Source organism: Beta vulgaris, chromosome 6, assembly GCF_026745355.1.
Source record: "Beta vulgaris subsp. vulgaris cultivar EL10 chromosome 6, EL10.2, whole genome shotgun sequence".
NCBI classification, from domain to species: Eukaryota; Viridiplantae; Streptophyta; class Magnoliopsida; order Caryophyllales; family Amaranthaceae; genus Beta; species Beta vulgaris.
This window is the reverse complement of record NC_079207.1, coordinates 34,009,529-34,081,617: the sequence shown is the minus strand read 5'-3', so window position 1 is coordinate 34,081,617 and position 72,089 is coordinate 34,009,529. Positions and strand designations below refer to the sequence as shown.

The 72,089-nt window shown below is 36.9% G+C and overlaps 4 protein-coding genes across 4 annotated transcripts; 1 reads left to right on the top strand and 3 right to left on the bottom strand.

The window, feature by feature from the left end:
* The first annotated feature begins 25,246 nt into the window (after positions 1 to 25,246).
* Positions 25,247 to 34,900, top strand: LOC104896575 (probable leucine-rich repeat receptor-like protein kinase At1g68400). The gene is made up of 3 exons (XM_010683340.4): positions 25,247 to 26,661; positions 33,171 to 33,494; positions 34,343 to 34,900. Exons 1-3 carry the CDS (start codon positions 25,335 to 25,337, stop codon positions 34,684 to 34,686), a joined length of 1,995 nt encoding a protein of 664 aa, XP_010681642.2. The 5' UTR covers positions 25,247 to 25,334; the 3' UTR covers positions 34,687 to 34,900.
* A 2,235-nt stretch (positions 34,901 to 37,135) lies between these two features.
* On the bottom strand, positions 37,136 to 37,657 carry LOC109135205 (uncharacterized mitochondrial protein AtMg00860-like). Its single transcript, XM_019249918.2, has one exon. The coding sequence runs from the start codon at positions 37,655 to 37,657 to the stop codon at positions 37,136 to 37,138; it is 522 nt and encodes a 173-aa protein (XP_019105463.2).
* Positions 37,658 to 65,932: 28,275 nt separating this feature from the next.
* Positions 65,933 to 66,526, bottom strand: LOC104896591 (uncharacterized). The gene has a single exon (XM_010683359.2). The coding sequence runs from the start codon at positions 66,524 to 66,526 to the stop codon at positions 65,933 to 65,935; it is 594 nt and encodes a 197-aa protein (XP_010681661.2).
* A 3,520-nt stretch (positions 66,527 to 70,046) lies between these two features.
* On the bottom strand, positions 70,047 to 71,213 carry LOC104896593 (uncharacterized). Its single transcript, XM_010683361.2, has one exon. It carries the CDS (start codon positions 71,211 to 71,213, stop codon positions 70,047 to 70,049), a length of 1,167 nt encoding a protein of 388 aa, XP_010681663.2.
* Positions 71,214 to 72,089: the final 876 nt, after the last annotated feature.

The window sequence follows — 72,089 nt, the reverse complement described above, 5'->3', positions numbered from 1 at the left end:
GTAGTTTTCCATAATGACCGCTTCAAAAAGGTAATTGTGACGGTAAAAAAAAGAACTTTATACAAAGCACAGTATTGTGCTTTGTATAAGTACTTTTTCTGTACTCTGCAGAGGCTAGAGGCTACAAGTATATCCTCCCATCCATCTATATTAGATCAACGAAGGCACAAATCCAGCCAAATAGATTATTCAAAAGTCGAAAAAAAAGAAAAAGAAATCAGATTTAATAATCCAACTATATTCAATCTAACAATATAGTACGACATAATTAAACAAAAAACTCAACTTATACCATGATAATTACAACAATATATGTACGATAATTAAAAAAAATACATAACAATAACATGAATAAAGAAAATTATAATATATATGAAAATGATACAACAATAATTACACAACTCAACTTATGTTTACGAAATTATACAACAATTACACAATTTATAGTAAAAAAAGGAAAATAAAAAAACAAAAAAAAATTACTTTGGGCTGAAACACAATTTGTTGTGTATTGGTCCTCTTAGCACCATGAACACGATTGCTTCTCATCATAGCCTCTATTACTGAAGCCGTGCAATCGCTGATGCAACAGCTAGGTCTTCGTCGCTTGAAATGACTTATGCAGCAGCTAGGCAGACGACGAAAGAGGGAGGAGAGAATTTGGCTGAAGAACGATGGTGGTAGTCCACCGATTAGGTGAGGAGGAGATAGAAGAAAGATGGGCTATTGAGAAAGAGATGCGGGATTTGAGAGAGAGAGGCATGAAATGGAGGGTGTTAGGGTTAATGAGGAAGAGAGGCGTAAAATGGAGGGTGTTAGGGTTAATGAGAGAGAGGCGTGAAAGGTGTTAGGGTTAATGAGAGAGAGGCGTGAAATGGAGGGTGTTAGGGTTAATGAGAGAGAGAGGCGTGTAATGGAGGGTGTTAGAGTTAATGAGAGAGACGAGGGAGATGACGGAGCTGGGTAAGTTTTAAGTGGAGAGGTGAGAGAGAGTCCGGCCTAATAATATTTAAGTGGTGAGATGAGGGACATTGGGCCGCGTGAGAGAAGAATGTGGACGAGTGAGCTGGGCCACGTGTTTCTAAGGCCTAAATTATCCTAGTGGAAATAAAAAAGAAAATCAGAGAGAAGAATGTTGACGAGAGAGTTTCCCGCCGTAATAACATTCTACGACACATCAATGGCCATATAATCATATTAACCTGGGTATTCCCGAGAGGTAAGAAAATACATAATACTACTATTTGCTCGCCAATGCAACATGACCTCCTTGCTTATCCAATAAATAGGGAATAAAATGAATTTTTTCCTTTACTTTCAAGAACAATCATATAAAAGCAAGAAAAATTGAGATATTATAAGAGCAGCATCATAAGAGTAATACTAATATATGTTAACTAAATATGGTCCAAGATTTGTACTAGATGTACCATTATGGCTTAAGGCAGAGAGAGTTTGACCTTTCTAACTTGGTAGATGGTGTGATGTGGGATTTCTACACCCTAGACAGAGGTGCAAATCACACACCCCCAACTTTTGAGCCAGGCCGATGAAAAACTTCCTTTTAAACTTAAAAAGAATACCCGTAGCGGCGATGCCTTTGCTTCTGAGTCACTTCATCTGAACCTTCTTGCTACCAAACAAAAAGAAGGCGTAGCACCTTTGAAACTATGAATCTTTGTTCTAGTAAGATGGCAGGCAAAGTCTAGCAACATCATAAAAAAAGAAGATTGTAAAAAATATCTCGAAATGATTTAAATTAAGTTTCCCGAAATTTATTCTCCGGGAGTATATAGAAGAAATTAGTCTTCTGCCCGAACTAAATAATCCCTTAGGTATGATGCAAATTTGATATTGTTCTCTCCTTGATCATAGATTTCCTATGAAAAATACAAATCCAAATTGAAAGAAGGGGAAGGAGCCCTCGATCCGCAACGAAAAAAGAAATACGCGTAAGTATAAAACTAAGTACGAAATGTAGTATATAAGTAATAGATTTGTTAGTTCGCAGTATTTTTCATTTTGAAAAACTCCATCACTAATACTTTAAGAATAAACTCTTTCCAAACACTTTAATAATAATTCAAGAATAACTTTTTCAGAACAAACTCTTTCCATAGAACTGAAATTGAAATAATCTTGAAAATAATTTTTCTTCTTATCTCCCCTTCGTTTTCCTAAGTGTATGTGCACACCCCCCCCCCCCACCCGCCCGAAGATAGTCATCCCATCATGGATGTATATCAAGGGGTCACAATAATTGCCAACAAGTAGACTTTGAAGCATTAACCCTTCTTGATGTTAATCAAAGCGGTAATAATAATAATATGACGTGTAAGTCATGAATAAACCCTTCTTGATGTTAATCAAGAGATAATAATAATCATATGACTTGTAAGTCATGAATGAATCTTCTTTTCTCATAAACAACTTTTTGAACATTCAAAGTTCATGAAAACCAATCAAACCTTTCATTCTCAAAACAATTAAATTTTCCAAAAAGTATAATATAACTTCTATGTAAAAATAATAGATAAATTCAATAATAAAACCAATCCAACGATTAAATCAATAAACAAATTTATCACATAAAACCACATTTCAAAAGATCTAACTGCATAACGTACCTTGATATTGCACAAAGAGTATACTAGTAACTTCACCTATTCTTATACTTGAGCTTTCTTCCAACCAACCAATAAGTAACTTATCGCATGAACTTAATCATGAATTTAAACATGAATAACATATCATGAGCATAATAGTTTTGAGTAAGAAACATGGAAATCTTTTTCTTAACCCAAAGAAAATTGGAACTTGAATAAGAAATATGAAACTAGAATAGATAAGAAGAGAAGGAAGAACCTTTAAATAAGAGAGTTTGGATTCTTCAAAGTTTTTGCGTGGAAAAGAAGGCTTAAGGTATGGGGTATTTATAGGAGTAAAATAGGTAGTACTTAATTTCTAAAAATTAAATAGGTTGTAACCGTCATCATAGATTAGGAAATTAAACCAATATTTGTAACATCCATCATAAATTTGGAAGTTTTAGGAAACAAAATCCCTCCCTATTTACTCTATAATCCATCAAAAAATATGGCTAAATGTTTTTTTTTTTGTTTTGGAAAAGTTATTGAATAAAATTTTTGACTAGGATTTAAAACCAAAAGCTTAATAAATCCAAGTTTGCCATAGTCTCCCGCCAAAACAATTTAAAAACGAGTAAAGTTACTAAAATACCCTTTGCTTAAAATATTAATTTTAGAAAATAAATATTTTAATTACGTGAATAAATACTCAAAATATGGGGTATTACACTTATAATATGCTCAATCTACTAATGATATTTCATTTCTCAAAGGGCTTTGTCTTAGAAACTCGCTCCTAACTGGAATGCGAGCTTTGCCTAGTTTCAAATAGCGATGAGGAATTTTTATTTCTAACATGTGCAAATATTATACTCCCTCCATTATGAAATATATGAAATGCTTGTTTTAAAAAGATGTCACATAAAAGATAATAGCATCTGAATTATTTCAGAACGGATGAAGTATATATAATTCAAAAAGTTTGGATACCATATCAAAAATAATTCAAGCTTTCCTATCTAAGTCATTACAGATCGTTCTTCGAATTTTAGTAGTCTGCATAGCATAGGAAGCAATTGAAGTTAAAGGAGATTTTTCCAATGTGATTCTCCCTGCCACTGAGAGGTATTTTGTTTTCCATCACGATAATCTTATGTCATGTTTTTCACAAAGATAGCCAAAAGTCTCTTTTGTGATCCTACTTGTGATAGTAGACATTCCTAAATACATTCCCAAATCCTCATTAGGATTCATACCCAATGTTGCGCTTATATCATTTTGGTCATTATAGTTGGTGTTGTTCAAAAAATAAACAACAGACTTAGAAAAACTAATCTAGATCCAGATGCAACACAAAAAAGTTGAAGGCAATGTTTTATTATGCAAGCTTGTTCCACCAAGGCTTCTCCAGATAAAATCATGTCATCCGCAAAAAAAGGTTTGAGAGTTGTGGACCATTTGCACTTTCCCGAATAAGTCTCCATTTATTTACAACTATTGACTCCTCAATAACCTGATTCAATCTCTCCATACAGAACACAAATATGTAGGGTGACTCAGAAACAAAATGTGATAGTAATTGTGAAAAGAAATTGAGTTGGCTAAGATGAAGGCTTTGTTTCCATCACCTCACATGATATTTATTGCTAATGAAAGACCTACAAAACTGTTCTAACGCCTAATAAGATAATTGAACTAACTTATTAGGATATTAGTAATTTGATGGCATAATAACATGTCACCAAAAATTAATCTTTTATCTGTTTAATAAATTGACATGGATTAATATTCAAATTGCATTAAAATATTATGTGCTTATTTATTTGCATAAATATAGATATAAACCGATATCAAGTTTGAGCTAAAATGATTCATGATCTTATTCGTACCCTCATCCCTCGAGCTCAATCTATGTTTCATTGACCATTAATGAAGTTGTCCCTCCGATTTTCCAACATCTAATTAGGTTTAATAGTCTTCCATTGAGGACTTGTTGGCGACTTCAAAAACATTTTTCAATCAAACTTTTCCAATTAGCTAGTCAAATACGCGCTCATTTTGTTAGGCAATAAAAACAAGTAGTGATTTTCTTTTATATTTATTAGTTTGTCTAATACAACGCATGCATACATATAAAGTACACGCACGCTATAATGACAAAAACATTACACTAATATTTTACTTTAATTCACCCATTATAACGCGGATATTAATTAAACATTGAACTTTCCGCGCATTTTGCATGAGTCCAAATATTAGTTTTAACTATATATTTCGTTGCAAAATTCTGAAAAAGCCTAAGTATTAAAGAATTCTCTATTATTTTGTAAGAAAAATATTTTTAAATAAAGATAATTTTTAGCTCGAAACTTACAAAGGAAAAAGGAAGTGAGTTAGACAAAAAGAGAAACAACTTGATTGGACATTCACTGCGAGGTGTGAATATTAATCAGTCTGTCAAGTTAATATCATTGCTCATACATTTTAGAATTACTATTGTCTATTTGTCTATCTGTTTTTTTACTTGCTATAATATTTTTGAATGATCTTTAAGACGTTTTTGAACCATTAATGTCACTTATGTATCTACACGTCGCGAAATAAAAAAAGATCACACATGACTATATTTTGGCTTATAAAAAAACAAAATAACCAGTCAAAGTCAGTAGTTTGATTTTCCAAAATAGAATGTAGCAAGTAAATAAAAGCAATCAGAGTGTTTATTATTGACATATATGGAGAAGTAGGTTTCTGTCAACATAATTATTGTTTCGGAAATTCTATATGGTGACCCTCAACTTTTTTAAATTCTATTTGGTAGACAATTTTTATCTTTCCTCTATTTGGTAACCCTCTATTTTATTTTTTGTATTTTCTTTGACCTTTTTTTAATAAAAATTGATTTTTTAATTACAAAAAACTAATTTTAAAATGAAAAAAAAAAACTGAAACCCTCCCCCCCACCATAACAACCCATCCTACCACCCCCTCTCCTCTCCTAGCCACCAGCCCACCATCACCCACTTCCCCCTTCACTGCCAGCCACATCGGAAACCACCCACCATAAACCACCCACCAGCCCACCAACATCACCCATCCAGCCTACCGAAACCACCCCCAACCGTAGCACCTAACCCAGCCACCGAAACCCCCTCCTTCATTCGAATCACTGCCGCACTCCCTTGCGGCCTTGCCCAACCACCCCCACCCGTAGCACCTAACCCAGCCACCGAAACCCCCTCCTCCATTCGAACCTCCTCACTCAATCGAACCCTCTCGCTGCCCCAAATTGAACCACCCCCACACCAATTCGAACCACCCCGATCCCAATCGAACCACCCCCACCCAGCCGAACCCTCTTGCCGCCCCAAATCGAACCACCCACAACCAATTCGAACCACCCCCATCCCAGATTTCGAACTCAACTTCAACCACCACGGCACACCACCCTTGCCCCCAAATCGTGATTGATGAAGGCGTTGATGATGATGAAGGTGTTGAAGGTATGATTGATGATGAAGGTGTTGAAGGTATGATTGATGATGAAGGTGCTGATGATGATGAGTGAATTGTAGATAGTGATTGATGAAGGTGGTGATGAGGGTGGGGTCGTCGGGGTTTGAAGGGGTTGGGGGGTTTCGGTGGTGGCTTTGGGGGTCGGAGATGGGGTGGTCGGAGGTGGGGGGTTCGGGGATGGGGTTTCAGGGGGGGGTGATTGGGCATGTTGGGGGGGGGGGACAGGGGTGACTGGGTTTATAAAAAAAATTTCAAAATCAGTTTTTTGTTATTGTAAAATCAAATTTTTAATTAAAAAATAATTTTAAAATGCAGTAAGGTCCAAGAAAACAAAAAAAAAGAAAAGAATAGAGGGTTACCAAATAGAGGAAAGATAAAAATTATCTACTTAATAGAATTTAAAAAAGTTGAGGGTCACCATATAGAATTAAGGATTACTGTCTAGAAATTAAGGATTACTGATGTGTGCTGAGTAGGAGTGAGCCCCAAGAGTGCTTACCTGAATTGATTGTCCGTACGCCGTAAATATGAAAAATATGATTAGACTACCCCGGGGGTTGTTCCCGGATCGCCCCTCCGATGCTTAAGTCAGTTGATGATTGAGGTAGAAAGAGAGTTTAGGGAGAGATGATCTAGTTTGTTGGCTGAGAATTTAATACATATTAGTTCATGAGATTGGTGATATTTATAGTGTTGGGAATTCGCAAATAGGAAACATTGATGGGATGAGCCTCTTTGGGATCAATGGTTATGTTATTACCTTTTTAGGAAATAAACCTTTTCAACAACATCAGTGGATCCCTAAGCCAACTGGAGATAGGTCAACTCCCAAGTGGGACCCACCGTGCCACATGTCTGGTTAATTTTGATGATGTGGCGTATATATTGGGTGGGCCCATGGTTGTGCCCAAAAAATTAGGCCCACGCTAGGGATGTGGATCATTGAGGTCCGAGTGTGTGGTACGCATCCGTGGCGGAATAATGGTCGACCGGATCGCCTCTACTAAAGGATCTTTTGACTGACCGGGTTATCTCCCATTGAAATCTATTGAAGCCAACCAGGTTAGAATTACTTGGGTAAATCAGTTGGTCGACTGGGCCGTCTCTGATCGACAAATTAAGTCTCTGGCTGACCGAGCGGGTGTTGACTAATATTTGGCTAAATGTGGGAGAGATTTGGTAAAGGAGAGAATGATCTCTTCTTGACCGAGTAGGGTGGACCCCACTCGAATAAAGGCTAATGAGCCCTATGCTCTCTGAGTGGGTGCCAATTAGTAATTAGTCATATTTGACTAAGTATAAGAGCAACTCGGTAAAGGAGAGAAGAATCTCCTCGCGATCGAGTAGGGTGGACGCCACTCGGATGAAGGCTAATGAGCCCTAAGATGTCCAAGTTTATGCCAATTGATGCTTAGACATATTTAACTATGTATAGAAGCAACTCAGCAAAGGAGAGAATGATCTTCTCTTGACCGAGTAGGGTGGACGCCACTCACATAAAGGCTAAGGAGCCCTAAGCTATTTGAGTGGGTGGCAATTGGTACTTAGTCATATTTGACTAATTATAGGAGCGACTCAACAAAGGAGAGAAGGATATGCTCTTGACCGAGTTAGGTGCACGTCACTCAAATGAAGGTTAATGAACCCTATGATGTCCGAGTGGGTGGCAATTGGTACTTAGTCATATTTGACTAAGTATAGGAGCGACTTGGCAAAGGAGAGAAGGATCTTCCTTTGACCGAGTAGGGTGGACGCCACTCCCATAATGGCTAAGAAGCCCTAAGATGTCTGAGTGGGTGCCAATTGGAACTTAGTCATATTTGACTAAGTATAGGAGCAACTCAACAAAGGAGAAAAGGATCTCTTCTTGACCGCGTAGGGTGCACGCCACTCGGATGAAGGTTAATGAGCCCTATGATGTATGAGTGGGTTCCAATTGGTACTTAGTCATATTTGACGACTAAGTATAGGAGCGACTCGACAAAGGAGAGAAGGATCTTCTCCTGACCGAGTAGGGTGGACGCCACTCAAATAAAGGCTAACGAGCCCTAAGCTGTTTGAGTGGGTGCTAATTGGGTTTTAGTCATATTTGACTAAGTATAGGAGCGACTCGGCAAAGTAGAGAAGGATCTCCTCTTGACCGAGTATGGTGGACGCCACTTAAATGAAGGTCAACGAGCCCTATGATGTCCGAGTGGGTGCCAATTGGTACTTAGTCATATTTGACCAAGTATAGGAGCGACTCAGCAACGGAGAGAAGGATCTCCTCTTGACCGAGTAGAGTGTAAGCCACTTTGATGAAGGTTAATGAGCCCTACGTTGTTCGAATGGGTGCCAATTGGTACTTAGTCATATTGGACTAAGTATAGTAGCGACTCGATAAAGGAGAAAAGGATCTCCTCTTGACCGAGTATGGTGAATGCCACTCGGATGAAGGTTGATGAACCCTAAGTTGTCTGAGTCGGTGCCAATTGGTACTTAGTCATATTTGACTAAATATAGGAGCGACTCAGCAAAGGAAGGAAGTATCTCTTTTTGACGGAGTAGGGTGGACGCCACTTGACTGAAGGCTAATGAGCCCTAAATTGTTTGAGTAGGCGCCAATTGGTACTTAGCCATGTTTGACTAAGTATATGAGCGACTTGGCGAAGGAGAGAACGAACTCATCTTGACCTAGTAGGGTGGACGCCACTCGGATGAACGCTAATTAATGAGCCCTAAGCCATCTGAGTTGGTGCCAATTGGTACTTAGTCACATTTGACTAAGTATAAATGCGACTCGGGCAAGGGTAGAGGGTCCCCTATGAGCCATGTAGGGTGAACACCACTCTGAAGAGGGGCTAATGTGCCCCAGGCTATCCGAGTGGGTTGCCAATTTGTACTTGGATATATTTGATTATGTATGAATGTGACTTGGGCAAGGTAAAAGGGTCCCTTAGAGCCGAGTAGGATGGACGCCAACCAGATGAAGGGCTAATGAGCCCCAAGCTGCCTATGTGGGTGCCAATTTTTACTTAGTCATTTTTTACTAAGTATGAATATGACTCGGGCAAGGGAAGAGGGTCCCCTAAAGGCGAGTTAGGTGATCGCCACTCGGATGAGGGGCTAATGAGCCTAGGGGTTCTTATCGAGCGAGCAGAGCCCGAATAGCACTTGGGGCTCTGCTCGAGCTCGTTTAACTTTTCATGGGCTCGACTCGGCTCGTGAGCTAGCCGAGCTCTGCTCGAGCTCGTGAATTGAATTTACGGCTCGAGCTCGGCTCGTGACTTCATTTAGGCTCGGCTCATGAGCTTGTTTAGGCTCGACTCGTGAGCTCGTTTAGGCTCGGCTAGGGGTGTTAACGAGCCAATCCGAAATCGAACCTAACTAGGCTCGAGCTCGAGCCCAAAAATTGCAACTCGGCTCGAGTTCGAATATAACTTCAAGGTCAAACCCTAAGCAAGTCTAAGGTCATAGTTCATTAGGCAAGAACGTTTAGTAGTTCAAAGGCCCAATAACTAACACTTGTTATTCCATAGCAAAGTAAGTAGTAGCAGGCCAATGGTAGAGAGTTAGGGAGTTAAAGATTTCTTTTATAAAGCCTCTAACTCACACCCTCATCCTATTCCACCGATGTGGGACTCTAGAAAGCCAAATTTCTTTCTCACTTGCTTCCATCTTGCAACATTGCTCCCCATTGTCCATGCGTGAATTCTCTTTAGTAATTGTTCCCACTTTATCTTTTTCTCTACTCTTTCTATTTCAAGTGTGAGAATGATCAAACAATCGCACCTTAATGAAAATACCCTTTTTAATTTTTTTACCTTTTCTTTTTATCTTTGTTTTTAATAATATACCTTAGTTAATATGTTAAAATAAGTAATTAATATAATTTTTAAAAATCGGCTCGAGCTCGAATATAACTTCAAGGTTCAACCCTAAGCAAGTCTAAGGTCATAGTTCATTAGACCCGAACATTTAGTAGTTCGAAGGCCCAATAACTAACACTTGTTATTGGATGGCCAAGCAAGTAGTAGCAGGCCAACGGTAGAGAGTTAGGGAGTGAAAGATTCCTTTTATAAAGCTTCTAACTCACACCCTCATCCTATTCCACCGATGTGGGACTCTAGAAAGCCAAATTTCTTTCTCACTTGATTCCATCTTGCAACATTGCTCCCCATTGTCCATGCGTGAATTCTCTTTAGTAATTATTCCCACTTTATATTTCTCTCTCCTCTTTCTATTTCAAGTGTGAGAATGATCAAACAATCACACCTTAATGAAAATACCCTTTTTAATTGTTTTTACATTTTCTTTTTATCTTTCTTCTATTATATACCTTAGTTAATATCTTAAAAGAAATACTTAATATAATTTTTAATATATATAAATAATTTTTTCATATATAAATAATTTTTTAATATAAAATAATTTTTTAATATATATTATTCTTTTTAGTTTAAAATAATAATCGAGTTGTTCACGAGCTTTACGAGCCAAGTTTTGCCTAGCTCGGCTCGGCTCGGCTCGTTTAAGTCTCGAGCCGAGCCCGAGCTCGAGCCGAACTTCAACGAGCCGAACTTCTACGAGCCGAGCTTTGATCGAGCTTTAACCGAGCCGAGCCCGAGCTGGTCGCGAGCTTGCCAGGCTCATTATCACCCATAAATGAGCCCTAAGTTGTCCGAGTGGGTGGTAAATTTACTTAGTCATATTTGACTAAGTATGAATATAACTCGGGCAAGGAAAGAGGGTCCCTTAGAGCCGAGTAGGGTGGACGCCACTCAGATGAAGGGATAATGATAAGTTGTCCGAGTAGGTGCCAATGTATACATTTCACTTGTGTTTTTGCTAGATGAAAAGGCATTAGTTATTTTGTCTGAGCGGGTATACCGGACTCGAAATGCCACATGGCAACCATGGATACTTGGGTTCCTCCTGAGGATTAAGCTATTTAGGAGTTGTTGAGGACTTTTGACGTTTCATCTTCTCTAGACCAGGACTTTTGGGATGAATTGGTCCATTTGGGCCGCATAAAAACGCCCATTAAGTGACACGAGGAGGTTTGCGTTGCTCGTCTCCCTAAGCGAGTCTATATATACGAGAAAGGAGCACTAGTGGAAAAAACGCAGGAGATTTAGCAACTGCACCAGCAAATAACAATAAAGCACATAAAATACAAAATAAGGAATTGACCTCATTATCATTAATTAAATTATTGAATATTTCAAACAAATCCTGAAACTCAAAACTACCTGTTATACAATAAAGACCTAAAATTCCTAATAATAAGCCAAAATCTCCTACACGATTAGTCACAAATGCTTTTTGACAAGCATTTGCGGCAATAGGTCGTGTGAACCAAAAACCTATTAATCTAATTGATAGAGAGTAAGCACCGTAAAGATCAATTAATGAGGTTTTGGGCCAATACATTAAGAAAAGAATAAGAACCGCTTACTTATGTATATATAAGATAAATAAAAGTTAGGAATTAACTTATGTAATAGAGTCGATCCACTAAGACTAAGGTATTGAGCGGCGGTGTACCTTTCCTTCCACTTCCAGTTCCTTTGTTAATAGGAGCTGGCCTTTTCTTTTTTCCGATGGCAACAAAAAATCTTCGGCGTATATGGGCATTTTCGAGTATTTCGTTGTTAAGTATAGTTATGGTTTTTTCGATGAAATTGTCTATTCAGCAAATAAATAGGGCTGCAATTTTTTAAAAATGCAGCCCTTCGTGTACGAAGTGCTGCGATTTTGAGAAAACCCTAGGGCCTTTTGAAAACCGCAGCACTTCGTACACGAAGGGCTGCATATACAACAGGTTGAATTTTTGGGCTAACCGCAACCCTTGGGCCTTTTAATAAATCTATTTGTCCTAAAATCTATTACCCGCATATTTGCTCTAAAAGTCTATTTGGGCATTTCTCTCTCTCTTCTCCCATCTCCTCTCTTTCTCCCCCTCATCTCTCCCTTTCGTATCATCCCACAACGCCAGATTCTCGAAAGCCAGAGCAAAATAAAGAATCAATCAATAATTTTCTCTCTCACTCTCTAAGTGGATTAGGAAAAGGATTTCAATTGATGTTAGGAGTTCTAAATCATCAATCTTATTCATCATAAAACACTATTGAAAACCAATTACCTTTTCCTTAAACCAAAACGAAAAGGCTACTTATAAATACCTTAAACCCATTTATTTTCACCACACAAAATTTTCTCTCCTCGCACTTTCGAAAGAGCCGGCGCCCTGTCTTCTCTCTCTTCCTTTCACGTTCTTTTTCTTTCTCCCATATTTTCTTTCTTCTTCTTCAAGAAACACTTCTTCATCAAGAAATGTCACAACACCACAAATTCCATCACCACTGCCGCCTGTGTCGTCGCTATTGTGTTTCCCTATGCCGACGCCCTTTCCTCCTTTGTTTCCTTTGATTCGTTGGTTTAATTCTTTTCTTCGTCCTCAAGTTTTGATTAAAGATTATGATTTTTAGGTTTTTAATTATGATTAATAACTTTAATCTACTTTTTTTAATGATGAATCTATAATCATATAAATTATATGGAAAGAATAAAATTTCTGATTTGATTATTATATTTAGATTGAGTTTTTAATTATCTAAAAGCAATAATTTTTAGGGTGTTTAAAGATCGGAAAATCATAGTAGCATGTTAAACTATGAAATTGATTGAACTTATGAATTTAAGCATGTTTAAGTATGTTTAAAAGAAAGTTTTAATATTGTATAAGTTGCTAGAATTTTAGAAAGGTTGTTACTAATGGAGTTTTATGGATTTTAATGACTAGTATAGTTGTACTATGCTAGGTTAAATAAGTAATTGAAGTTTTATTAGTAAAAACAACTTTTAAATATTTTTAAAGAAGATTTAAAGTATGTTAAAATTGCTGGAATTAATTTGGAGTATTGACATTGAATTATATTGATTGTTTTAGGTGGAGATTATTCAGTATGCGATTTTTAAGGTGATTAAAGGTGGCCTACCAATTTGTTTACACAAGCTATGTACATACGTAATATAGTATCATGATTTTAGGAAGGAAAGTTGTAGTATCATGTATAGGAACTTTGTAAGTTCATATGTAATTTATATTGTGATTGGATTTTACATGTTTTATGCTTGTGTGCAAACATGTTGATTATGAGGTTTGATTATCATGTGTGTATGGAATATTGATGCAAGCATGTTGATTGGGAACTTTATTTATTGATTCTCATAGGGGAATTAATATATTTATTGAATAGGGTCATGTTGAATCATGTCTTCCCTGGTATTATTATTTTCACTACTTTATCAGGACTGTGGGCCTTACTTGGTAAGTTGATAATTTATGCCTTTGAAAGGTAAGTTGGTTGTTAGCTAGGTTCAACAAATAAGAAAGATTGGAAAAAAAACGAATTAATCTTGGATTGTAAGTTGTGTGATCACTTTTTTAATTCTAAGATAAAAAGGAAGTTCAGTTGTGAATGTTTGATTATATATGTGTGTGTTATGACAAGTAATAAATTGTAGATCACGTATAGTGTAACTTGGATAGTAATAAATTTTCGCATATCTGATGTGGGATAATCAGGAGTTGGAGTACATGGTGGTAGCCCGTCGCTTTTTCTGGAAAATGGGTTGATCACTGTTCCTTTTTTTCAAAGGTTCTTCGATATTGCAGGTCATTCTAGAATACAAAGTCGCTCCCGTATGTCGTCTTTCTAGGTGAAAGAATGTTTTGGTAGGACAACTCGGTCCAATAAATATTCCATTAAAGTAATAAAAAGATGGTTAAAGTTTAGTTCAGTAAAAGTTATCTGCAGACTGTTAGATTGTTATATTATTATTTGTCCTTGTATATAATTTACTAGTATCATGTTAGGAATGTTTCTTATTATTATGTAGTACTCAACTTTGCAAATTACGTGCTTTGTTTGTGTACGTTGATCATGGCTTTGCCTTATTGATCCTGTGATGACCCATTTTGGTGAGCAGAATCTTTAGAGCATTGACATCTACAAGTTTGCAAATGTTGCATCATGGGAATCTAGGAATGGAGAGCTTGTGTAACAAAGTGTTTTATCTATTGTTTTAGTAGGAACATATTATTAAGTTTGGTTTGAAGTTAACAATTATAGTATGTTGGTTATAAGTACATTGTTTATTTATTATATTTAAAATATGAAGTTTTTTATATATGTTTTCTGCTGCAAAATTCTGAATAAGCCGATACATTATCACACGGGCGATAATGCTTTGGTAATTCTCTATTTTTTTTATTGAAAGTGTATTTTTCAAATATGAGAATTATCGGGGTGTTACAAAGTGGTATCAGAGCTTTAGGTTATTTTCAAAACTTTTAGGCGCTAACTTACTAGTTATCTGAATAAACCTCTTAAAATTGCTCCTACTTATTCGTTTTGAAACACGTTATTATTATTTTCAATTTACAATAGGAATACGTTATTCTGAAATTTTTATAGGTTCGAATTTTTTTTATTTAGGTCCAAATTATTTTGTTCGAAATATTTTTGTTTTTATCTGATTTTGTTCGGAAGTATTTTAGAGTCGAATTTTATTTTTTCTATCGGATTATGGTCCAAAATGTTTCGCTTCAAATTCTTTTTATTTGTCCGATTATTTTTGTTTTAGTCGACATTGTTGGTCGAATTTTTTTAGTTTGATACTTTTATTATTATTTTCTTTGAAAATTATAATTAGTGCATGCATTATTTTCTTACCTTTAAAGTTTTATTTGTGGTATTGTGAGAATGGGTAGTATAGGAAGGGCATATAGGATAGAATATTTTATGCCTGCATTGAATACTTAGTTCAGCATGTTTTTATTTTTCTTCCCGCTAACTGTTTAAATTTTTTTTCTTCCCTGCTAATTGTTACATTATTGTACCTACGATGTTAATGATAACTTTTTATTGTTTATTATTGGGAATTGCGTGCAGGGATAGTACTAAATATATTATTGAATATGTTTATTTGTTGTAGATCCTTAACCATGTCTCCCAGAGTAGGAAGTTACCAAAATCCTATTGTAATAAGTGATGATAAAGGTGACGATAATAATATACCTATCAATGATAATAACCATACCAGTCTAGCTTGGAGTATGCGTAAGATATTAAGATCAGATGTGGCCAGTGATGATGAGCTCATTGTGAAATTCGACCGTGCTAGGGGTTAGACCAAACTGGACATTTACTGTGCATCCTTCATGTATCAAACTGAGTCACAATCAGAGATGAGGAGCCTCAACCTACAAGGAGATCGAAAAGACAAACGAGATATGTCGATTATTATGATGAGGACATAGATGAGTTTGAAGATGAGATCTACATGCATCAACGGTACAAGAAATCTAAGGACAAGAATGATAATGTGGTACCTTAGATTACTATTTATGTATTTATGATTAAGGAAAACAATATAGTATAATAATATAATAATGTTGTATAGTTGGCCAACAGTGATTAGAGTTGTTTTATAGTACCATTGTTTTAGGAAAATATAATGTTATATTTACAACTATTTGATAATACCCTTTTTGGAGTAATAAAAGTCAATTATTTATATGAGTGAGCAAGAATTTATTTTGGGCACCCGTTGGGAAACTTTTAATTATTTAAATTTTTATTATGTGATTGAGTTCTTGTTTGTTTCCACTTGTATGTTTTGATGTGAATATTTTCTTCATGGATGATTATGTGGTTATTAGAGAACATTTTATGTTGTACTTAAAACGGTTTGAGAAATTGTTTGTTGATGCGATGTTGTTTCATCAAATCAAATGTTGCCTTCTTAGATTGACACATAAGTTATATGGAAAGCTAAAGTAGAGTTATATCACTTTCAGGTAACGAAATAGGATGGCTAACAACAATGACCTAGCTGCTGTTATTCGCTTCTTGGCTGAGAAATTGACTCAGGAGAGAGCTGAGCGTCTTCAGACTACTGGGGACATGTTTGAAAGACTAGGTAAGGTTAAGCCACTATGCTATAAGGGGCTAGCTAATTCTACCTTCCTAGAAAACTGGATTAGGGATCATGAGAAAATCTTTGGGGCTGTGAATTGTCCTGAGAATATGAGAGTGGGTCAGGTCGTATTGTACCTTAAGGATGAGGCTGATTTATGGTGGAGGGAGAATGAAGCTAGACGGAGTGATGTGGAAGGATTCAATTGGGATGCTTTTATGATTGCCTTGAGGGAAATTTTACCCTGCGTTCATGAGGAAGCAAAAGGCCCGGTAATTCATTAACTTTAAGATGGGTAGTATGACCATCTCTGAGTATTACAGTGAATTCATAGCATTGTCGAGGTTTGCACCTGAGGTTGTAGCCACTGAGGAGTTCAAGGCTCAGAGGTTTTGAGCAAGGGTTGACTGATAGATACAGCTGGGGTTGGGAGGTGAGACCTTTACATCCCTAGATATTGTGTATGGAAGAGAATCCCATATTTATGGACTCCAATCGAGGAGGGATAAGAAAAATGTTGTGGTAGGTGAGAAAATAAAGGACTTTAATGCTAGGGAAACCAAAGGAATTTCAAGAGAAACATGAATGGTAATGGGAATTTCCAAGGGAGGAACAACTAGGATAACTACAATAGGGGTCGAGCTGAAAGAGTGTATCACTATAAGAAGTGTAACAACAACCACCTTGGGAAAGACTGTAAGGGAGACCTAGTGACTTGCAACTACAGCCAAATGAAGGGCCATAGGGAGTACGAGTGCTATACTAAGCAAAGCAATGAGCAGAAACGCAATGGGAGTGGTAACCAAGTCAGATCGGGGTTCAACTAGTCAGGAAACCAAGGTCCTAAGCCTGTAGGGCAACAGAGCAACCAAGGGGACTATAGTAAGCCTGCCAGTGAGAACCTCAACTAGAATAAGCTTGTAGGTAAGTTGTACATGATGAGTCTAAATGAAGCTGAGAAATCTGCCGACATAGTTTTTGGTAATTTTTCTATTAACTCCTTCCTTATCAAAACATTGTTTGATTCGGGGGAGACCTATTCTTTTGTGTCATCATCTGTCCTAAAGAGTCAGGGGTTAGTAGATTTTGAAGAAATTGACTTTCCTATCAGTATTCCTACTAGGGAGATCATAAGTTGTACCAAGTTATTTAGAAATTTGCCCTTGAAGATAGGAGACTGTATATTTCCATCTGACTTAATAGAATTCAATTTGGGAGACCTATATGTGATTCTTGGGATGAACTCGTTCAATCTTTACAAGGCTAATATAGATTGTGAGGTTCAAAAGGTAGTGTTGAGAAACCCTTTGGGAAAATTGACCCCTATAGATATTTTGGGAAGCCTAAGAAATTTGGAGTTATATCTGCGATGCAAGTGAGGAAGTTGATGAAAAAGGGGTAGTGTGAATTGTTTTTATGTAGTGTGCAGGATGTGAGTAAGGAAGTTGGAGTGAATCTTGAGCATGTTCCAATTGTGAATGAGTTTATGGATGTGTTTCCAAGTGAGATTTTAGGTATGCCACCTGCGAGAGCTATTGAGTTCACCATAGACCTGGAACTGCACCTATATCTAAGGCACCCTATAAAATGGCACCTCCTAAGATGAGTGAGGTCAAAATGCAATTGGAAGAATACTATATAAGGGTTATATTAGACCTAATGCATCACCTTGGAGAGCTCTTGTGTTGTTTGTGAAGAAAAAAGGTGGAAGCATAAGGCTGTGTATTGACTATAGGGAACTGAACAATGTAACCATCAATAATAAGTATCCTTTGCTTAGAATAGAGGACCTATTCGATTAGTTGAATGGACCAAGTGTGTTCTCAAAAATTAATTTGCGTTTAGGGTATCACCAATTGAGGGTAGCTGATAAGGATGTACCTTAAACTACCTTTAGAACGCATTATGGTCACTATAAGTTCACGGTAATGCCATTTGGTTTAACCAATGCTCCTGCTATATTCATGGACTTAATAAATAGGATCACTACTAGAAAAAGGACGATTTGCGTCTCCTTATTTGCGTCGCATAGACACGGAAGCGACGCAAAACACTTATTTGCGTCGCATGTGAAATAGCGAATGACGCAAAACATCGAAAACAATACTAGAACACGAGCAATATGCGTCGCATGGTACATTTGTGCGACGCATATAAGAGTTTTGCGTCGCATGCGACTCTAGCTCGACGCAAATAGGCGCGTGTAGTGGGGCTAAGCAAGACTAAATTTGTGGTGGTTTCCATTGATCACATACTGATATATTCGAGGAACGAGGTAGAGTATGATGAGCACTTGAGGATCATTTTGGAGACGTTTAGAAAAAACCAATTGTATGCCAAGTTCTCTACGTGTGAGTTTCGTTTGAAAAACGTAGCGTTTTTGGGTCACTATGTGTTTAAGGAAGGAGTCTTTGTCGATCCTGCTAAGATTCAAGCCGTGAGTGAGTGGCCAACTCCAAAGAATGTGTCAGATATCATAAGTTTATGAGGTCTAGCTGGCTATTATAGGAGATTTGTGAGAGATTTCTTGAAGGTAGCGAGACCCATGACCAACTTGATGAAGAAAGAGTGAAAATTTGAGTGGAGTGAAAAGTGTGAAGAAGCCTTTCAGAGTTTGAAGGAACCTTTAACCTCCACACCTGTTTTGACCCTGCCTGTTGGGAATGAGGGATTTGAGGTGTATTGTGATGCTTCGAAGAATGGTTTGGGGTGTGTGTTACAATAGAATGGGAAGGTAATTGCGTATGCATCGCGTCAATTGAAACCTTATGAGGCTAAGTACCCAACCCACGGTCTAAAGTTAGCTGCCATAGTGTTTGCATTGAAGATTTGGAGACATTACCTCTATGGGGTAACTTGTAAGATATTTACTGACTATTAGAGCTTGAAGTACATTTTCACCCAAAAAGACCTAAATATGAGGCAAAGAAGATGGTTGGAGTTGGTGAAGGATTATGACCTAGACATCTAGTATAATGAGGGGAAAGCAAATATGGTTGCCGACGCCTTGAGTAGAAAGTCGAGTCATAGGTGAGTGTCGTGATAGTCCCTGAGGAGTTGTGCCGAGATATGCAAAACTTGAGCCTAGAAATTTTGAATCATGGGGAAAGTGAGGCAAGACTGAGCGCTTTATCTTTGGGGTTGTTAGTTTTCGACGAGATCAAAGAGGGTCAAGTTGGGGATGAGCACCTAGATAAGATTAAGGAGAAAACGAAGGTAATGAAGCCGACTTTAAGATTCATAATGATGAGAGTTTGAGATTTAAAGAGAGGAGGTGTGTACCACAAAAATGTAATAACCTTAAGTGACGTCTTATGGATGAGGGGCATAACACCCCATATTATGTGCACCCTAGGGGTGACAAGTTGTATAAAGACCTTAAGGGTATTTATTGGTGGCCAAATATGAAGCGAGAGGTAGCTGAATATGTGTCTAAGTGTCGAACCTGTCAGAAGGTGAAGATAAATCATAAGAGACCCATGGCGAAGGTTCAATCCTTAGAGGTTCCTGGATGGAAGTGGAATTCTATTTCTATGGACTTTGTGACTGCTTTGCCTAGAACAAAGAGTGGTAATGATACCATTTGTGTTATTGTGAACCCATTAAGGAGACATGGAAAAAGAAGTAACTTGTAAAGACGTACATTAGGCATGTAGTTAGACTGCATGGGGTTCCAAGGGATATTATTTCTAATCGTGATTCGAGGTTTCTTTGGAAATTTTGGAAAAAGGTCCAATTAAATCATGGGATAACATTGAACATGAGTACATTTTTTCTTGTTTAGGATGTATCTAGCATCATACTCAAGGCTGAGGCGCTTCTGGTTGAGGAAGTGTCGAGCGTCCTCGGGTTTGCGTCCGACATCGCCTCTAGGGGATTTTGAGACATGGGTCTCCTCTCCACGCCAAGCGAACCTCCCCTTAGGTGGATGTCGCTCGTCTTTTCCTTATCTAGATCTGTCCCTGTCATGCTGGCTGGGTTCCCTCACCTCTGATCTTTACCGGCTAGGCTGACCATGGGCCGAGCCGGGGTTATGTTCTTCCCTTTGGGAACGTACTCGGGCTTGTTTCCTTGGTTCGGGGAGGACACGAGGGTCAGGCTGAGCTTGTCCCTGTTGTATGGCGGTTAGCAAATCCATTATGCTACGTTGTAAGGTTTGTTGAAGCTGAGCAACTATCAGGGTAATATCTGCTGCTAGCAGGGATCGAGGGTCGGCTTGTAACTGTTGTGAAGGGGTTAGTCGATCGCCATTGGATTCCTCATGGTTAGTTACGATGGTCTGGACTGTGGGAGACCAATGGGGGGTGAAGGTACCCGTTCAGACCTCCGATGGTGGAAGGATGAGGGTGACCGTTTGGATCTTTAGGCCTGTGCTGAAGGTTTGTTGCGTTAGCTGGGGCCATTATGGAGTAGCAATGAGGTGAATCTTACTGAGTAGCAACGAGATGAATCTTGCTGAGTGGAGGCGAAGTAACTTTATGTAACTTCCCCACAGGAGCACCAAACAATTTTTGTCTAGAAATTAAGGATTATTGATGTGTTCAGAGTAGGAGTGAGCCCCAAGAGAGTTCGCCTGAATTGATTGTCCTTACGCCAGAAACCTGAAAAATACGGTTAAACTACCCCGGAGGTTATTCCGGGATCGCCCATCCGACGCTCAAGTTAGTAGAGAGATAGAGAGTCTAGAGAGATGATCTAGTTTGTTAGGTGAGAATTGAATACCTGTTTATTGATGAGACTGTTGATATTTGTAGTGTTGAGAAATCCAAGACATGAAACATTAATGAGATGAACCTCTTTATTGAGATAAATGGTTATGTTACCTTTTCAGGCATTTAGCCTTTTCAGCCCCATCAGTGAATCCCTAAACCACTTGGAGCTAGGTCAACTCCCAAGTAGGTTACTTCTGATGATGCGGCATAGATATTGGCGAGCCCATGGTTGAGCCCAAACAGTTACTATTTACATTTGTAAAAACTAAATTACTCTCAATGATTTGTGGTGGAGTGATGCTTGTTTTCAGGTACCCACTTAGCAAAAAATGAACTTGTACCGAGCTTGTATACCGACCCTAAATAGTAACTATACGTTTTACTACCCGATTTTTTTGCGATATCTCATATGACATATTCACATAGTCATAAAAATGGATCTTATATTGAACACACCTAAACGGCTAAACCCAACCAACCCATTTTACTTTTCATATGTCTACCAGACTACCATTTACCAAAACTTGATTTTGTTGGCAACGATCAAGATCTTATAGCAATTAATATCCTGTTTGCCGACCCTTTTTGTCTCCTATTCACTCTTAACACTTTTCTCGTCAGTCCTCACTCACTCACTCCCTCACTCCACCTCACTCTCCTAACTCTCCACCATTAATGGCCAACACAAACCCTAATTCCTCCTCCTTCTCCTCCTCCACTCTCTCACCTCAACCTCAACCTCAGCCTCAGCCTCAATCTCAAACTCAACCACCACGACCACCCCAACCCCCGAATTTGAAGCCTTATTCTCCTTCAAATCCTCCTCCGACCCAAGCAACTCTCTCTCTACCTGGACCCGGACCACCTCACCCTGCTCTTTCTACGACGTCTCCAGCCTCCAAATCCACGTCTCCAAACTCGTTCTCGAAGACCTCAACCTCATCGGACCCTTCCCTCTTTCCTTTCTCTCTCTCTCTCTCACCTCCGCATCCTCTCTTTTACACACAACCACTTCTCCGGCCCACTCCCTGACCTCTCCTCTCTCTCATCCCAAATGACATCATCAAATCTCTTTGGAAACATAAATATTCTTATTATTTTTGGATTTTCTCATAAATGAGGCAAAATCAGATTTTAAGAGAATATTCTTCCTTAAACACCCTAATACGTCAAAAAATGCATCAAAAAACGTGCAAAATAAAGCTGATTAGAATGTTACGCCAAACGCAGGAGCCTGCGCTAGGCGCAAGGCTTGCGTCTGGCGCAGGGCATTGTTGTGCACTAGGCGCACACTCGGATCTTTCGGAAAAAATCCGAATTCTCCCTTCTTACACATGAGATTTGATTCTTATTCTCACTTCATTCCATGATTCTTATTCCTTGACTAATGGATAAATGATGTGATTAGTGGATAAAGAATATATTCTTATTCTTTATCCATTGAATAATGAATTGACCATTAAGAAAATTGATTAGTACTAGTTTTGGGATACGACTAAAATCCCGATGCCTAATCGCGACTTATTTTTTTCGATTTTTCGAAAGACTAACGTAAGACAATTAACAAAAACTCGTCAAATTAATAAAGGCGAGCATGATTATACTACAAATCATTTTATTAAAACGGTGGTTATAGTTATTGACTACGACTCACATAAATTATATTTCTAAGCCGAAACCGCATGACTAATACGCAAATATGGAAAACCGTATGATGGAATAAAACTCGCGTTTCGAGACGTGACTTTATTTCTTTTTTATAAAAAAAAACTTTATTGGGACATTTTATATATAATAGGGGTTCAAAATTTGGTGTCTATAGGTTTAAAGTATTTTAATATTGCTGGAAATTTCTATAGTATTGATTGTGGATATGTTGATTATTTTTAGGCGGAGAATTCTCTTTAATTAGACGACTTTCAAGCTTGTGAAAGTGGCTTCTTGTTTTGTCTACACAAGGTACGTACATACTTATATATAGTTGGATTAGTATCATGTCCCAAGGATGAGATTTATGTAGTATCATGTCCCAAGGATGAGATTTATGTAGTATCATGTATAGGAAACTATTTTAGTTCATGTGTGATTTATATTCGATTGGATCTGCATGTTATATACCATTGTATGAAGCATGTTGATTAGATGATGATATATTGTTTGTATGGAATATTGATACAAGCATATGGGATTTAGAAACTTTATTTTATTAATTCACATGAGGGATTAATATTTATGTTGGTATTGGATCATGATTGAATCATGTTGTTCCCTTTGGATTATTTAATCACTTTATGATGATCGATGACCTTATTTGGTAAGTTGGTTATTTCACCTATGAAAGGTTGGTTGGATGTTGACTTGGTTCAACAAATAAAGGAATGTTATGGATTTAATATTGGAAATAATCTTGGGTTGGTATGTTGATGATCACCTTATCTAATCCTAAGATAAAAATAAAAGTTTATGATTATTTGATGATTATATTATTTGTCCTACTTGTGATCATAACAAGATAAATTATTAATCATGTAAAGTGAAACGTGAAAAGCAATAGCTTTAGACTTTTGCACGTCTGAAGTGTAAGACAAGTATGAGTTGGAGTACATGGTGGTAGCACATGACTTTTCTGGGGACCAGATTGATAACTATGTCCTATTTTTATTTTAAAGGTTCATCGATATCATAGGTTAGGAGAGTATGGAGTCGCGCCTGTACTTCATCTTCTAGATTGAAGTCTGGTTTTGGTTTAGACAACTCGTTCTATCAACTATTTCATCTAAATTAATTAATTTGTTAGTTGTGTAGTTTAGTTCTATAAAAGTAGTCTGCAATGTTATTCCTGCTTAATATTTATTAGAATCATGTTAAGTTTCATTTATTTATTTACTATGTAATACTCAACTTTGTTAATTACGTGCTTTGTGTTTATGTGTTGATTATGGGTATGCCTTATTGATCCTGTGGTGACCCAACTGGTGAGCAGTTTCTCGGGATCAATAAAGTATTGCCGTTTATAGGTTTGAGATGATGTATCACGGGTTCGAGAAATTGGAGAACTTGTATTGACTATTTTATTTTATAGTTGACTTTGACTATTATGGTTGACTTTTACATTTAAATGTCGGCGTGTTACAAGCCTACTTACCCTCCAGTAAGTCAATAGTTCAGTCACCCTTAAGTTTAGCCTACTTATTCTAAATATAAATTCAAAGTCTAACCTTCCCCATTATCTAGCATTCAAAGTCTCCAGTAAGTTCAAAGTTTTGTATTCCCTAAAGTCCACATAAGCAATCTTCTTTAAGTCTAATGGAGGATTGCCAATCATCAGTTCAATAGGAAAAGAAACGAAAGTGAAAACAAAATTCTCTAAATAGTTGTTAGGATCTAGAAAATATGGAAATAAAAAAAATGGAAAACAAATAAAAAAAAAGCAGCAAAAGAAGCGAATCCAAATAGTAGAGCAGTAGACAATAGGGAAATAAAAAAATGAAAAACATATTAAAAAAGAAGAAGCAAAACATTAATACTATGACTTGAACCTGCGTTAGGGTCTGTTCTCTCCATCTTATTTTTAGTTCGGTTCGGTTCGGTTCAATTTAGTTCAGTTCAGTTCAGTTCAATTCAGTTCAATTCAGTTCAGTTCAGCTTTAGACAATACGTTTCCTCTCACATATCACTATTCATTTCAGTTCAGTTCAGTTCAGTTCAGTTCAATTCCGTTCAGTTCAATTCAGTTCAGTTCAGTTCAATTCAACTGTTTTATGCCGAAGAGAACATACCCTTAGTCGAGCAGATAGATAATAGTTATCAGTCTAAGTGTCTAACCACCAAGCCAAGTTCAAACATTTGCATTTATAGTTATATTCATGATTTCTTTCCATTTTCTTCTCCATCTTTTTCCTATGGATCAAAATGGATTGGCATTTTGAACACCCCTGAATCCAACGAACTTGTTTTAGTTTTTACTCTAGTTATTAGGCTCGGGCTATGCACCGGGTAAGAAAAATTTTCATTTATTAATATTGTACTTTGATATGACAACACTAAATAAAACTTGGTCTAGTGGTTAAAACTTTAGTACATGAACGTAAGGTCAAGGGATCAAAACCTATACTATGCAATTTCTAATTTTTTTATTGTACATGGATTACATGAACTAAAACCCCTTAGGAAGAGCGCCACGTGGCACCATTCCTCATTTACGCACGCCTTTTAATATATTAATATAGATGTCTACCTAACTCTATAATAAAACTTGATTTTGTTGGCAACGATCAAGATCTTATAGGTATAGTGGCAATTATGTCTTGGCTCAGTGATTAAGATTAATATGATGTAAATGATAGGTAACAGGTTCAAATCTCAATCCCCTGTTTTGTAATTTGTACTCTTTTATAGTTTTTATGGATTAAAAAAAATATCAAGATCTTATAGCAATTAATATCCTTTACCGTTGCGACTTGCTAACCCTTTTTGTCTTCACTCTCAACACTTTCTCCTCAGTCCTCACTCACTCCAGCTCACTCTCCTAACTCTCCAGTCTCCACCATCAATGGCCAACACAAACCCCTTCTTCCTCCTCCTACTCCTCTCGCTCACCTCAACCTCAAGCTCAATGACCACCCCAAACCCCGAGACACAAGCCTTACTCTCCTTCAAATCCTCCTCCGACCCAACCAACTTTCTCTCCACCTGGACCCCAACCACCTCACCCTGCTCTTTCTACGGCGTCTCCTGCCTCCAAACCCACGTCTCCAAACTCGTTCTCGAAGACCTTAACCTCACAGGCCCCTTCCCTCCTTCCTTACTCTCTCTCTCTCATCTCCGCGTCCTCTCTCTTAAACACAACCACTTCTCCGGCCCACTCCCTGACCTCTCCTCTCTCTCATCCCTTAAACTCCTTTTCCTCTCCTTCAACAACTTCTCTGGTCACATCCCTCCTTCTCTCTCCTCCCTTTTTCAACTCTACCGCATTGACATCTCCCATAACTCCTTCTGCGGCCTCCTTCCCAGGGAACTTAACCGTTTGTCTCACCTCTTGACTCTTCGTCTAGAACACAATGCCTTTTCTGGGGAGATTCTCTTCTTCAATAATTTTCTTCCTAATATTCAAGACTTTAACGTTTCTGCTAACACTTTTAATGGTCCTATTCCTCAATCTCTCTCATCTTTTCCTGTTTCTTCTTTTCAAGGCAATGCAGCCCTTTGCGGTCCTCCATTGCTGACCTGCAAAAACGGCGCCGTTTCCAACGATCCAGCGAAACCCAAGAGCGGGAACGACGCCGTTTCATCTCCCGTAGTGTCTTCGTCGCCGGTTTCCACCAGAATTTACCCTCCTACGACGGAGAAAAAGTCTAATTATCGAGGGAAAATGAGTATGTGGGGAATCATGGCCATAATTCTGGGAGACATTTTGGTGTTGGTGACGATATCTTTGCTACTGTACTGTTACTTTTGGAGGAGTAACAAGAAGAGGAGTTTAGGGCTGATTTCAGGAGGAGAGAAGATAGTATACTCGACGAGTCCGTACCCAAGTGGAATGGGTGGGTTGGAGAGGGAACCGGGTCGGATGGTGTTCTTTGAAGGAGGGAAGAAGTTTGAGTTGGAAGATCTGTTGAGAGCTTCAGCGGAGATGTTAGGGAAAGGGGTGTTTGGTACAGCGTATAAGGCGGTGTTGGATGATGGAAATGTAGTAGCCGTCAAGAGGTTGAAGGAGGCACAGCTGGCTGGAAGGAAAGAGTTTGAGCAACAAATGGAGGTTTTAGGGAGGTTGAGACACCCTAATTTGGTTTCTTTAAAGGCCTATTATTTTGCACCGGATGAAAAGCTTTTGGTCTTTGATTACTTGCCTAATGGCAGCTTGTTCTGGCTCCTTCATGGTAAATTCATTTTCTCTCTCTCTTTTTTCTTTTTGTTTTTATTTTTGCAACTAATGTGATTATTTAACTTAGTTAGCAAAGTCTTGTGAACGTAGTAGCGAGCTTGTACCGAAATCATTTTTTTTTTGATCTGGATTAGTTGGCATACCTTAGGGTCGTTTAGGGGTATATAGAAATTTTTAATAGAATTAAAAATGTTAGAATGGTATGTACTATTCGTCTATTTGCATATCATAGTGATAAATTGATAGTATCTAGTAGTTTAAGGTGAAATATTCAAAAGTATTTTCCTGATTACACGACATATATAATGTCATATGCTACTATCCATATAAGGCTGAATCAAATTAGACAAGCTCAACTTTTACTTCTTGTACGTATAAGAAAATACCTTTTATTTCTGATTCTTATTTGATTTTGGAGAGTTTTAGATATAGAAAGAATGATAAATGTACTAGTACTAACTAGTAAGTTTCCAGAACTGAGGTTAAGAGAAGAATTAGGTGGTGAGAGTACATAAAAAGGCCTGGGCAGTGGCTTTTGTTTTGCCAATATTAGATAGTGCTGAAAAGAAGATGTTATTACAGTTTCAGTTTTGGACGTATAAGAAAGAGTTAAGAGTGTGTGTGAACGAATTTTGCACCATAAATGGAAGCAAGTATCAAGGAGTCTTAGGTCCAATAGTATGGCTTCCTATCTTCTACATGGGAGATCAAGGTTTAAATTTTGGTGGAAGCAAAATATCAATATTGTTGGTGAAGGGGGTTAGAATTTGTTGGGCCTCTGGATGAGTGGCTCTGTGCGGGTGCAGTTCAAAAAAATTTATCTTATCACGAGTTCTAAAAGGGTACTAAACAAAATAAAAAAATAAATGGAAGGAAGGGGGTGGTATGTAGTGTAATAATAGTAGTAGTTAGTATAACCGCTAATAATGAATGAAAATTGAGTAATAATGAGATTGTGAGGGGCCATTAAATGGACAGCCTAGGTAGAAGCATCATGCCAGAGTTTGCATGTGATGTGTGTTAATGTTGATCTTATTCCAAAATTCCTTACGGAGCTGGGTTTCGGAACTTTTTTTCCCTTTTCCTTTCTTTTGTTGGGGTTGAGTATGAATTATGATGTACTACTTTGGAGTACTAAATTTTTTTGTAGCTAGTAGGAGTATAACTGTATAAGATATTCAGTAGGATCAATTACATTATAGAGAAAAAAACAATTTATAGGTCAATTTTTAGTGTATTCCATTGGATTCCTCGGCACAAAAGTCCGAAATAGACACATGTTGACATTCTCTTGTAGATATATCTATTTGTTTTTGGTATCTCACTGGAAACTCCTCAATAAGAAGAACGACCGTACTACATCAGCACCTATCGCACGTCAATCAGTCCAGCTACATAGGTTAACACTTGAGAGTAGGAAATACAAGGGAATCCCAACTCCCAAACATAGGTAGGTACTGAAATTCGAATATTTAAGGTGAATTTTCCACCACCTCTACCAAGCAAGCTTGATATGTAGATATATCTATTATGTTATTGCAAACATTGCTAGTAATATATATATATATATATATATATATATATATATATTAATATATATATATATATAGGGGTAGGATCCGCTGAAAACAGCTCTTAATCTGAAAACTGAAAACAAGGTAACTTTTAAGCCCTTTGGGGTAACTTTTAACACTTTTAGGGTAACTTTTGTCAGTTTTAGGGTAACTTTATTATATTTGTAGTTCTATATATTTCAAGGGTAACTTTATTTATTATAAGAGTAACTATTACCACTTTTAGGGTAACTTTTACCATTTTTAGGACAACTTTTTAGATTTTAAGGGTAACTTATTTTAACTTTGATTATAGTTAAACCTATGAAGGATTCGAACCTACATCGTTGTGTCTTACACAATGTTTTGCCAATTGAGCTAATAGGTTGTATGAATTTCGCCAAATATATGTTAGTGAGAGGGGGTAACAAAGAGCTTTAATACAGCAACTAATAACAATTTTTGGAAACTAATAAAAACAGAGTATGCTACACCATAATGAACAAGATAAAAATAACAGAGAGAACACCAAAAGTAAAAAGTAGACAATACCACATGAAACGAAAGATTAGGAAAATTAAAATTATCAGTTTTACATCAGAGAAAGCAACAACATCCAAGTAATGTAACCATAAGATTTCATAAACACGCAATATAAAGTTACCCTAAAAGTGCATAAAGTTACCCTTGAAATATATATGAAATTACCCTAAAATTGCTAAAAGTTAGCCTAAAAACGGTAAAAATTATCCTAAAAGTGGTAATATTTAGTCTTATAATAAATAAAGTTATCCTTCAAATATATACAACTACCCTTAATATAATAAAGTTACCCCAAAACTGGCAAAAGTTATCCTAAAAGTGTTAAAAGTTACCCTAAAGGGGTTAAAAGTTACCCTTGTTTTCAGTTTTCAGCCTAAAGATAGTTTTCACGAGATCTCATTCCTATATATATATATTATATAATATATATATATATATATATATATATATATATATATTAATAATATATATATATTATATATATATATATATAGGTAGGGATGGCAATCCAGTCCGAATCCGACCCTAGTCCGCTCCGATCCGAAGGAAAAAATTCGAGTTGACTTTGACAAAAAAGTAATCCGACTCTGACTCCATTTAAAAAATCCGACTCCGAGTCGGAGGAGGGTCGGAGTCGGATCTCATAAAATAATCCGACATCCGAATCCGACTCCGACTTTGAGTCAATCAATCCTTTTTTCTTATTTATGTTATGTATAATTTATGTATAATCTGACTTCGACTTTCAGCCAATTGTATTATATAGGATTTTCCCATAGAAAAAACGATTGTTAAAAATAATTATAATAATTAGATTATTTGTACTATATAAGATTTCCATATGATGATTAGAATAAATTGTAATGATTAAATAATTGTATTATAAAAAATTGGAAGAAAAATAAGTCGGATCAGGTTCGGAGTTGGATGTTCGGATTTTAAGTCGGATGTCCGGATTTTAAGTCGGGTCGGATCTCGGAGTCGGATGTTCGAATTTTAAGTCGAGTTGGGGTCGGATTTTCAAAGTCGGATGTCGGCGTCGGAGTCGGACTCAGATTTAAAATCCGACTTTCTGTAGGGTCGGAGTCGGATTATGCATAATCCAGTCCAAGTCCGACCCGCTGCCATTCCTAATTATTGGTAAAGTATGGAGTATACATGTTAAGATAACACGGGCCCTTTTACATGAATGTGATCGATTTGGGTTCGTCGTTTAGGATGTACTTCGAATTAGGGGGTATGGTAAGAGGAATCCCACCATTAATTACGCTTAGTTAACAAACATTGAGCACTTAGTATATAGGATAGAACTAGTTCGTGTCTCGGGCAATACACTTCGAATTATTTACCAACGTGTATTTGAACTCTTAAAATATAGAAATATTATCTGATCTTTAAATGATTTTTTCCGTCAAAAAAAACCAACTAAGTATTGTCGTGTAGTTGGTTAGTGCTTTAGCATTTCAAATAAGTGGTCAGAGGTTCGAGTTTTTAAACACACATTTTTATTGTTCAATGTCTCATTTGATTGTGTGTAGGAAGGGAGAGTACATGTGGCAGCATGATATTTGTTTGTCTGGGTTTTATATATATATATATATATATATATATATATAAAGATCTTTACCAACTAAGAGAACCTTTGTTATATTTAGCAAATTGGAGGTAAGTGTTGGAACGCATGTTTTATACTAGTATAAAAAAAAATAAGATGCAAATGTCTTCATGATTTTTTTAATTTAAAATGTATATTATCAAAAGGTCTATAATTACCTTTATTAATATATAATAATGTATAATGTTAATTAAAATTGTACATTTATAAATATGAAAGTCAAAATATTACAATTATTATAATAGAGAGAAGGTGTTTTAATTGGCCTCATGAAGATTCCTCATGCCATGTATCTGTGTGAATGTTAGATGAATATAATTATGGTACTTTTGGTCTAAAACTGGGGCGTTAACCGTTAGAGGCATTTGGGTAATTTAGGAGATGCTTATAAGAGTGTCTCAAAAATGAGGGAGCAATTTCTTTCTTTTTGGCATGGTCGGAGGTATTATTGAATTGGTTCTCTTAACTTTTTTATTTTTTTTATAGTTTGGGTACATAATGAAAGTTAGGACACCCTTCTCTCAAGGGAGAATTGGTTCTCTTTAGTGGTTCATCAAAATTCTGTCCCTTTTTTTTTTTTTTTTAATGTATGGTCAATTATTATATTTTGGCAAATAGATCTAATCAATTGGATTATATTTTGGTAGATGGGCCGGGCCGTATCCAAAAAAAATTACCCATCACTCGGGCCGAGCCAAAATTCGGGCCAAAAATTTATGTCCAAAGCCCTCTATTTCGGCCCAAATGAGCGGGCTTTTTGGGCCGAAATTGGACCGGGCAAAAAAATATATAAAAAAATCATTTTTGGCTTGTTCGAAAATTCGGGCCAGGCCAAAATTATCAGCTCTAATTTTCTGGTTGGTAGGGAGTCGATTTGTTAATGGGGTACTTTGATATGCAATGTTGAATATACAAAAGTTGCATAGTGAAAACTTCATAGAGGAAGGTTTGGGTATACGTAGATATTGGAAGAAGGAGATATAAGGTTGGCCTAGTTGATTGGAGCCTGGAGGTACTCCTTCCATGCCTGTGACATGGTTCGGTTATCTTTCTAAAGCACAATATCAAAACTCCCCCTCACTTGCAAAGGATTTTTATCTTATTTTCTTTACAAAAAGTGTAGATATTGAAAGACGAGAAGAAAGGAAGGTGGGTCGGCTGTAGAACTGTAGTAGTGCTACTTTCAGCGTGTGAAACAGATTATTGTACAGAGTAAAAATGCATTTGCTCCAAACCCCTCAGGTAACATCATTGCCCCATTTCTGGGGAAAAGGGACATACTAAGATAGTGATGGGAGCCAACGTATTTACTATTTAGTATTTACATCAAAACCTTTTGCAACAATCAGAATGAAGGGAGAGCGTCCATCTTTATTCTTTATAAAGTGCCTAATTTTGCTAGGTTTAATTGTTCACTTTTCCCTTTTTGTTCTTTTCATGGCTTAATGTTGCCATTTAACTCTCAAAAGACCTCCCTACCCAGAGGAAATCTGCTTATTTCCAAAACAAATTATGAGCTATACTTACACCTCACAAGTCACAAGCCTAAAGCAACAAAATCTACCATATTCTAATAGTTATTGTGGTCCCCATATCCCTGATTTGCTAATGTCGGTTAAGGAGAAATTTAGTCATTATTTTCTTAACTGGGGGACCACAGGTTTGTAATATATTACCATCAGAAAGGGGAAAAAAAAGAAGTTTGTAACACTTTGGTTTTTGCATCATTTACATATGAATTTTGATTTTTTTTTTTTGACTTATATATGAAAATACCAATGTATTATGTAGATATTGTTGAATTAGTCTCAAACTCTCAATGCAAATTCCAAATATATCAAGCTTTTAAGAATCTATAAGATAGTTAAATATATGAATAATCAAAGTTCTATTTTAGCTAGCATACTAGTCAAAGTGTATTTTGTGGTGATGATCCATTAGTAGTTACTCCCAGACTCTAGACTCAAAATAAACCCAGCAAAATAGACTTTTAAGTTTCACAATTAAGCCTAAGAATGCTAAGTAAATCAACTCCAAAGATGTAGACATCAGAGAAGGGAAGCTAAATATAAAAGCTATGACAATGGCTAGTTGTAGCAAGAGAGGAGGGGGTAATTGACTGAAAGAGATGATGTCAGGGGTAGGGTTTAGTTTTCTTTGTGGTGGAGTACGGGTTTTTAGGGAGAAGAGAGAAACACTTTTTTTTGTCATACACAGATAAATGGTCAAGGCATTAGTTCTTGTTTTGCTAACATGCTTACCCTTGTACTGTATAATCATTAAGAACCATAACAGTATGAAAGTACGGATAGATGTATGATTAATTTACTGAATTATACTCCCTCCATTCCTAGTTGTTCGTCCGACATTGACTTTTTTTTCTCTCTTAAAAAGGATTCTAAATAGGAAGAACGGCAAGAACCTATAGTGACGGAGGGAGTATTGGATTTAATATATATGTGATGCTTGTGGGTTTTTTTTTTTTTTTTTTTTTTTTTTTTTTTTTTGAGGGGTGATGTTTGTGAGGTATGAAAGTCAGGAATAGCTTGTTTAATGATCAGCATTTAAGTTTGCCATTCGGATTAATTTAAACATATTCCAAGAACATGAATTATGATGGTATTGATTATTGAGCATGATCAAACTTAATAACTTAAACTTAAGTGTTTTTAGTCTTAATGAGTTTGTAAAGTTCAGTTCTTGGTGAAGTAGCTATGTAGTCTACATACATGTTAGCACTTCATAGTACTGTCACCCTCAGGGAAGTGAATGCCAATTTGTCTTATGTGGCAGGGAACAGAGGACCTGGACGAACCCCATTAGACTGGACAACAAGATTAAAAATAGCTGCAGGTGCGGCTAGAGGATTAGCATTCATCCATAGCTCATGCAGGGCCCTGAAGCTCATCCATGGCAACATCAAATCGACAAATATCCTCATTGATAAAGCTGGTGATGCTTGTGTTTCTGACTTTGGTCTCTCCAGCTTTGCTCCAACGTCAACCGTCAATCCGAGATCCAATGGTTACCGTGCTCCTGAATCACTAGATGGTCGCAGGCTGAACCAAAAGGCCGACGTCTACTCTTTTGGAGTCTTATTGCTTGAGCTCCTAACAGGCAAGTGCATAAATTCTTAAAATATATCTGGGGAGTTACTGCATAATATGGGTGGTTACAAAGAAAATACCTCAGTAACTCTTTAAAAAAACACCTCAGTAACAAGAGAACTCTTGTTTTTTCTGTCCATCTGCTTCCGATCAAGAATGACCAAACATGCTTGATGCAAAATAAAAGTCTTCAGAGATCCTTATGATCCATGTACCAGTATGCCTAATTCTAAAATTGCTGCAGCTCCTTGAATGTTCTCACACTGAGTTTACCCTTCTGTACCCATGAGTCCATGACTGACCTGTATCATTGTAGGACATTTACCTGTTTGGCACGGTTTTGTTTTGGGTTCATTTTTGAGTGGTTTGGGGTTCGGGGGTAGAGAGCCAGTAACACAAGCCTTCACAGAAAAGTCTCCTATGATACATAATGGACTGAGAGCCCTAGACGATATATGTTAGTTTAAGTTATCTATAGGCTGCCTGAGTGCCTGTAATACTGAATGCTCACTAAAGATATTGCACTTTGAATTGTGTGGAAGTGAAACATATATCTGCCTACATATCAGTCAGGGCCTCGGGAGTTAAGAGGTTCTATTTAACAAGGATCTGGAATTACTGATTTCAGTTTGTGATTCCAGGCGACCAGGACATCCCAAGATCCTGGTTGTGACAAGAGGATTAGGAGAGGTTGGCCATTAATTCAGATTATTAGCTTTAAGTTAACAAGACTAAAGGGGCATAACCTGAACTCCTGAAGTGCATTTAGTTAATTTGCAGCTCTCCTCTTGATCTATAGCTTGGAGAAAATACAATTTCTGCATGATTATTGTTTTATTTTATTCTTCTGGCTTACAGGAAAATATCCATCAATAGTGGAGGGAAGTGGGCCTTATGGCACGGTAGGAGTTGGTGGGGTGGTGGATCTTCCTAGGTGGGTTCAGTCAGTAGTAAGAGAGGAATGGACAGCGGAAGTTTTCGATCTGGAGTTGATGAGGTATAAGGACATCGAGGAGGAGATGGTGGGTTTGTTGCAGATTGCCATGGCTTGTACCTCCGCCTCTGCTGACCAACGGCCTAGAATGGGGCAAGTGGTCAAAATGATCGAGGAGATACGTGGTATTGAAGTATCACCATCACACGATAACTTCGACTCTGACTCGCCTTCTATCTCAGAGGATACAGGTGGTGTTAGTCAATGATCATGCGAAGCAAGTTGAACGTTGTGACTTGTGAATTGACAACAAAACCATGATGACTCTTGGGTGGTGTAAATCAGGTTTAACGATTTATATGACTGTATCTTCCATTTGATTCTAGCTTAGTGTAGAGATGATTTTATTGATATTTGTAGATTGTGTTGCTAAAACAAAGAACATGTAAATTTGCTCTGGGAAATCGGAAACTTCTAACAAATGCCAACTAGCGTACTTGATAAAGTAATTTAACGTAACTACGAGGTGAACTGGTAGCCGACATTTATTATGGGTGACAAATCAAGATTAGGGTTTGAATTTCTTTCATCTTTATTCTTTATCCACAACCTCCTCCCAGCCTCTCTCCAAAAGAAAGAAATTAAAAAAACGAAAAGGATTAAGGGGAAGCTAATATATTTCGTTTTACTTGCCATCAGCCCAAATGCTCAATTGCAACTTGTGTAGTTGTGTTAATACTTCCTTTGATAAGTTTTTGAGGAAAGAAATTGAAGGATTTTATTATAATTCCAAAAAATTAAAGGTTACTTCTGACTAATATGATTTATAGTTGGTATTTCAACATCAAATTATTGAGTAAGAAATTTTCAATTTACAATTAGGAGGTTTTTTTAAGATATTTGTGTCTACATAATTTAATCTATTATCATGAAAAAGATTCATTCTAACTCAAACATAATTGCAACCTTGATATAATAATATCATAAATCAACTGGAAGCTTATAGATTCATTCGAGGCCTAAATGACAAAGAAACCTTGTTTTAGAACTTGATAAGCAAACTTCTTGTAGAATAATTTGAATACTTTTAGTTAGAATTATAGTTACGTTATACTGATACCTTGTTTGAGAAAGATGCTTTTTATGATGATACATTATAGTCAAGCTTGTGCTATGATATAGAAGACGAGCACAGGCGAAACTATGACTCTATGAGTAACATAGGGGTTGAATTATGTATTGAGATTCAAATCTTATTTCTATTAGTTTAGATTGTTATATAAATTTCGTTTAGCTTGCTATGAATAATAATCTTACTTCATTAGTAAATGCAAGAAATTAGACCTAGTGAAATGTTATTCTCTCTTCCCTACCTGTCTTTTACATTTATGCTTTAAATATTGATTGTTATCTTAAAGACCCTATTTTGAAGTATTTATGACTTATGAGAATGCACTCTAAGATGGTTAGTCTTCCGAAGGCAACAAAATGATTCCTTGAATTAAAAAAAAAACTTCTCCCATCCTCTTATCTTGCACATGTGGACACTTACCTAGTGAACTTACAACTCAAATTACTAGATTTAATGGGTTCCTATTTTTGTTGTTAGGATATGCTAATTTGCCTCCTAATTTGGGGAAATAGGTTTAAGTGAGGGATAGTAGTGACAAAAGAGTAAAATATTTTGGGAGCTACTATAGTTAAATAATATCCAAGCTCTATGCTATGGAGCCATGATTAATTGCTGCCTCGGTTTCCCCGCAATACACTAATTCCATTTTTTGGTTTCTGTGGGTGATATCTATTGTCCAAGACTGAATGATAAAATACTGGAGATTTGGGTTTCAATCGAATGTCTAAGAACGGAACATGGCTATATTGCAGATTCTTTATTTTTGGTGAGCTTTGTTGTATTGTCCAAGAGTGAATGATAAATTACGGGATATTTGGGTCGAATAGAAGAGCGTTCATCATTGCTTCCTCATAATGTATGGTGTACCGAGTAATTTTTAGATTGGACTATTAGTTTATATTTATAGTTCATGTTAATTATATAGTTTTGTTTGACTATGTCAGAAGTTATTTGGACTTGTATATCATGGAATTAATAGTTGTTCATTGTTGGACTTGTAGTGGAAAGAGGAAGACTCTTTTGGAAACATATGTTGGACGTGGGATAGAGGTGAAGCTGAGGCTTCGAAGTCCTAGCACTAGTGCAAAAAAAATGCTTTTGTTGCTTAGCAAGTGCTTCGATTTATTTAAAAACGTGAGCTATTTGTACTTCTCTCATCTTACACGGTGTGTTTCAACACAAGAGACATGTTAACTACTTTTAAAAATACTAAGAATTTATTTAAATCTACATCGGGCATCAACCTCATTCTATAAATTTTGATATGATAAAGTGTTATAGAACAATAGGAGTGCACTTCCCAAAAGCTAGCTTAGGAGGAGGAGAGCCCATTGTCCTATATAAACCACACACCAATCTCTCATACGGTCGATGTGGGATCCTTTCCCGGGGTCAGTACATAACATTCGTCCCCCCATAAGAATCAACATCCTTGTTGGTCACGACCATGTTGGTCACGGCTGGCTGGTTCAAGGCCACCACTCCGTGGGCCACCACTACGAGGTTTGACTCTGATACCATTTGTTATAGAATAATAGGGATGCACTTCCCAAAAGCTAGCTCAAGAGGAGGAGAGCCCATTGTCCTATATAAACCACACACCAACCTCCCATACGGTCGATGTGGGATCCTTTCCCTGGGTATGTCCATAACACTTTGGACCTAAGGCTTTACTCAAGAGAGCTATAGGGTGATGTTGTTGCATCAGGACTGCATCTATACCTAACTTGGATGCATCAGTTTCTACTACAAAAGGCTGAGTGAAGTTAAGAATAGCTAGAACAGGTGCAGAATTGAGAGCAGTTTTCAATTGCTCAAAGGCTTGTTGAGCTTCATCATGCCATCCCCATGCTCCCTTCTTTAACAAATCTGTTAAAGGTTTAGACATCAAGGCAAAACCCTTCACAAACTTCCTGTAGTAACCAACGAACCCCAAGAAGCTCCTCAATTCTCTTACTGAAGATGGAGTAGGCCAAGAACTGACTGCAGTAATTTTATTAGGATCTGTTTCCACTCCTTTGGCAGATATGAGGTGACTAAGGTACTCAACCTTAGGGATAGCAAAAGAGCATTTACGTGCCTTAGCAAACAACTGATTCTTTTGCATTAACTCAAAACTTCAGGAAGATGTGTCCAATGAGCCCCCTTAGAAGGGCTGTAGACCAAAATATCATAAAAAAACACCAGCACACTCTTCCTTAACAAAGGTTTAGAAATGTCATTCATCCAACCTTCAAAAGATGCAGGGGCATTGGTTAAGCCAAATGGCATTACCAAGAACTCAAAATGTCCTGTATGTGTTTTAAATGCAGTTTTAAACACATCATCAGGATGAACTCTCATCTGATGATAACCAGCCCTCAGATCAAGTTTGCTAAACATAACATCTCTAGACAATTCATCTATTAATTCATCTACAATAGGAATAGGAAATTTATTCTTCACTGTTCTATTATTCAATTCTCTATAGTCAACACATAATCTCCACGTGCCATCTTTCTTTCCTACCAAAACAACAGGAAAAGCAAATGGATTAGAGCTGTTTTGAATAATACCTCTATTCAGCATTTTTGTATGAGTTGTTCTATAACATCTCTCTACTTCAATGGATACCTATAGGGTTGAATGGTGACTGCAGTTGATCCTTCAATTAATGGAATTTTGTGGTCAAAAACACCCCTTAGAGGTGGTAACTCCTCTAGATCAGCAAAGACACTAGCATATTTCTATTGCAAAGCAAGTAACTCAGGTGATGGAGCTTGTGTAGGCATTGTTTCTAGGTGTAGCAACTGTGTCTCTCCAGTTTGACACACTTGCCTAACCTGAATCAAGCATAATTGTGCAGCATGTTCCAGAGACTTGTTAGAAATGGCAGTAGTCACAACCAATTTCTTAGGAGTGAGACCCTTATATACAAACTGAACACCATCATAAGTAAACTCCATGATCAACTTTTTAAAATCCCAAAATACAGTGCCTACAGTACTTAACCATTGAACGCCAAGTACCATATCACAACTTCCCAAGTCTATCAACATCACATCTGTAATGAAAAGTTTTCCATTCATTTCCCATTCAAAGTTCTTCACTACATACTGGCATTGAAAGTTATTTCCATCTGCTACAGTCACTGTCTGAGAAGGGATGAATTCTAACTTACATCCCAGTTTCTTTGTTGTGGATAAGTCCAAGAAGTTATGAGTACTCCCTGAATCCATTAAGATATGCAATGTCCTTTCCCCCTGAACTCTAGTAAGCCTCATAGTGTTATAACTTTGGTTTTCTAACAAAGCATGCACTGAGATGCAGGGTTCTGTACCTTGTGAAATCGCTGGCATGGATGAATCTTCATCGGTATCAGAAGAAGATCCAGGAATTTCAACTGTAAACAGTTGATGCTCCTTGAAATCACACCTATGAGCCTTCTCAAATGGTTTATCACAATAATAGCATAGACCCTTGACAATCTTATCAGCCTTTACATCATCAGGAATATGCCTTGAATTTCTTTGTCTTCGGTTAAATTTTGTAAGTGGAAGAGAAGAAGCAGAAGAGGGTAACAGGTTAGGTAATAAAGGTGGTTGAGAAGATAATGGAGTAGCTTGAATTGGTTTAGAATAGGTAAAGGTAGATGTGTGTTTAGGATATCTTTTGGAGTTTAGGCTTAGAGATTCTTCTAATAACCTAGCATACTCAATTGCTTGGGTTGTGGAAGTGGGTTTGAAATCTTTTACCAAGGGTTTGACAGCAGGTTTCATACCCCCTATGATTGTCTAACATGTATGCATCAAGCAGATTATAATTATCTTGCATAATTAATAATTTTAATGTTTCAAAATCATCAATGTATTTTTCTAGGGATCCATCTTGCTGTAACTTGTTAAAAATTTCAACTACATTTCTGTTAGACTCATCTTTAAATCTGGCGTTAACATCAATTACAAAATCAGACCAGTCAAGACCCTTTCTTACAGCTAGGTAACTTTTTACCCAACACACAGCTTTGTCAATCATATGCAATGATGCTAAGTCTACCTTCTGATCGTCAGCAATCTTGTAGAGTGAAAAATACTTACTACATTTCTTTATCCACAACCTAGCATTACTGCCATCGAATTTAGGAAATTTAGTTTAGGAACATACCCAATAAGCTAAGCCTTGTTGAGCCTCTTTCCCCAGTTTCAGACCTCGGAGACTCAGGTGTTCTTCTGTCACTTCTATCATTCATGAGTTCAGTATTGGCCTGCAACATCCTAGCCATGGATTCTTCAAGCAATTTTGATTAGGCTTCTTGTTTCTGAGATTGTTCATCCAATATTTACTCCATACTTCTTAATTGTTCTTCCATACAAAACTCTCTTTAATCCTCTCTCTCACCAAACACCCAAGTTAGAGTTTTTACTGGTCAAAACTCTAAACTCTCTCCAAACCTCTAAACTCTCTCTAAAACTTCATCTCCCAAACACCCCCTATATCCGCAAAATGGGATAACGATTTGGATGTACACGATCCATTAAGTGTATTTCTGTAGGATCTACCATCTTTGATAATGCATCTATGTCATGAAGCTGAGTGATTGCCCTCCATACAAGGAATTGCTCTCCTCGGGGTCACATTATACAATATTAAAGTCAAGTAGATAATGACATATCTTGGAACAATGGAGTCAAACTTCTGAAAACTATGAAAAACTTGGATCCAATATTAACATGTCATAGGCTTTCCTCTCAATAAGAAGTTATAGCATGACTACCCCAAAATTGAAAACATCACTTTACTAGACTATATATGTTCCTAACTTGAGTTTTGGAGTACGTACCATACCCACATGAAACCTGTAAGGTACAACAACCGCCTAAGTATGCCAATACACCGACCTACATATCACTAAAAAAATCGACAAGTAAATCGCTTACGAGATAATAAAAATCATTCTTACACCATAAGCTCGGCATCACTCGAGTTTTTGGAGCACAGATGCTAAACTGCAATATGAGATTAGAGGCTCAAACTTATCATCAAGGAGAATATTTGCGATTCTACAACACCAATGTAATATTAAATGCCACTGTATGTTACAGTTTAACAGAATAGAGGATATTGTTATTCTATTACAGTTAGTTAGAAACTGTTGTTCAATTTTGGCGCCAAATTCTTGTTAATTGGAGTTAGTTCAAGTCTGTTATAATTCTGTAAATCTTTACTAGATTTGTAGCTATAAATAGCAAAAGAGCTACTGCTGTAAGGATTCATTCATAAAATAATACAACTCCTCTTCTTTCTCCCTCTCTAATTCTTTCTATTCTTTCTGTCTCCTATTCTATTATTTTCATAGTTGAAGTCAACTAGAATCCTGTATCAATGGTATCAGAGCTCTTCTTTTCTTAGACCCATTTTCGCCATTAAAACACAATTCCTTGCTTCCAAGATTGATTGTACACGAGCTGTTTGTGAAAATGCCTTCTACTAGACACTAATCTTCTGATCAAAACTCTCTTTTGAAAAAGCTGGGTAGAGGAGCTTTTTCATGAGAGTTTTGGAGAGAGAAAAAACAATCCACATAATTAATACTAAAATTTGCTTAAAAAAAAACATATGTCCATAAATGTCATTTTACATGCTCTGAAAAGTACAAAACTCTAAACAATCAGCTAAGTGTTACCAAACACCTTTACACAACAATTATTTAAATCAACAGTCAAATCCTCTGAACAAAATAGTAATCATCTAACCACAAACTCTAAACTCTAACCTCTAAACTCTAATCACCAAACAGGGCCATAATTTTCCTATGTGTTCAGGTTCGTCTTCAGAATTCAGCTCATGCTCATAAGGTTATAATCTCCTTTATCCTTTGTGTGAAGTTATATTTGTGTGCATCAAGTCGCCAAGAGGAACATTTTGTAATACCCCATAATTTTAAGTATTTATTTAGGTAATTAAAATATTTGATTTTTAAAATAAATATTTTAAACAAAGGGTATTTTTGTAATTTTACTGATTTTAAATTATTTTGGCGGGAATATGACGCCAACCTGGATTATTCAAACTTTTATCCTAGTCAAAATTTTATTAAATAAGTTTTCTTTAAAAAAAAAAAAAACATTTAAAATGAATATTTGAAAAAAATAAAAATATTAAAGCCATGTTATGGCCACCATTGTGGCTAGGGGGGGGGGGGGTTTGATTTTTTTTCATAACTCCTTAATTAAGGTGTAGGTTACAAATCTTGATTTAATTCCCTAATTTATGGTGAGGTTACAAACTATTTAATTTTGAAAGTTAAGTATTATCTATTCTACTCCTACAAATACCCCATACCTTAAGCTATCTTTTCCACACAAAAACCTTGAAGAATCCATACTCTCTTACTTCAAGGCTCTTCTTTCTCTTCTTATCTATTCTAGTTTTATACTCCCTCCATTTCATTTTAGTCTGCACACTTTTCTTTTTACACTACTACAAAAAAAGCCTAGAAAACCGGTTGAAAACGACCTAGCTAGGAAACTGGACTACAACACGTTTTCATCTCACATGTGTCATAGGTTAAGAGACCGGTTATAATATATGGTTTCTTTGATTCTTTTAGAGACCAGTTGATAGGTAAAACCAGTCTCTTAGATAAGTGTACATATATGTTGTATAATATGAGCACTATAAGTAAGCATAACTTTTTGCGAAATTAAAAGCTAGCTAGGGAACACACAATGGAAACACAAGAGATTTTAGCAAGAAAAAACTTCCTAGACCCAATTAGGAAGAAACAACCTCGACGACAAGGGATTTTAACTCAAACTTTCTACTATAGTAGGCCAACAACTCTGTTACAAACCTATTAATTCTCTAGAGCCTCAACCTGAGTTCCTAAACTACTCAAGTTCCCAACACGGTTCCCTCTAACTGTTGTTCCTTCAAACTTCACGCGAAGTTACTTTCTCTTTCCCTTTCTCTTGCTTCACTCAAAGCTTTCTCACACTAACATGAGTTCACTCAAACCCATTAAACAAACGAATACAATTTCTGATAACAATGGAAGAGTAAAAACAACATATTGTAAGTATGAATTCTCTTGGGAACACGGCACTGACACTTTAGACTACTTAGGATTTTATGCTATGTCAGACACAAATTAATCTTGGATTAGACGCCTATTTATAGAATAAGTAGCTTTGATTTATTAATTTTCCATTAATTAATCCACTAACCCCGTGATCTCCACTAATTAACTTTACTTGGGAACTAAGAAGCTAACCCACTAACTCACTTAGAACGTGTAACAATGCAAATTACGTGATAAGTGGTTACTTAGGGAATAATTAAATAATTAAAAAAATAATCTAATTTAGGAAAAATAAATTTCTATTTATTTTAAATATGCTCGAAAAGAAAATCTGATTTTATTTGAAAAATAAAACCATGTTATTTAAAATAGGAAACATAAGATTTTAAAAAATAAAATAATATCTTTTTGTTTATTTTCGAATTAAAATAAATGAATTAAAATCTTTTCCTAACTAATTCCCTAAAATAGGGGATCTTAGCCTAATTAAACTAGGGCTCCTAAATTCCTTTTAAACGATTAACAATACTTAGGCGCTTAACATTTATTAGGTTCAGGTGTTCCTAATTTCGTTTCTAAGTTAGTTCCCAACTGAAGTTCCTAAGCTGTGCCACCATCTGTTCCTGTCATGGGGATAAATTTTAGTTCCTTTGAGAATTCAACACCAAACATCTTATACCTTTACTCAACCTTAACATGAAGAGTATAATACACCCTAATGTATTCTAATCTTTATTTCAAGCTTGATTCTTCATCTTAGGAACATCTTCACTTCGATCTTGATTAATTCTTCTGTCTTTAATCTTCGATCAAGTATTGTCTTTGTTCTTCAATGAATAACCTAGCAACATCACACATGAAATAATACAAGTATGTCTTTTGTGGTTAAGTCATCTTCAAAACTTAGGGTCAGGTTAGGAGACCTGTTAACATTTATAACCAATATCCTTACCTTACCCTTTGAAATCAGTTATTAACCACAACTAGTTTCTTAGGTCTATTACATGTTTTTTTAATTAAAATGTTACAATATAGGCACATACATTATCTTCTCCAGTATTCGCGGTTCCTTGTATATACTGTTTTTAAAAAAACAAATTTATAAATAGCCACAATAATAATATTATGAAACAAAAATTTCTGCTTACTTTATTAATATTGTTCAAAAAATATTTGTTACATTTAATTTACTTACACAATCAATTTCACTAGTCAAAGCATCAATTTCTTCCAATAATTAATGTCTTCAAAATAAAATTTCTATAATCTAATGATATCCACTAAAATTAAAATTCTAACTTAAGCAAATAATATGTAAAATTGAAACTTGAACATTGTCTTCAATCTCCATCATCTCGTGTTTGATTGTTTGAATATTTCACCCACATATCTATTAGCTCGTCAATCATCTTTTGCGAATAAGTGCTAGGAATCCTAGAAAAGTATTACAAATTAATTAAGAGAACTATAATTAGAACTAGTATATCTATATTTTGTAATTTTCATATATACAAACTCGACAAGAAAAAATCAAAAGGGGCTTAAGGACATCTTTGTAACTACTTGTCATAAACATCCTCTTCCAAGTTGTCATAAAATTTATCAGTTCACCATATTGAATCATTAAGGAAACGTCGAGGGCAAAAAATTAAATAAGAAGCTTCCAACAACAGCATTGGTCAATTAAGACCTGTGTTGTGATGTCATCATATGCATTATAAACGAATTAAAAATATTTTCCTTACTTATCCTAAAATAGTGGATCTTAGCCTAATTAAACTAGGGCTCCTAAATTCCTTTTAAACGCTTAACAGGTGTTAGGCGCTTAACATTTATTAGGTTGAGGTGTTTCTAATTTAGTTTTTAATTCAGTTCCCAACTGAAGTTCCTAAGCTGTTCCAGTATCTGTTCCTGTCATGGGAACATAACTAATTTCCTTTGAGAATTCAACACCAAACATCTTATACCTTTAGTCAACCTTAACGTGAAGAACATACTACACCCTAACGTATTCTAATCTTTTTTTTTTTTGCAAAGTAAGATAAGTAATATAACACCAAAACAGATTTACAACCTAAGAACAACTTCAGCAATAAACAGCCCAACTAGGTTGGCCCCTTCATTAACTGAAAAGCTGAGCACAAACAAGTTTCTATACATTTTCCAGCTTACTATTTATCCAAATTTGATCTCTAGAGCCGAGTTTCTTTGAAAGAACCATTTTAATTCTTTGCTGTACAAGCTGCTTCATTTTTTGGAATATTACTTCTGGTCTCCAGACAGCCTGATTCCATATGGCTTCATTCCTCACCCACCAAATTTGAAAAACCAAACCACTGAACACAGCAGCCATGAACTTCTTCTGGATCCCTGATCTTCTACTTCTCTGAATATAAAGCATCTGTCTTTGATAGGTTTTATGAGTTGCAGAGACCTTCAGCCAACTCTTCACCATTTCCAAGCACTTTATTGAATAAGCACATTGAAAAAAATAGATGCTCATGTGATTCAAGTCCATTCTCACACAAACTACATGGGTTTGAATCAACCGCACCTATCTTGACTAAAACATCAGTTGTTCTCAATCTCCCATTCATCACAAGCCAGCTAATTATCCTGTGCTTTGGAATGGACAATCTATTCCATATGAGCTTGTCCCATTGAATCGCATTGTAATCTCCAAGCATTTTCTTGTAAACTTCCTGCACCTTGTACTTCTGCATATTCATCAAATCTTGTTCACTGTAATGCAGCTTCAAAAGAGTCTTGGCTTTACAGATTTGTTTCCAGTACCAACAGCAGTCTGAGGGAGGTTCATACTCCCACCATTGAGCATCCTTGATGTACACCTCATGAATCCACTTAACCCATAAATTGTCCTACTTCGTAGTAATAGCCCACACATACTTAGCAACAGCTGCCCTATTCCATACCCTTATCTGTCTGATGCCCAGACCCCCTGCTTATTTAGGAGAGCACACTTTCTCCCAAGCCATATTACCAGCTTTGTTGCTACTATATTCACATGTCTAGAGAAATGCTCTACATATTATCTCAATTTCATACAAAATAGTTAGAGGTATAATGAACAATTGAGCCCAGTACTGATGAATGCTAAGAAGGACTGAGTTAATCAAATCTACTCTTGCCATGTAGGACATATTCCTGCTACTCCAAACTCTAATCCTAGAGCACATCTTATCAATAATACCAGTGCACTCAGCAACCTTAATCTTCCTTGCACACACTGGTACTCCAAGGTACCTGAAAGGAAGATTATTATGAGCAAAGCCTGACACTTCTTTTACTCTTTGAATGATCTCTTGCTTCACTCCAGCTATGTAAAAACTTGATTTGGCTTCACTGATTTGCAGACCTGATGTAGCTGAAACCAGCTTAAAGGCCTTGAGCATTGTATATATTGCAGGGAATTGACCAGCACAACATAGAATGATATATATCATCAGCAAAAGCCATATGAGTTAGTTGACTTTGGTTACATCTGGGATGAAAATTGAAGGAAGAATGCCCTTCCAGACATCTCATAATCCTTGTGAGGTATTCCATACATATCACAAATAAAAGAGGTGAGATAGGATACCCTGTCTTAATCCTCTTTTAGAGCTAAAATACCCATGAAGAGCTCCATTCACCTTTAAAGAGAATTTAAGGGTCCTTACACAAGTCATAATTAGCTTCGTACACTTTTCTGGGAACTTCAAGTAGTTAACATTTCTTCCATAAATTCCCATTCAATAGTGTCATATGCTTTCTTTAGATCTAGTTTCATGATACAACTAGGTTTTACATTCTTTCTACCATAGTTTCTAACTAGATCATGATAAACCATGATATTATGTGCAATGTATCTCTCCTTACAAAACCCCCCTGGTTATCTGCTATGATGTCAAGTAAAATCACGCTTAATCTGTTGCATATCATCTTTGTAATACACTTATACATTGTATTACATCATGCTATAGGTCTGAATTCAGTCACTGAGCTAGGACAATTCACCTTAGGAATAAGAGTTAAGACAGTAGCATTCAATTCAGTTAAAAGCTTACCATTTTGAACCACATCAAGAATGGTCTGAGTGACTTCATCTCCAACTATCTCCCATGTATCTCGAAAGAAATGAGCCCCATATCCATCTGGACCTGGACTCTTGTCTCCTGGGATAGAAAATAGAGCCTCCTTAACCTCTTAGGCTATGTAAGCTCTTTCTAATAGCCGAATGTGATCCCTTGACAGTATTGGCCCCTTATCCATCACCACTCTCTTCACCTTTGTTCTATGCCTCAAAGTAGAGCCTAACAACCGTTTATAGTATGTCAAAAAAGCTTGATTGACATCCTGTAGATTTTCTTGCCACTGCCCATTCATATCATGAATAGCATATATTGTATTCTTCATCTTTCTAGCCTTGATGGATTGGTGGAACAAGGTTGTGTTTTCATCACCATCTTTGCACCATTGCATTTTTGCTTTTTGAGCTAAGAAGGTCTGATAACTTTTATGGATTCTCCTGTAGCTTAAGCATGCTTGAAGTTCTTCATTCCTAGCCTCTATATCCTGAGGCATCCTTTGTAATTCTTCTTGACATGCTAGCATCTTCGAATAAGCTGCCCTATCTTGGCATTGAATATCCGAGAAGCTATCTACATTAAGTTTCTTCGGAGCTTGCTTAAGATGCTTCAATTTCTGAACCACTTTGAACATTAATGTTCCTTGGACTACAATTCCCCAGTTCCTTCTCACCAACTCAGTGAAATTAGGTGCAAAACTCCACATCCTAAAGTATTTAAATGGGTGTTTCCCAATCACCAAGGAAGGATACACCATTATCACAATGGGACAATGATCAAACTGTCCTTCTGGGAGGAAATGAGTCACAACTGTAGGGAAAATCTCAGACCAATTCTGGTTCACCATTGCTCTATCTAGTTTACAGAACACACGACTTTCACCATACTATTTGTTGTTCCATGTGAACCTATTCCTATTACTAGCCATGTCATGTAATTTGCATCTACTAACACACCTGTGGAGCCTCTCAATCTTTTGATGCCTAACACTGGCCCCTATTCTCTCATCAGGATTAAGAACACAATTCTAATCTCCAGCAACTACCCATGGTAATTTTATTCTATCAGCCAAGCTCTCCAACTCCTGCCACACCTTATCTCTTTCTTTTGCATCATTACTTGCATAAACTACTGTACTCAGAAAACTATACTGGCCACCCACAGGTTTACCATACAATGTATCATCTAACTTGTGCACATGAGAATAGTAACCTGAAAACTACTTGGATTCCAAGCCTGGACAATTCTTCCACCTTTATGAAAAGCAGAATTTGAAGTGAAACACCACCCCTTGAACAAACAAAGGTAAACCTCACCCATATTGTGAGCTTTTACCTTCGTTTCCAGGAGCCCAACCAAACCAACATTCTGGCTATTAAGAATCAACTTAACATCCTTTTTCTTCTGTTGGCTGTTGAGGCCCCTGACATTCCATATTAAATCTTATCCATTCTCTTCAGGAGGTCTACCACCTCCTAACATTCCCCCTGAGACACACTCAACTTGTCCCACCAGCACTGCTTTACCTTTTTCATTATCCACTCCTTGTCCATGTTCCTCATTCTCTGCCGGAACCTCTTCCTCCGCATTTCTCTCTTCATTCACAGCTTCTAGAACTGTAAATGAATTATGAGTTTCAACACCTTCCTTACTAGCCAAACTTCTTCTTACAGATTTTTTAGCTAGTTCAAACTCCTGGTGCCTAGATGATTCACCCCTATTTACATTATCCTCAGCCTCTACAGGTGCCATCCTTTTCCTCCAAACTTGTTTAACTAGAGGCCTGGTACACTGACTCACCTCATCCCCCATCATCTTACATGCTTCACAATAGGTTGGTTTCCATTCATAATGAATGGGCACCTCCATCTTCTGATTTCTTTCATATATGAAGTGAACACTCCCAGGAAAATCTTACCCAGTTGTCATTTATAGCATTACTCTAGAATACACCAATTTATCTCTTCCCTTTGTAGCTTGATCCAGTTTTACTAGTTTACCTATTGGTTTTACAATCTTCTCCAGACAAGATTCCCCCTAATATTTGAAATCTAGCTGAAGCTGAATCCTGATAGGCAAGACATTAACATCCTCCTTACACATATCTACTTCAGCATTCCATGGCTTCACTACCATAGGCTTCATATAAAAAAAAGTACATTCCTTGCTAGAATATGATCTCTCTTCTCCATTGTAGTAAACCTAACTACATATACTCCTTTCTTTGCCAATGCTATCTTATCTATTCCCATGTTCCTCCATATCCTCCGGAAAAATCCATCCATAACATGAAGAGGGGGGTTTGCACCAAAAACAAAACAATATATGGCTGAGTTCCAAAAATCAATCTCCTGTTGAATGTCATCCATTTCTATTTTCACAACATTGGCATTTTCATTTTCAGGGGAAAATAAAATCGGAACAGGGTCAGTTTTACCTTCAAATCAACGATTCTAGTCAGTATCAATCTTCTCTCCAGATTTCTTAATGGTCTCCAACCAATCAGAGAAATTGTTCCTTACCATCGATTGTTGCTGTAACGATTTCAGCGAGGATCTAGGAGATAAAATTTCTTCCATAACCTCCTCCACTTCATCTTCTTCAATGTCCAGTTCTTCAATACCCATAACTTCATTAACTAGTCGTACTTTTTTTGCTTGAGAATCCGATGGACCCTTCCCTTTCTCCATAGTCAAGTTTGCCTGAGTTCCCTTCTGTTTTACCTTGGACTTCCTTGCCAGGCTTCCTACGTAAAAGTTCCGCAGAGAGAAAACCAAAGGGGCAGAAGCGCACAAACTTTTCTAAAATTCCTTAATTCTTTCAACTGTTTAAACTAACGTATTCTAATCTTCATTCCAAGCTTGATTCTTCATCTTAGGAACATCTTCATTTCGATCTTGATTAATTCTCCTTTCTTTAATATTCGATCAAGTGATGTCTTTGTTCTTCAATGAATAACCTAGCAACATCACACATGAAATAATACAAGTATGTCTTTTGTTGTTGAGTCATCTTCAAAACTTAGGGTCAACAATTTCCACCTTTTTGAAGATGGCAACAAAAGACATACTTCACAAAATATTTAATATATATAATTTAAATTAGTCGCATAAAACTAACTTAACCAAGTTAAACTAAATTTTATATTCAACTTTTATTTTTATATTTTAAACTTAGACAAAAGTTTCACTGCCATTCTCTTTGAAAAACCATTGATATGATTACTAAACCAATAAGCTTAATAATCAAGTATGAATATGAATCTTGGAGAGATTAACTCCAAGAAATCGAATGAATCAATGATCTAGTTCAAACAAGGATATTTCTTGGTTCAAGATCACTCCTTAAACTTGAAGCAAGAATCTAAACACTCTTAATAACACTCTTGAAATTAAGATGTTTAACACTAAAAACTTAACACTCCTGAAAAGTCTTTAATGGTTTGATTAGTTTATGTATCAAGCAAAACAATAATCACAAGTATTAAACACAAAGCAAAATCTAAGTTTTGTTAATGAATGGTAAGCCCTATATATAGACTGCAATTCGACTAGGATAAACATAACTAAACAAGATAAGAATTAAGCTAATAACAAGATAAGAATTAAGCTAATTCTATCTCCTAACCACACGTGTACTATTACATGTTTATCACCTGTTTATCCTAATTAAACTATAAAATCTATCTACTATATATATATGTATGTATATATATATATATTATATATATATATATATATATTATAATATATATATTACACATATATATACATACATATATATAATACATATATATATATATACATATATATATATATATATACATGTATATATATATATATACATGTATATATATATATATACATGTATATATATATATCTATACATGTATTATATATATATATACATGTATATATATATATATATACATGTATATATATATATATATATACATGTATATATATATATATATATACATGTATATATATATATATATATATACATGTATATATATATATATATATATACATGTATATATATATATATATATATATATATATATATATATATATATATATATATATATAGCAGTCCTATAAGAACTAGGATTCTATGTATCAAGCAAGAACATATCCTAATAGAACTAGGACTCCTTATTAACTCCATTCCTACGCCATCTTCCATGAGCCAAGTCACCACACATGCCAAGACATGATTCTTTCCCTTGAGTTCGAACCCTAGAGTATCCATGACCAAGTCAATAGGCTCATGTAGAACATGCCTTTGCATCCACATCATTCTCCCCTCCACAAAAGAATTTGCCCTCAAATTCTCATCATCATAGTAAGGAGACAAAATCACCTACATTGAAGGTAGCACTTACATTTCCAAACTCGTCTAGTAAGTCTATCTTATAAGCACTATCTCCAATGACTCCAATCACCTCAAATGGACTATCTGCTCGAGGCATTAGCTTGTTCTTCCTTTTGCTAGGGAATCTTTCCTTCTTCAAATGTATCCACAAGATCACCAACTTTGAATCTATGCTGCTTGCGCCCTTTGTTAGTTCTTGTCCTGTATTAGATGTTCATCTTCCCAATCCTAGCCTTCACTTGCTCACAAGTCCTGTTGAATGCTTCCAACCTCTTCTTTGCATCCGTATGTATATCATGCTTAGGCATAGCAACAAAGGAAGCAAAGGATCAACACTATATACTACCTCAAATGGAGAATGGGATGTCACTACTACAAAAAAGGGCAAACATAACTGTTAAATAAGGCTTTACATAACAGTTTTGAGGTGTTATCCAAGTCCATGTAATGTAAAGTAAACATAACACCTGATGAAAGTGTTATGTTTGCCAGAGAAAACATAACAGTCATTTATAATACACGTTATGTCACTAGATAACACATTTTGTAAATAAGTGTTATCTTTGCTATTTATATGACAAACTAAAAGAAGGAAAATTTAACACTTATCTTGAATAACTATTATGTTTTCCTATAATATATATAACATATATAACCTATAACTGTTATCTATGATATTTTTAAAAAAAAATAATCAAATTATCATTTCATGTATATATTGGCCATAGGCGTGCAACAAGCAGCACAATAATGTCGTATAGTACATTTCCTTTTTTTTACATGACAGTACAATACCTATATCTGTTGGATAATTAATCCTCAACCCATAAAATCTTACAACCAATAAATTGAATATGATATTCCAAACTTCCAAAATTCTTTATATCATAAAATAATTCAACTAATATTCATAATTCTAAACATCTAAAAAAAACTACTATATATACATATCAATATTAATCTAAATCGTAAACAAGATCAAATATAGCCTATAGCCACATCCACATGATATCAATATCCAAATCCAAAAATATAATGTATGTCCAAAAGTGGATTAAGGTAAAAAAAAAATTAGGCGGAAAGTTAGAACTCATTCATCATTTGTGCTCCGTGTTGATCTCCAAGACTCCAACGTATGTAATCCACAACTCCCTAAGTTCATCAATTTTCTCCTGAGAATAGGTTTGACCAATGCCTTGATAGTACTACAATAAAGGTAATCACAAAATAAGTATTCATATATAAAAACTTGAAACGTAATTAAACTTTATAATTACTCATGCACAAGTTAAAAGGAAACAAATGCAAGTATGTAGTATACCGCATTTGTTGGTACATTATAATGATGATACATTCGGACTTATGCCTCTGAAGCGAAAAAAGAAGTTTGGGTATCGCATTCCTGACATAACCAGAATGACAATATTTTGCTTTCACGGTGACAAGCTTATATTTTGGGCCAGTCAAGTGCTACATTTCCTTTGTCTAGACCATTGAGGACCTTGCCTGAACAGAACTACCCCAATTTTTTGAACTGGCCCGACATTGTTGATCCTAGCAATAGTACAAGATATCTAAGCAGCTATGAAAATTCTCAGTATTAAACAAGGTATAAACATATTTCTTTCTTTCCATTGTACCTCTATTTACATTGATATATGTATTCTTTCACCTCCTAGGTAAGATATATAGAGCTACATGCTTCTTAGATTTGTGCTTTGATATGTCAGTCCTTCAAAAACCTATCGTTACTCATACATATAAGTGCTGGCAGGAACGTATCTCTCGCTTTTAAAATATCGGTAGCTTCAAATTAGCGACTCTACACTTACCCAAGAAAGAGCACAAACCACTTTGAATGCTACGTGTACGTGGATGATATTGGGAGAGGTAGTTTTCAAACCAATGAAATGAGGAGCTTTTCTCCTCTAGCATCACTTTCAAGGAAATTTTTGATTTTTTTAAAGAAATAAATATAGCTACACTTACTAGTAGAATATAAAGGCACAGAATGGGTTAGGAAGCCAGCAGCAATCACCCATCGAGCATGAAAGCGAAGAACAAGCAGCCCCACACTATCAGGTGTGTCAAAATTAATTAGCCCCATTTGCGTTTTTTACTGGAGCAAATTCTTCTTCTCGTAAAACCTGAGAATATAAATAAATGAATATCACATTCGCATTCATAGCCAGAGGTCTATTTTAAATAAGGAAGCGGATGAAAACAGATCATCTCAAAGAGTGCAGTAAAAGGAGAATATGCGAAGACATCAAATATAATTACCATGATAACCAGGCACTAGAGGGGCACTAGATGCTTCACCCATTATCCTCTTTGATGCACTATAAGCCAAATGAAAGGTCAATTAATCAAATATTAATAGTCTCCAACTAACAAGCACATCAAGCCACAACAAAATTGTACACATTGACAATTTTAAAGACCTCATTGGGGTCAAAAAATCATAAGAAAATGATCTTGAATACACAAATTAAAAACCTCATTGGGTTCAAAAATCATAAGAAAATGATCGATCTTGAATTAGGGATGGGCATGGGTCTATTAAATAGAATGCTACCCAAATAAAAACAGGAGGAAAATGAAGTAACAATAAGTTATATATCTATGTTGCACAGACACGGATTGAGTGTCTCCTCAGATACAAGGGTCCAAGTGTCCGACTCGGCTATTTTGTAGAACAAAGACAAGTTTTTAATTTAAAATAAAGTATCCAAATGAAGTGCCATGTCAGACACAACACGACGCGACACCCGGTTTTTGAGGTAGATGAAGATATCGAAGTAACATAGATATATATCATATGTTTCCTATGTGTAAATGTGTAATCACATTTAACGATAATTATGAAGATACTTGCTGTCTAAAATAATTTGGCTATATTTGTAATGTGGTCAGCCCGCTCCTAAAAAAACTTATGTAGTAGAAACAAGGCAAATCATACATGAAAGTTGTTTGATATAGTACGTACATAATAGACTACTATGCATGCAAATCAAAGGCTTCAACACATAATAGATCAAGAGATCAGATGCTACTTTTGCCAGGGATATCAGCCTCTTCTAAGGTCTTATCAATGAGTTTTCAACCTTTCTTACTGCGAAATGCCACCTTAACACTACCACTTTTTTCCATCTTCATGTAATTACCATACATGTTCTTCTTCTTTTTCGACGATAAAGATGAAGATTACTTAATCTTTTGAGTGCTTTTACCTTAGACTTCATTGCTCCCACTAAGCTTTCCAATTTATTTCCCATTCTTTCTGTATATTTCTCATGCAAATAGGATTATGATGGAGGTTTCATTTTTGGCAGTAGGGTAATTAGCATATTAATTATTGTAGATGGGATTACGATACGGTATGAATAGATTACAGACTGACCTACAACTAGTATATAATTGCGTTGCTTTTAAGATTAGAGTGGTTAGTATACTTCTACTCCACTACTAGTTTTGTTTCTGATGGTTGGTAGCTAAATTGCGTTGCTTTTAAGATTAGAGTGGTTAGTATACTGCTATTAACGAGTCATGAAGCTTGTAGAGTTCATTTCACTAGTCTTCGTATACAGGTCGGTGCAACTTCTGGTTGAAACAATCCCTTTATGAGGTACACTTATAACTCTTGAATACACAAATAAAGTTACATTGGAGAACATGGGAATAAGGCAGCCCTTGTTTTTACCTTTTGTCGCCCATATCCCGTATTGCAGATGCTGAAGGCCCTACAAAGAAAGACCTTCGTCTTCACACTGTTGAGCAAACTCAGCATTTTCTGACAAAAATCCATAACCAGGGTGGATTGCCTACACGTCAAAGGACGACATACGTGTCTCTGACATGAGTACTTGAGTCTTGAGTTAGAGTACCCATAGGTTTTACAGCATTTAGGAGCTAATAGATAGAACCATTTTGCAGTTCTTCAAAAAACTAAGTAACTCAATTAAAACTGATAAAAAAAAAACTCCCAGCAAAAAAGGCCTCACCTTGAGCAAGCAAAATACTTATGACCAATAAAAGGTTTTTGTCTTTCAGTTTCAAGCCTGATGATGATCAAAATCAAGAAGTATAAAGTGCAATAACTTGAAAAAGATGATCAAGAATCAAAAAAAAAAAAAACCTTCTCCAGTTCACGAGTTCTCTTCAAATCCGCAGCAGCAGGTCCCGCCATGGAAATCGGCTTCGTCACTCCAAACTGCATCACCAATCCCTCCGCAGTCCCCATCTAACTCAACAAAAACTCTGTAATTTATTCAGAATCAAGCTGAAATTCGGCAAATTAAAGAAGAAAAAAACCCTAATTATGCGATGATAATTGATATATCTAAATTCTATGAATGAATCTGAAATCGAGATCAAAATCGAAATACAAAATCGCGATCAAAGAAAATAAAGTAGAAATTTGAGAATTGAAAAATCGGGGGTTTAATAATTGGAACCTTAATTTGAGGAATAAAGAAGTAGAAAGAACAACCCTAGAAAAATCGGAAGGAGGGACGAGTTGTAAGGGGGTTCCAATTGATAAAAGGTTTTTGTCCCACAGCCAAATTAACCTACCAAAAGAACCTGACTAGAAAGCTAGAAAATGGGGGAAAAGGGAAACTGATTGTGAAAATTACAACTTGAAAACTAAGAATTACCTGTAATGAGATTGCGAATTGTGATGTAGCAGTCGGTTCTCCCAAAACGATTTGCTAGGTAGATTGAAATTGCGAATTGTGATGAATTTCCCACGTTGTCGGCTGCAATGGAATTGAGGTGTGGTGGGTGGAACGTCGTCGGAGATGAGAGCCGGAGGTAGTAAGTGATGATGCTCGCTTTCCCGGTGGAATTTTGTCTGCCTAAAATTCCAAGTAATTCAAGAACCGTTCGTATACGGAAGAAGAAGGGTTTATGCATACAACTTAGAACTTGAAAACGGTTGTTTAGAGCAAAAATGCAAGATTACGTACTTAGTGCTCCTAGTTTTTAGCCATGAAAGTTTTTTTTTAAATTTGATTATTTTGACAGATTTATTATTTATTAATAATAAAGCAAAGATAACAGTTTTTATATTCTCATAAAAAAAAAAATTAAAGCATCACTCATAATATTTTCATAGCAAAGATAACACATATTAAGATAAGTGTTAAATAATATATTATCAATACAACCTAAGATAATAGTTCTACAGTTAAAACGTTAAATTTAGACTTTACATAACGGTTGCTTAAATAAGAGTTAATTTAGGGGTGTTATGTTTGCCCTTTTTTGTAGTAGTGTGTGGTAGATGCGTGTGCTCTATTATAAGCAAACTCTGCATGAGCTAGCTTGATGTCCCAATCATTTTGTGTCTTACTTACCAAGCCTCTTAATAAAGACCCCAAAGTTCGATTGGTTACCTCAATTTGACCATCTGTTTGAGGATGATGACTAGTACTAAAGAGCAACTTAGTACCAACCATGCGCCACAAACACCTCCAAAATTGACTTAGGAATCTAGAATCCCTATCAGATACAATGCTCCTTGGAATACCATGTAGCCTAATGATCTCTTGAAAGTATAAGTTAGCTACATGTGTCGCATCATCAGTCTTATGCATAGGAACAAAGTGAGCCATCTTAGAGAAACGATCCACAACCACCATTATGGCATCCTTCCCTCTTTGAGTACGAGGCAATCTTACTATGAAATCCATGCTCACACTATTCCAATGTTGATTAGGCACTGGTAAAGGTGTACAAAGACCTTTATGAACTGTACTCTTGGCCTTTTGACAAGTTGCACAATGTGTAACTACCAAGTGAACATCTTTGATCATGTGTGGCCAATAGAAGTTCTCTTTAAGAGTATCAAGAGTCTTGTCCACTCTAAAATGACCAGCCACACCTCCACTATGCATCTCCTTAACAAGGCGGCCACTCATGCCACACTTACGCACACAAAACTTGTTTCCTTTTAATAGAAAACCCTCATGAACCACATATAGACCTTTTGGATGAGCTAGCTTATCCACAAAATCAACATCTTCCCTATATAACTCCTTCAAGTGTTCAAACCCTAACACTTGTGCATCCACAATTGTCAACAAGTAGGAACGCCTAGATAGTGCATTTGCCACGATATTAGACTTACCTTGCTTGTATCTTGAGGAAAATGTGAAAGGTTGGAGAAACTCCACCCATTTAGCATGTCTATGATTGAGCTTTTCTTGTCCGTGGATGTACTTCAAAGCTTCATGATCAGAATGAAGTATGAAAGGTTTTGGTCTCAAGTAGTGTGACCAATGATCCAAGGCACGTACGATAGCATATAATTCTCTATCATAGTTAGAATAATTGAGCTTAGCACCACTCAATTTCTCACTAAAATAGGAAATTCGAGATTTCTCTTGTAAGAGAACAACACCAATACCTACACCACTTGCATCACATTCCACCTCAAACAACTTGTGGAAATCTGGGATTGCTAAATAGGAGCACAACAAAGCTTACCTTTGACATCTTTGAAGGCTTGATATGCTAAGGAAGTCCAAGTAAACTCTCCCTTCTTCAATACCTCTGTGATAGGTGCCCTGATAGAAGAAAAGTTTCGAATAAACCTCCTGTAAAATGATGCTAGTCCATGAAAGCTTCTACACTCAGAGACATTCTTGGGTGCTATCCAAGAAAAATAGCCTTCACCTTCTCAGGATCAACATGAACTCCTCCTTGTGAAACAATATACCCCAAAAACACCACTCTAGGTACTAAAAACTCACACTTCTCCAACTTACCATAGAGTTATTGCTCTCTAAGCTTCATGAATAAGCTACGTAAATGCAACAAGTGTTCTTCTACACATGGCCATATATAAGTATATCATTTAAGTAAACAACCACAAATTTGTTAAGGAAAGGACGAAGTACCTCATTCATCAACCTCATGAATGAGCTTGGCGCATTGCATAAGCCAATAGGCATCACCATCCACTCATACAATCCTTGCTTGGTTTTGAATGTTGTTTTCCATTCATCACCTTCTCTAGTCCTCATTTGGTGGTAGTCACTTCGAAGATTAATCTTAGAAAAGATTGAGGCTCCATGTAATTCGTCCAACATGTCCTCCAATCTAGGCATATGGAACCTATACTTGACTGTGATGTTGTTCACTGCCCTACTATCAATGCACATTCCCCATGTGCCATCTTTCTTAGGAACTAGTAAAGCTGGCATAGCACATGGACTCATGCTCTCCCTTACATATCCCTTGTCAATCAAGTTCTCAATTTGGCATTGCAACTCCCTTGAAGCCACTGGATCACACCTATAAGCATGTTTATTTAGCAATGGTGTGCCAGGTACAAGGTCTATGGCATGCTCTATGCCTCTCAAGGGTGGTAGTCCTTGTGGTAGCTCCTCTGGAATCCTCAAATTCCTTCCTCAAGGCTTCCAGTTTCTCATTGCTAGTAGTCTTGACACTTGTGGCAGCATGTCTCACAATTAATGCATAAGCACAACCTTCTTCCTCCACCTTTTGTTCGAACTCCCTTTAAGAGAGGAAGTAACTTGGTTTCTTAGGTGGTTGCTTTGGCGCCACTGAATGAGGAGCTAAAAGATGCAATCGTACCCTTTTAGAACAAACCACCATAGAATACACATTAGAGTCCCCTTCATGGATGACCTTTGTATCAAATTGCCATGGTCTTCCAAGCAAGAGATGACATGCACTCGTAGGTAGTACATCACCCCATAATTCATCCTTATAACCCCCTATAGAGAATGCAATCAAAGCTTGTTTCTTGACTCTCATGCTAATGCTATCATCTAGCCAACTCAACTTGTATGGTCTAGGGTGTGCCCTTGTACCTAAGTTTAGCTTTGACACCACCTCGGATGCAATAACATTAGTTCAAGAGCCACTATCTATTATCACATTACATGTATAATCACCTACCTTGCATCTAGTTTGAAATAGGTTTTCCCTTTGCTCTATGCTAGGTGTATGGTCGACATGTAAGGTGCGCCTTATGACCCCTAATAGCCTCGAGTCATCCTCAGCAAAAGCATTCTCCTCCTCATCTTCCCCTAGGTTTTGCTCCTCTTTAGGGACGAACTCATAGACCTCCTTTTCTTCTTGCAAAGCTAGGTATTGTCTCATGGTGAGGGCTCTTTTATTAGGATAATTGCTTGCTATGTGTCCCCTTCCTTGACACTTGAAGCACTTCATCATCTCCTCAAACTTCTCTTTTGGAACGAGTACTTTAGGCTTCTCAACTCTTGTGTCTTCTTTAGGTTGGGTGACATTCTTGGGCCCTTCATACCAGTTTGAATAGGAAGCTACAACCTTGGCCTTAGCATTAGCATCATACTTAGGTGTGTAAGAACTCTTAGGCTTCTCTTCTCTCTCATGTTCTTCGAACTTCAACTTTGTCACATCTTCAAAAGTGTGATAAGTGGATACTTTGACTTTCTTGGCAATATGGCGGTTCAAACCCTTGATATATCTTGCAATCTTCCATTGTTCTTTCTCCTCTATGTCGCATATAAGCCCTAGTTTATCGAATTCCATGGTGTACTCATGTGCACTAAGCGTATCTTGGCTCAAGGTAGTGAGCCTGAGAAACTGCTTTTGCTCATAGTCATTAGGCAAGAACTTCTCTTCAAGCTTTTCTTTCAACTTTGCCCAACTACAAAGCTTTTCTTTACTTTTCTTGGCTCGTTGTGCCTTCAAACTCTCAAGCCAAATTCCAGCATATTTTGTGAGTCTTATGGAGGCAATCTTGAATCTTTTCCTGTCATCAAAGCCTCTATAATCACACACCTTCTCAAGTCGGCGAATCCACTCCAATAAGTCTTCTGGATTACTATCTCCTGTGGAGTCATCCAACTTTAAGCCACGATCATCGTTGTATGTATTGTTGGATGATCTTTGTTCATGTTCCTCCCCATCTTCCTCTGAATTGGCGCCTATGAAGGTGGCACTATTCGGATCAAGCTTCTTTTGTATGATTGTTTCAATGGCATCCATGCAACTTTCCAACCTATTCATGTTACTACCAATCCCATTGATTGTGGTGTTGTTCTCATTGAGTCGGATTTGTGAGTCATAATGCAACTTAGTGACGTCTTGCATAGCTTTGGCAAGCTTGTCCATCTCGGACTCTATGGCTATGTGCTCTCCAACGCTTGTTTCAACTTTCTTGATCTTAAAGATTGAATCTTGGACGTGAAAGATTGAATCTTGGACGTGAAAGATTGAATCTTGGATGTAAAAACCAATCCTAACCCTTGTTTTTTACTACCTTGCAATGTAAAGAATGGATCTTTGTAGTAAAAGATCAAGTCTTTACCATGTAGCAACGTTCGAAGCTTGTTGGTAGCCCTCGGATCTTTGTTGATTAAAGGAAACCCTTTCTATCTTCTCCTCCCTGGAAAACTGATACCACTTGATATGATTACTAAACCAAGAAGTTTAATAGTCAAGTATGAATATGAATCTTGGAGAGATTAACTCCAAGAAATCGAATGAATCAATGATCTAGTTCGAACAAGGATATGTCTTGGTTCAAGATCACTCCTGAAACTTGAAGCAAGAATCTAAACACTTTTAAAAACACTCCTGAAATTAAGATATTTAACACCAAAAACTTAACACTCCTGAAAAGTCTTTAATGGGTTGATTAGTTTAGCTCTCAAGCAAAACAATAATCACAAGCATGTGTAAACACAAAGCAAAATCTAAGTTTTATTAATGCATGGTACACCCTATATATAGGCTACAATTCGACTAGGATAAACATAACTAAACAAGATAAGGGATTAAGCTAATTCTATCTCCTAACCACACGTGCACTATTACATGGTTATCACATGTTTATCCTAATTAAACTATAAAATCTATCTACTATATATATATATATATATATATATATATATATATATATATATATATATATATACAGAACTAGGATTCCTTCTTTACTCATTTCCTACGCCATCTTCCATGAGCCAAGTCACCACACATGCCAAGACTTGATTATTTCCCTTGAGTTCGAACCCTAGAGTATCCATGACCAAGTTAATAGGATCATGTAGAACAAGTGCCTTTGCATACGCATCAAACATAAAACAAGGCAAAAAATTATAGTTTACTCTTATCGCCTTTCACTTTCCCCTTTTGGCATCTCCAAAAACAATATCCCGTGATTTCGAAAAGAAGAATTTCATCTATACAAACTCATCACACCATCAAATTTGTTAGGAACAATTGGTTAGTATAAGTAAATAACGAATTCAACTCTCAAAACCGCAATCCAAGAATATTAGCCATTCAAAATACGCACACATGCACATAAGGTTAAGACTTAAGATTATTAAATTAATATAGTTCCTTAATACCACCGAAAGAGAATAAAGAGAAGAGATGACAAAATAAAAGAGTAATGTTCCCTAAAATGAACTAAAACACACAAAAATAAGAAAGAGTAGTGTTTAAGGCTTAGGAAAGGAGGGGATTTCAACCACTTCTTCTACAACATCTTCCAATTCCTTCATAACCTCCAAATTATTGCTCTCTAAGTTTTCAAGAAGCTTTGACATATAGATTCCAAATTCGTAACATTCGTGTTAAGCTGTGTAATAGTTGTGGTCATAGCATGTAGTTGGACGAAGATAGCTCAATGACCCTTCAAAGCAACATCCACTTTGTCCGATAATCCTTTAACCATACCATTTAAATCCTTTACTTCACCTGCAAATTCCATCATTGCCTCGGTGTTCCCCATAACTAAGGTGAACAAATGGTCCAACCTTTTAGCATGTTCAAGGGTATAGGTAGATCTGATAGTGGGATTTTGTGAGGAAGAGGAGGGAAAATTAGGGTTAGGAATAGTAGAGGGTTCCTTACGATTAGGAACAACATGTTGTTTCTCTATGTTGGGAACAACAACTGGTTTCTTTTCCTTCGAAACATGAGAGGTAGATTTTCTGGACCTAGGAGGAGGTTGGGATTTTTGTGGAGATGGAAGAGTAGGAGAAGCAGTTTGTAGGGTAGTCTTCATGGGAACAGGAGAGGGTGCACTTGAGGCAGAAACATAACACGGAAAATCTTCCTCCGCAATCAAAACGGGCTCATCATCATCATCATCATCATCATCATCATCATCATTATCACGAAACACAAAGATAGGTGAACTCAATACCTTCATAATTTGAACCCTTTTACTTGTGCGAGGAGCTTTAGGAGCCGGTTGTTTCTTTTTCTCCATTTCTTCCGATGAAATCGCCATCTTCCATTTTCCTTTTTTTTCTATTTTTTCTTTTTCTATTTTTCTTTTGCAATTTTCATTTTTCTTTCTTCTTCTTTTTCGTTTTCTTTCTCTTCACCATCATTATCACTGTGTTCCCTAGAGATGGGAACAACAATTTCTTCATCCTCATCCGCATTATCAACCACATTGACTTGGCCGCGAGTCACAATTCCATCCACCACACTTACGCTCAAGTTATTCAAAGCCTTTGAATTTAGCATATTTCCCATTGAAATACCGATGGAGGATAAACCTTTAAGATCAACCTTAAATTTAATTAAGATTTCCTTAACTAAAGCACCATAACAACCACAAAACCATTTTTTATGCAATTACTACAATGTTGAATTATTAAGGAAGGAAAGTTAATGGGCGTTTAGAGGCAAGGCAATGTATGTAAATGAGGTCTAACATGCTAACTTGAGCACGTTTAGATAAATGGGGTAAAACAACTTTCTTGAGGATATGGAAAAGAACTTTGTGAAAGGGAGATAGGAGGTTATGGTCTAGGAAAGTCGCTCCACGTTTTCCACCATATTTTCAATCAATTCATCAAATGAAATATCAGAAAATGGATACGATCCCCTCTGTTTCTTCAAATAAACATTTGTTCCCTTCACAGGAACTCCAAACAGTTTCTGCAAAAATTCAGCATTAAACTCAATGTTAGTTCCTCTAACTTTAGCCGTGCATTTTCCAACATCATCCACCTTAAAACTAGCACAAAATTCATCCATGGCTTTGGGAATCAGGGATTACCCATAATAATTGTCAAAAAGATTTGTCCAACCTTGAAATTTCACAATATTAAGCAATTGTTTGAAATTAACGCGCCTACACCAACTAAAATCAATGCTTAAACAAAGAACATACTGTTCTTTATCGGATTTCTTCGAGGAGCTTGAAGAAACCTTCGCTTTCTTCGTTGTTCCTCTCACGGGAACAACAGATTCCCCCTCAATTGACGCATGTTCATCTTCGATCTCCATCTCAGACAATTCCTCAATTTGCTTTCGTTTCCTTAAGATTCTTTTCGGAGGAGTTGGAGAAATATCCATGGGAGTTGGAGATTCTATGGAGGTTGAAGAAGGAGAGGGTTTTTCGATTTTTTGTTAGGTGTGAAGATTTTTTTGTTTTTACCATTTTGTTAAGTTGGGCAATTTTTAAGGGGAATGAAAAGGTGTGTTTTGGAAAAGTGGTGATTTGGATTTCAATTGAAGAGGAACAATGAAGTTGAAGGAAAAAAATAAACGTGTATTGTACACGGTTGTAGGAGGAGAGAAACAAAAGATAAGAAAAAAAAAAGATAATAACTCTCTAACTGATTTCAGAGATATTAGGAGAGATTAATGGAAATAAATCAGATTAATGGAAATAAATCAGATTTATAGGAAAAATCTGAACAAAAGATTTTTGGATTTTATTTTTCACTTTCAAATAAAGATAGAAAAGAAATCCTAAATATTTACGGTGGGAACAACAATTGCAAACAATACTTGGGAACAATAAATGGTGCTACTTAGGAACACAATTAATCTTTTAACCCTTTATCTATTCTAATAGCATAGAATTGTCTAATGAACAATAAGGGGAATATTATTGGACATTAGGTGAGTAGTTTTCAGACATTTTTACTCATACATAAGTAAGAAACATATAAGAATTGTGATGAACTCAATGAATGAAATCACTGAAGTTTATTCACAAAGAATTAATGCCAAAGAGTCACACCAACAGGGAAAAAGATTATAGCAGCTATTTCAACTTAATCAAGCCAAGTTCTAGTCTAAGTTTCTCAAATGTATCTCTAATTAAGGGCTTAGTTAAAATATCAGCAATCTGACTTTCACTTTCACATAATTTCATTTTAATAAGACCCTTTTCAACGTTATCTTTGAGAAAGTGATGCCTAATATATATGAACATGTTTTACTCTAGAATGGTGCACTGGATCTTTAGAAATAGTAATTGCACTAGTACTATCACAATAGATGGGAACACAGTCAAAGTAAATTCCATAATCACGAAGTTGTTGTTATATCCAAAGCATTTGGGAACAACATGCTGCTGCTGCAACATATTCAGCCTCAGTTGTAGGTAAAGCAACTGTGTTTTGTTTCTTGGTACTCGAAGAAACCAAACTATGACTAAGGAACTGAACCATAACTGATGTACTCTTTCTATTGACCAAATTTCCAGCACAGTCAGAATCTGCATAGCCTTTTAGTTCGAAGGTATCACTTCTTGAGTAGAACAAGCTCGAATCATTTGTTCCTTTGAGGTATCTTAGGATTCTCTTCACTGCTGTGAGATGAGATTCCTTTGGATTAGCTTGAAACCTTGCACATATGCCTACACTAATATCTAGATGAATTGCAGTTAGATATAATAAAGAGCCAATCATACCTCGATACTTGGTTTGATCCACACTTGTTCCCATAACATCTTCATCCAATCTTGTTGGAATTCCCATAGGTGTATGGTTTACTTCAAAAGCCTCCAAACCATACTTTTTCAGCAGTTCCATGATATACTTTTGTTGATGGATGTAGATTCCTTCTTCTGTTTGTTTGATTTGTAGCCCCAAGAAGAAATTGAGCTCACCCATCATACTCATTTCGAATTCTTTACTCATGAGATTAACAAAATCCTTGCACAAAGATTCATTAGTGGCACCAAATATAATATCATCAACATATATTTGAACTACTAATAAATGTTTCCCATTTGATTAAAAACAAGGTTCTATCAAGTTTTCCTCTTTCAAACTCATTTTCAAGAAGAAACTTTGAAAGTCTTTCATACCATGCTCTAGGAGCTTGCTTTAACCTATAAAGAGCTTTGTCAAGCTTAAAAACATAATTCGGAAAATCTTTATTTTTAAAACCAGGAGGTTGTTCGACATAAACCTCTTCTTTAAGATAACCATTTAAAACGTACATTTCACATCCATTTGATACAATTTAAAACTCATGAAAGCAGCAAATGCAATATATATTCTTATAGCTTTCGACCTGGTGACAGGAGAAAAAGTTTCTTCATAATCAATACCTTCCTGTTAATTGTATCCTTTCACCACCAAACAAGCCTTGTTCCTTACTACGGTTCCGAACTCATCCAATTTGTTTCTAAACACCCATTTCAATCCAATTACCTTATTGTGTTTAGGTTTAGGCTCAAGATGCCAAACCTTGTTTCTTTCAAATTGATGTAGTTCATCTTGCATAGCCACAATCCAATCAGCATTTGTGAGAGCTTCTTCATGGTTCCTGGGTTCTAACATAGAAAGAAAATCATGAAAAACACAAAAGTTTCTAATTTGAGAGCTCGTTTGAGTTCCCTTGTTAATATCACTGATGATTTGTTCCATAGGATGGAACGATGATGTTTCGAAGGCTTTTGTTGGAATTTATGGATGGGAACTTGATTTCTTTAATTTTCTTCACTTCCATGTCCTTGAGAACCAGGCTCAACAATAGTGGAATCATTAACTTGTGTATCCTCACCTAGTTCTTCTTCTTCGTTGGGAACATGAACATGATATATATATTTTTTTTGACGGGAAAACTGAAACTATTCATTCATTAAAGCCAAATCCGAGATTACACACGCTACAGCCTCAGGAGGCACTTCTTCCATCCAAACACGCATACACCCATACTCTTTACTTCGTTGAGCTATAGTATGTGCTACTCTATTTCCTTCTCTACGTACATGATTGAAAGATATGCTAGAAAAAAAGCATCCTAGCCATAGAATATCCTCAACTACATTGCCAAAGCTCGATTCATCACCCTTTTTGGTCAGCAGGTGCGAGATCACTTTAAGACTATCAGATTCCAGAACAATGTGGCGAAGGCCCATCTCCACGGCGGTCTGCAGCGCATGACGAGCAGCACATGCCTCTGCTTCGTCCACCCCCAGTTCCACCTCCAAATGCATACATGTGGCCCCCATAACCTCTCCAGCCGCGTCCCGCATGACTCCTCCTAGCCCCACCGTGCGGTCTTTGAAGATGGCTGCATCCGCATTAATCTTGTAGGACCCTTCCACTGGTGGCTTCCAAACCTTACACCCTCCATCATCATTCTTAATCTCCCTAGGATGAGCTTCTTGAGCTTTAGCATATTCCCCTACCAGACCCACCGCCCGTTGAATAATATCCATACTTTCCATCCTCTTGTTCTAAAAAACCCATGCATTCCTACGCAGCCACACACCCCACAAGATGCTCCAAAAAATATCCCACCATTCCTCCTTGTCATGAACGAGCCTTAGATTCGAAACCCAGTCCATCAAGGACTCATCTTCTGTTGCCCGAATATCGATTCTCAACGGAGATACTTGCCATAGATGTTTTACATCGTTACACAATGCAAGCGCATGGAGGATGGTTTCTGCCTCCTCACCACACATTGGGCATCTGCTTTCGACCGCACACCCCCTCCGCCTTAAATTCTCCCTCATTGGTAGCCCGTTGTGAAGAGCTCGCCATCCGAAGTTCCGAACCTTAGTTGGTACCCTTGCCTTCCACAGTAGTTTCCATACCTTCTGATCTCGGTCCTCGGAACTCGACGCTTTCTCCCCCCTTTTGCATTTAATTCCAAGAAATATGCACTTCTAACTGAGAAATAGCCATTCTTAGTGAAATGCAAAGCCCATTTATCCTTACATGGCCGAATTGGAATGGGGATCCTTTGGATTGCCTCGCTCTCCCATGGTGAAAACCACTTCTCCACTTCCTCCTTATTCCATCCACCCTCTCGCATTAGTTCGTTCACTCCCTACGGCGCCTCAGAATTGTTTCCAATCTGCACAGGCCGAAATTTCGGCAGGTGTGGTATCCATGGGTCGTCCTAGATTGATGTGTCGCACCCATTTCCTACCACTTTTCTCAAACCTTTTTCTAAAAGATTTCTGGATGATAGGATAGATTTCCATGTATAGCTAGCCAGAGGACTAACCTGAACCTCCATGAAAGATTTCTTCGGGAAGTATTTGTTTTTAAGCCCTTTCGCCATTAGAGAGTTCGGGTACTTTAGGATTCGCCAGGCTTGTTTCGCTAACATTGCCTTGTTGAACGCCACTAAATTTCTCATGCCTAAACCCCCCTCCTGCTTTGAGGCATATAATTTTTCCCATGCTACCCACACCATCTTCCGTTCCTCCTGTTTTTGACCCCAAAAGAAAGCACGGCACACCTTTTCAATATCATTTAAAATACCAACCGGAATGTTAAAACATTGCATTGCATATGTGGGAATAGCTTGGGCTATGGCTTTTAGTAGCACTTCTCTCCCTGCTTGAGACAAGAGACCTTCTTTCCACCCTTTTAACTTTTTCAGGATCCGTTCTTAAATACTTTGGAAAACACGTTTTTTCGAGCTCCCTACAAAAGTTGGGAGACCGAGATATTTCTCATGTTCATCTACAGCCTTAAAATTTAACTTCATCTGAAGCATGTGTTGCTTTTCTTGTTCAATGTTTCGGCTAAATGACACCTCTATTTTCTCCATATTCAACATCTGACCCGAAGCAGCTTCATAAGTGGAAAGAATCTCCAGCACCTTTTCGACTTCCTCCTCATTTGCTCTAGTAAACAATAAGCTATCATCTGCGAAAAAGAGATGAGAAATTGCATCAACTTTCTTTCCAATTTTTAATCCATGGATTTCTCTTTTTGCTTCAACATCACGCAGCAGAGACGATAAACCTTCAGCACACAGAATGAAAAGGAAGGGAGATAGAGGATCCCCCTGGCGCAATCCGCGAGATGGAAAGAAACGCCTGGAAGGTTGTCCATTCACCAAGATAGAAAATGACGGAGATTTAACACATTTCAGAATTAGTCTCACATACACCATCGGAAAGCCTAGTTCGATCATCATTTGCTCTAGGAAACTCCACTCCACTCTGTCATAGGCTTTACTCATATCCAATTTAAGCCCCAGATATCCTTCTCTACCTCTCTTTTTCTTTCTCAAATAATGGAAACACTCATAAGCCACCAAAATGTTGTCAGTTATTAATCGGCCCGGAACAAAACCACTCTGGGATTCATCAATGATAACAGGTAGGACTTGTTTCAATCTGTTAGCAAGCACCTCAAATACAATTTTGTACAAGACATTGCAGAGACTAATAGGCCTAAAATCACCAGGAGACTCACAAATTTTCTTTTTCGGGATTAACACAATGTGATTCTGATTCAAGGAGCCTAGATCTTCTCCATTATTCAAGATGTCTAATATTTTCCTTTCCACATCACCCCCCACAATGTTCCAGTATTTCTGATAAAAAAGAGCACACATACCATCAGGTCCCGGGGCTTTAGTTGGGTGCATTTGTTTGAGGGCTAGCGTTATTTCCTCTCTTCTATATGGCTCGGCTAACATTTGTTGCAATCCATTTGAGATCTTTGCGTGGACTTTCCCAAGAACCGGATTCATATCGAGATCATCTTGTGCACTGAATAGCTCGCTAAAATGCTGCAGGAAGATTTCCGAAATCTCGGCTTCCTCGAAATATTCCTGGCCACCTGCATCTTTAATTGTTGATATAGTGTTTCTCACCCTCCATTGATTTGCTTTTTCATGGAAAAATTTTGTATTTTGGTCTCCATGTTTTAGCCACTCTTGTCTACTTCGTTGTTTCCAATACACCTCCTCTCTCGCTTCAAGATCATCCATACGCATGTCAACCGCTTTCATTTGGGCTATCACCTCATGTGTTTGATCCTCCTCCATTAATCGCGCCATTTGTGCTTGGCAGTGTCTCCCCTCCTTTGCAAGATTCCCGAAGGTTTTCGAGCTCCATTCACGTAATTTCCTCGTTGTGGTAGCCATACTCCCACTAACTCCATTTCCTTCACTCCAAGCCTCCCGAATAATTTCCTCACATTGGCCCTCCCGTGGCCACATTTCTTCAAATCGAAATAGACGTTGAGCCCGCTTATTTGTAGGCTGTATTGTAAGGCTACGCACACTTAGAGTAATTGGGAGATGGTCCGATTTCCGCTTAGCAAGGAGAGTCACATATGAGCCCCCGAACCGATCCTTCCACACCTGATTTGCCAATATCCTATCCAGCCTTTCCTGGATATTCTTTGTACCCCCTTGGTTATTTGTCCATGTGAAAGAAAAACCAACAAAGTGTAAGTCATGGAGTCTACAATAGTCAACTGCATCACGAAACATTGTGGCTTCATCATATTTGAAGTCATTGCCCCCTTGTTTTTCCGATGCCCACATCATCAAGTTAAAGTCACCCCCGCACACCCACGGCGTACTAGCATCATTGTAGAGCCTTCTTAAGAGTTCACATGTTTTATGTTTATTGCCATCTTCTGACCATCCGTACACCCCAGTGAACCGCCACTCCTCCAACCCCGGACACCCTACCATCGCATCAATGTGGTGAATCGAGAAAGTCTTGATGTTAACAGCCCATTCATCCTTCCAGAGTAAACATAAACCTCCCCTTCTACTTCTCCCTTCCCCCTCACAATCAACAACTAACATTCCCGTGAATCGAAGTTTTTTCCGAACCGTGTCCATCTCCCATTGCTTCAATTTAGTTTCCTGTAAAAACACTAGAATCGGGTGCTCATTTATCACAATGCGCCTTAGTGCATTAACTGCCGGTAAGCTCCCTAGTCCCCGGCAGTTCCATACGAGAATGTTCTTCATTAGCCACCTAGAGCCCATAGGGTGGGGCTCGCCACATCTACAGTTCTCTGGTCCTTCTCACCCTCATGATGAGATAATCCTTCACACTTCTTGGCTTTCTTTGAGTTTAAAACCACCTCATCTATATATTTATCTTCACCCTCTCGTTCTTTCCTACGGTTGCCCACCACAATATCTCCATTTTTCTCCTCCTTCTCACTCTTCTTAGTAATCCTTTTCCATCCTCGCTTCTTGATGTGGTCACCCATAATTATATCTCCTCCATCAAAACTCTCGGTCAAGCCCTCTGCCTCCTTGCTGCCCTGCTTCTCTATCTGGGTTTTGCATTGACTACCCATTTCTTCGCCATGATAATCCTCCCCTCCTATCAGCAGTTGTGTATCCCGAGCCTCCCCTAGGCCCTGAGCATCCTTATTATTATCTTGAAGGTCACATCCACTCAGCTTTTGCATCACTAGTCCCACCTGACCCCTCACTTTCTCCATGTCTTCATTAGCTTTTCGCTGCTTTTCCATCATCTCCCGAGGCATTGTTACAAACAGCTTCTTGGCTACCTCTTTTTTGACTTCATGACCCGAATGTCCCCCTCCAGAAGCCCCCTTCCATGGTGACGCCCTGATGGTAACGTCAAAACGTTTTTCTGGGGTGTGATCCCCACCATTCTCCTCACAATCACTATCCCCATGATCAAGTCGACCACAGATGCCACAGAACAAGGGGAGTCGTTCATACTTCACGGTTATTGGCAGAACTTCCCCTCCTCTCATCTTTAATTTGACAGTTTTTTTTAATGGGTTCTTAATATTAACAAGAACACGAACCCTAACGGATCTATCTATGTCCACTAAATCATTCTTATCAATTTGCATCAAAACTCCTATTTTACTAGCAAGCATTTTCACGTTCAAATCATTGTCTCGCCCTTTGAAAGGAAGGTTATAAAACCTAACCCATAGTGGCAAAGAACTTAGTTGGATTTCAGAAGGCTTACCATCCTCTTGTATGTCACTCAGACACAAAGCTTTTTTGTCAAAATGCCATGGCTGGCCCTCCAGGATTCTCGTTTTATCCCGCCAATGACACAGTTGGAAAGAAAACAGATTTTCGTCTAACTTCCGAGCCTCCATCCCATGCTTTGGTTGCCAGATTTTTTTCATAGTATCCATTAATGCGTTGGCATTAACATTCTTACGCGCCCAGACTTTCCCTACTATAACTAGAGAAGATTTGTCTTCATCGCCCACATTATTATCAATATTTCATTCGATAACTTCCTCGGTACCGCCATCATCAGCTACACTATTATTCCCCTCCATAATTTCGAAAAAGGTTGTGGGTAGGGTAGGAGAAAGATGACCTTCAATGATTATTAAACTTTTTGGGATTTTTAACCGGAAATCCCGAGATGATCTCGGGAAAACCAACCTTCATAGAAGGAAAAACTAGGGTTCCTAGACACACCCTCGCACAGCAAAACCTAGAGGGACTTATGAACATGATATTATTCCTTAGGCTTTGTTCCCATGACTTCTTCATTTTCCAAAGTCTCATCAATGAGAGTTTGGTCTTTTACCAAACCTATCTCGAAGTCATCATCAACATTTGTGCTTGTATTGATCTCTGTTTCATCAAAAATAATATGCACACTTTCTTCTACACACATAATCCTTTTATTATAAACTCTATAAGCTTTGCTACTTGAAGAGTATCTTAGAAATACAACTTCATCACTCCTAGCATCAAATTTTCCAAGATTTTGTTTCCCATTATTATAAACAAAACATTTACATCCAAATGTTCTGTGATATGTAATATTGGGCTTTTTACCAAAATATAGCTCATAAGGAGTTTTATTTAACAAAGGTATCAACATGGCACGATTTATAATATGACAAGCAGTGTCCACGGCTTCGGCCCAAAAGTTCATAGGAAGACCACTAGCTATCAACATTGTTCTAGCCATTTCTTATAATATTCTATTTTTCCTTTCAACAACACCTTTTTGTTGAGGTGTCCTAGGAGCGGAAAATTATGGTCCAAGC

Coding starts and splice junctions, on each gene's coding strand:
- LOC104896591 (XM_010683359.2), bottom strand. CDS start 66,526: ATGGATATTATTCAACGGGCGGTGGGTCTGGTAGGGGAATATGCTAAA.
- LOC109135205 (XM_019249918.2), bottom strand. CDS start 37,657: ATGCAAAAGAATCAGTTGTTTGCTAAGGCACGTAAATGCTCTTTTGCT.
- LOC104896593 (XM_010683361.2), bottom strand. CDS start 71,213: ATGGATACTATGAAAAAAATCTGGCAACCAAAGCATGGGATGGAGGCT.
- LOC104896575 (XM_010683340.4), top strand. CDS start 25,335: ATGGCCAACACAAACCCCTTCTTCCTCCTCCTACTCCTCTCGCTCACC. Junction 26,662..33,170: donor CTTGTTCTGGCTCCTTCATG/GTAAATTCATTT, acceptor CTTATGTGGCAG/GGAACAGAGGACCTGGACGA. Junction 33,495..34,342: donor ATTGCTTGAGCTCCTAACAG/GCAAGTGCATAA, acceptor TCTGGCTTACAG/GAAAATATCCATCAATAGTG.